We start from the raw sequence: 72089 nt of genomic DNA, 5'->3' as shown, positions 1-72089 counted from the left end.
AGGAGGCAGAGAAGACACAGAGCTTGTTTTAATATTCCATTATAGAAGCACAAAAAATTCAAAAGAATCTTTGCTACTCTGTCAGTGACTTGGCTTTGTGTCTGGAATATCTCTCTTTATCTGGCTTTGGCAACCTTTTGTAAGAGAAATTGGCATAAAATTAGGTTGGCATTCACCATGCACAGGCGCAGCCAAATTTAAATTACCTGCTGGTTCACTAGGGCTGTCACTCCGTCTTGCAGATGCCTGGCCTCTCCTCCACGTTTTATGTAAATACTAAAGCAAATATTAAAATGTTAATCAGCATGTTATTTGCACATGGCAAGACCAGTAGGTAACCATGACTTTTAAACCTTGGCCCTCTGACCCCTCTTCCCTTGTCTAAGAAGAGAGAGAAAAAAACTGTATTCCAGCTCCGGAACAAGATGCTCAGCTATGCAATGAGCAAACAGCACAGAGCGGGCAAGAGTTATCACCAAAACAAAAATCAGCTAATTTCCTAAGCAAAATTCAAATCCTCCTTACAAAAAAATCACATTATCTCACAAGCTGTGTTTACACTTCAGTGGAATATAGAGACAACGGGACAGTGTGCAAAACGCATGACAGCCACCACCTCCTCTGACATAAAACCAACAAAGTTTCATATAGGCCTAAGCCCATTTACATCATGATAGCATACACACAGCCAAGCAGCTATTTAGGGATGGAACCATGGACAGTGAATGGAATCCACTACCACAAGCAAGCAGTATTGTTAATAAATAAGCTATTAGACTGACATAATGGCTTATTAAATATATATATTATGGTTTATTCAGGAAAATGGCCATTATGCATAATTATCAATTTTTCATTAAAAGTTAATCTAGAAAATGGGAGGATAATAGTTTTCCTCAATAGTAGTAATGTATGAATGTACATTACGTAACATAATTTTACTCACTTGCATCATAAACCAACAAGCTAGTCAATCTTTTTCCTCTAGTTTGTGATTCATGTCCCCCATAGTAGGCAGTAACTTATCATAAAGTTAGAGATAACCAGAGCTAATGAAGCCTACTCATTTAGAGGGAAGATATGATTTTTATTTATTTTTTACTGTCATTTGAAATCAGTCTCTCATTGAATTACTATTGCTCGGCCCTCTGTAAATTTATAGTTGGACCATTAATCAATAACTTGTTTTAACAGTATGCAGATGATATGTCCATAGCCACTTGTCTATTGAATGCACTGGCTAACTGTGTCATCCACAATTTACTTTAAAATACTACTGCTTCCTTTCAAGTGTCTACATGGTCTTGCCACTCTGTCTCTCAGCAGTATGATCAGGGACCCTCAACGGCTTTCAGATCAACTTATAAAAACTTGGTAATGGTGCCCATCACCCAACTAAAGAGTTCTGAGGCTGCCTTTTGTTGGCATGGCCCCAAATTCTGGAATTCTATCCCAGATGACCTAAGAGCTCCTGACAGCTTAAACACTTTCAAGAAGAAAGTTAAAACCTTTCTGTTTGATAAGGCCTTTAATTAAGCTGCTCTGCCTGCACTGTACCATTTTTACAATATTGTTTTAACCTACATATTTTCAAAATTAATGTTTTTATTTTTAACTATGCACTTTGGTTTTCAATGCAGCTGCAGTTTTACTTAAAATAATTAAGATCCATTAAAAATAATTAATAATTGAATTAATTAAAAAAAATGTTTTTAAAAAAGTTTTTTAAAAAAAGGTTTTTTTTAACTTTATTCATAGCTTCATAATTTAAATTGTGTTTTACTTTAAATTATGAATTCCTTTAATGTATTTTAATTTTTCATTGTATTCTTTAAATTTCTTTTTAATTTTGGCAAATATCATCATCAGGTGATAAATCTCAGCATGCCAGCTTTATTATTACTCCATATATTTTTTTGTAAAGCACTTTGTAATCTCTATTTTTTTAAAAAGTGCTATACAAATAAAGTTTACTATTATTATTATTATTATTATTATAACAATGTTTCAGCAACTGCAGAAGCAGGAAAAAGTCTGGTAAACAGACAACGGGGCTGCTTTCATTTAACCCTTCTAATTTGAACATAGATTGAAAAGATGGGTTATTAAATGTTTATTTGTTTAAATTTGTGTTTCTTTGGATGATAATTGTCAAGTGATAGAATAGATAAACTGAAATTAGAACTGAGGACTTTTAAAATATTATTTTTTGAATACCTTAGTCCTTCTCTGAGCGCATAAAAGGCCATGATGGTTCCCCACTGGGCAAGACACTGAATTATCTTTATGTAGGCATAAGCCCAATGCTGTCTGACCTAAGGAGCCTGAAATGATTAAACATACTGTTTAGATTTCAGAAAATTGTCAGCAAAATAAAAGAGAGCAAAAATGCTGTATGCATTATTAGTGATATAGCATGTAAATGTTGTGCTTATTAAACTTAACCAGAAGAGCACTCTTTTCATCATGCGTTTCTGAGTTGCTCAATGGCAGAAGAGGAAAAGCTTGTTTAACATTTTTAGTCAGTCATTATCAAATTAATTTATTTGATTAAAGCAGTTATACAGACACAGGAAGTGTGTGAATGACAGATGATAGTCTACTGTCTTTTTGGCCCATGAGACACCTCCTACGCGAAATATATTAAATAGTCTCTATACATGTTAAGATTATCCATAATTAGCCTAGCTAAGCGGTTGTAAATATTCATGAGCCAGTGCCAATTTGAAATGAGTGTGTTATCTGATCGTACTGTTGTTACTGGTTCTTTCAGTTCCTTTAGTAATTGGCACCATGTCCCTCAAATTGCATGTCTAAAGTAACTGGAAATCTCTGAAACAAAGCCCCACAGGTACCTGTGCACATCTACTCAACATCTCCACTACACCAATGGGCAAGTATATTATACTGAACCAATGAATAGATGGAACCAATGGTGAACCAATGGAATAAAAGATGTACAATGGGCTATACAAAGTTGATTTAAGCAATCTTTTTGTCATGTTTGTTTTATTCTGTGTTCTTTATGGATGCCTCCATTATGGACTGACTTAGCTCGCACTAGCATAACTTAATCTGCTTGCCTATTAAACCTCTCCAGCCACAGTTCTGTACTTGCCTTTCATTATCCAAAAGGCTTCTGTTTGCTCAGTCTATCTCCCATTAGGCCTCCGGAACAACACATAGTCTTTGAGGGTGTTCCAGACAGCCAGGTGCTACTCTGACATGTTGGCATAGATTTGATTCAAGTGTTAATATTCAGAAAGGACGTGAAGTGGCTCTTGGTGTCCGGCATGACTCTGACGCTATTTGTTTCCGGAAAGAGTGAAGGAGAAGTTGGTGAACAATACTCAAGAAATGGAACGTTTCATTACAACCCAGAACTCAACACCTGCCTCTCACTCGTTGTCTCACTCTCTAGGGTGTACATCTTTCATAGGTAGCCAGGCTGGAGCCATAATGGCTCCTCTGTGGTCTGCATTTACCTGTTATATAGCTGGATGTGGAGAAACCAGTCAGTGCAGAGAGAGTTTTCAGGCTCGGGCAATTTGGCATCTGTAAAGGCCATCGTTGCAGCATAGACAAAACTTTTCCAAACCCAACTACTTGTTCTTTCCATATTTTGCTCTCTGAAATATTCCCAATCCATAAATTAGTTTTTTTCTGAGATGTAATTGTATAACACTAAGTGCATAAAAATGTCATTGAAATTGAACTGTGAATTTAAGGCCCAAGCAATTTTTTTTTTCTGGAAAAAAAGGATGGATTTGTTTAGTATGGGAGAAAAGTACCGGCTGGTTTTATTAAATTATTCCAGCACCCTCCCCTGTTGCTGTTTCTGAACAGAACTACCTGTGTTATACCCCATAGAGTTATGCTTGTATTTTGCCTGAATATGATTTGATTTAGTTCAACTCTGTAGGAGGTAAAAGAATATTGGTGACTTTATGAGATTTCATTCTGATACTCCACATAAGGTGTACCAGAGCAGGTCATCTTGTCAGAATCCACTGGAATTAAATGTCCCTTTATATTGTGGGAGTTGTTGCAGAAGGTAGAAACTACATTTACAGCATTTTGCAGACACTTTTATCCAACGCAACTTACAATTATGACTGGATATAACTTTTGAGGGTTAAGGGCCTTGCTCAGGATCCAAACAGTGGCAACTTGGCAGTGGTGGGGCTTGAACTGGTAACCTTCCGATGACTAGTACCTCAACTACTGAGATACCACTGCCCATAAGCTAGTGGTGAAATAGGACAAGGAAGTGCAGCTGTGGTCAGAACTTGAAAGACTTTTGAGTTTTTTAGACAAAAACTTGTAACTGTGCTAATTTTGTGAATTAGTGTTAATGAGAAATTTTGTGTATGAGAATACTAATCTATAAATGCAATTCAAACAGTGCGCAAATACTTTATGGAATATTATTGCAAATTTGGAAGGAATTTGGAAGGAAATACACCATAATTAAGTAATTATTAGTTAGTGTGATCATATTGGAATGTGTCAATCACTCCAGTCCTATATTCATTATGTTATGAGTACATGTAACTCACACTCACTCATACTATATATAACCCATATATGCACATTCTTTCTTGTTTCTGGCCAGCCATTGGGAACATAGAGTTAAAACAATAGTTAAAAGGATAGTTAAAAGTTTCTGCTTATTTCCAAACTGTAACAAAATTATCCCATGGCCAAACTCAACCAGTAACCTCCTAGAGTAATAATGCTCAAAGCATCTGCACATGCCTTCTCCTAAAATATTCTTAAACTATCTTAATATGGGAAAGGTTGTGGGGCAACTTTTTTTTTTTTAACATCCTGACAGGTTGCCACTTCCTAATCTGTCTGATGTTCCAATCCAGTGAGGACTGTCACTGTCAGTGCTTATAAGTGTAAATTGGTTTAGTTAGAAATGACCTGGGTTATTAGATTGCAAGATTATAAGAAGTACTCAGAGTAAAAATGAGTGTCACTCAGCAATATTGCACAAGTGCCTGGCATACACTGAGCTGGGAATTTGGAATCAGGATACAGAGCCTTTGTTTGAGTGTGTGTTTGTGTTTGTGTTTAAATGGCCATGCATGTGTCTGTATAGACAAACATGACCAGAGCTGAGGAACAGAAGCATAATACATTCCCCTCTATTAAAGATGAGCAGCCTCTGCTGTCTTTGAAACTCGAGCCAGGTCTGTTTTCCTCCAGGAAGGCTGCTGGTATGGATATGGTATGATCCACAGCTTCACAGTGACAAAATGCAGAAGTAAAGTGGGCCTTTACAGAGCTGTACAACCTTTTCTCCTCAGCCTGCTCAAGCACTGCTTTGTCTGGGAGCTACCACAGCATTTAGACTGTGTAGCTTCCACAAAGCAGAATGTGGTGTGCAAACCTCTGGCCTACTTACAATTTAGTTTTTGTATAAACTGAGAAAAATAAAAGATAACTCAACATAATAAAAGGTAGGCTTTCTAAAATGTCTATTTTGATTGCACAGGGCATTAAATTATTTTTATGGCCAAAGAAAGAAAACAATTGTTTTGAGCACAAGATACTGTTCACAGAGTTCACTACATTCTGAAGGGAATAATACTGAAACTCTAGAGTGCACAGAGACTGTCAAAATGAAATTACTGAGAGCTGAAAGAGATGCTGGAATGGCAAGCAAAAAGTGTCAGAAAGGTGCAGCAGAGTGTCAGTTAAACCTGGGTGATAGCCTCATTAAAATCTCACGCACTGTTCTCAACATCAGCTGTTCACACACACACACACACACACACACACACACACACACACACACACACACACACACACACGCAGGTCCAGCACTGTCAGTTAAACCTGGGTGATAGCCTCATTAAAATCTCACGCACTGTTCTCAACATCAGCTGTTCACACACACACACACACACACACACACACACACACACACACACGCAGGTCCAGCACTGTCAGTTAAACCTGGGTTATCGCCTCATTAAAATCTCACGCACTGTTCTCAACATCAGCTGTTCACACACACACACACACACACACACACACACACACACACACACACACACACACACACACACGCAGGTCCAGCACTGTCAGTTAAACCTGGGTTATCGCCTCATTAAAATCTCACGCACTGTTCTCAACATCAGCTGTTCACACACACACACACACACACACACACACACGCAGGTCCAGCACTGTCAGTTAAACCTGGGTTATCGCCTCATTAAAATCTCACGCACTGTTGTCAACATCAGCTGTTCACACACACACACACACACACACACACACACACACACACACACACACACACACACACACACACACACGCAGGTCCAGCACTGTCAGTTAAACCTGGGTTATCGCCTCATTAAAATCTCACGCACTGTTCTCAACATCAGCTGTTCACACACACACACACACACACATGCACAAACACACACACACACACACAGGTCCAGCACTGTCAGTTAAACCTGGGTGATCGCCTCATTAAAATCTCATGCACAGTTCTCAACATCATCTGTTCACATACACACCACATGCAAGCACACACACACACACACACACACACAGAGAGAGAGAGAGAGAGAGAGAGAGAGAGAGAGAGAGAGAGAGAGAGAGAGAGAGAGAGAGAGAGCACCCTGAAGTATTTTTTGCACATTGCCCTGACTTGTCAGATGGTCCCTTGAGCAGTAGCGCTTTCCCCTGACACTTCAAGGTTTTAAGGTTCCTTTAATCATTGATTCTAGTCAGTGGTCACATTACGCCATATGGGGTCATTCTTTGACATTTTTACTCAGCTCTGGGATCATAGTGCAGACCAAATGTACAGTTTTCATCTTTTATTATTCTGTTTTATGGTAGTGTTAAAACTGTATAAATAAAAGGGAACTAAATTGGTTAAAATTTCTATAGGCCTCAGTTTTCTAGGCCATGTCTTGGACTACTCTTGCACTGCATTTTTAGATGAACTATATGAAGAGCATAATAATTAGATGATGTGTGGTGTGACGCATTAAGAGAAGGGAAATCACTCATATGTGCAGCTTGAGGGCACTTTATTGCAAGGACTGGGAAAACATTTGAAGTCTAAAATATAAATAAACTCTGATGTCTTTCAGATGCCCTGTGAATCAACATCTGCAGTAGCACTGCATTGTATCCTTTCCTTCCTCTCTTTGCTGCAGCCTTTGTTTTATCCATTCATTCCTCTCTCTCCCCTCCCATTTCCCTGTCCTGTGTGTTCTGCAGGAAGACAGAATAGGTTTTCTCTCTTTTCTTCAGCCACTTTCCCCTTTGCAGATCCAAGCCTGAGTCTAGCTGGAGCAGCCATACATGTCTGTCAGCATATTAAGGCAAACTCTTAAATAATCTATTGATTCTCTCAAAACCCATGTTAAAATGATCTTATCTGTTTTTAGATTCACACATTTTGCAAACTTGCACCAGAATGTTCCCAGTCTCTCAGTGTAGGCGATCAACCGATGATTATGCTTTGTTTCGGAGGTTTTAGCGTAGTGATTCATTTCTCCTCTAATGGGAGTGACCTGGCTTTGTTGTTTTTAAACCTCATCTTACACTTTTTAAATAATAATTACACAACAATAATTACACAAGTTTCCTTCTGATCAGAATTCAGAGCAAGTAAACATAAAGTGCACTTCATAACTGTGGAAATTAATAAGACTTGTTTTGGCTGTGTACTGTGTACTTCAAACACCACATCAAAATACACTGTTGTAATTTCAGGGTCTGCACATCCATAGTGAGAGAACTATGCAAGACTTTTTTGAATAGGCACAGTCTTCCTTTATTTTAGGTGATCAAAAGTAATTGGTTGCTCAGTTGATTTTTTGGCTCTTTGTGTATTTTAACATAATTGTTCTAAAATTTATTAACAGCATTGTGTGTTTGGAAAAAAATAGTAAATAGTTCCTTTAGTTATATATAAGTGTCTCTGGCCACTCCTTGTTAGAAGACCTGTACCTTATGTGGTAGGAGGACCATATTAGCAACACCAAGGTCATGGGTATGATTCTCTAAGGAGCAGCAAACATGCTGTCACTGTGGTACATATATAAGTTGCTCTAGAAAAGAGCATCTGCCGAATTCTGTAAACATTTTGGGGAATTCATTGCTGACCAAAGACTTACTCAAGAAACCCAAAAATTGTAAGTGACATATTTTAAAGCTCTGGTACTGTTCTCACTCATCAGGACAAAGCACAAATCCTCCTTTATCAGTGGGGAATACTCCAGTATTGGCAGGGTGGAAAAGGTTAGTACCCACAGCACACCTTTATGCACTGCAATTCATTCAGCTGATTTGCTGACCTGAGGCTGCTTTGCCAAGAATGGGGTGCTAGGTATTTATGCTTTTGGATTTTCCCAAAGTCTACTTGCTTAACAAGAGCACTCTTTCTTCCTCACCATGCTAAAGGGTCTAGTTGGCGGAGCTCGAATTACCTGGCTCCCGGACAGCCTTGCTTCTTTTGGGTTTTGGCTACAGGAGGCATTTTCAATTAGCCATTGCTGAGTCACAGATTTTCTGGATTTCTGCAAAGTATGTTTAGATTAAAGTCCAAATTTATTATAGACCAACCAGGTGCCTTCTTCTGCAGTGTGATCTACAAACATCTGTCACATGTGTCACGCTTCTTGCATATCACTGCTACTCTGTTTGAGACTTGCTTAATTTACACTGATTTCCATTCTGTGCTGAGCAGTAGAGGAGGAATTCACTCATTTTATATTTAACATAACACAAAAGGTTAGATGAATGTCATACACTCAGAAAACCACTTTGGGTTCTGCAGTGTTCTTGTTGGTTTTTCATCAGTGAATCTGCATGGCATGAATATTACATCCCACACTGCAGTTATTTGTATTTCATCTGCGACATGGAACACGCCGAGTGAGCATGCCGGAAAAAATTGACACTGATGAAACATAACTGCATGTAAATTGGTGCTGATTGCCATAGATTAGTCTAATAAGATATTGAAATTCCGATGCTAATTTGCATCACATTGAAATTAAATATAAGCTATGATTTTTTATTTTTTTTTACATTAGATTTTTCATTGTGGTGACTGCACATCTCAGATTTAACATTTAAGATGTTGATTTAAAGTATTTTTAACAGTTACTTTTAATTATGCTTTTATCAACAGAAAGTGATTCTAATGGGAGGCTCTGAAATGCAAGTGCAATTGTTTCAGCAAAGTAAATGCAGGTGAAACAGTTCCAGAGCCTTCCTGCATGGAGAATTTTAGCACCGCACTGGAGGAGAGACAAGCAAACATATTTTAAGAACCATGTCCCCCAGAGCTGAAGTGGGGTTGCAGGCATGCCAGTCTAAGCCTAGCAGAAGAGAGCCGGGTGGAGGAGAAAAGGCCTGCGGTTTCTGTGCAAACAGCACTCGTGTTGTCGCAAGGCATTCGGCAGACGAGTGAGAGAAAAAAAGCAGCCCAAAACAGGAGCCAGTTGTGTCTTCAGCTGCCAGCAGAACCATTTCACAACATTCACCTCTACCTAACCCTCTTAATGTGGCCAAACACACTCTAATGAGATTAAAGTTTTAATGAAATCATAGCTTGTTGCTGGACAAGGAATGAGTCATTCAGCAAAAGATAAAGAACAAAGAAAGCATTTTTACATTAAGATGTTCCCATATTTCTTCGCAGGCATTGAGATTTTGCAAATTTGTGCTTTTATGCAGCCTGTGTTTATAAATACATAATGATGTCCTTGATTTCTCAGTAAGTATACACTCACCAGCCACTTTATTGGGTACATCTTACTAGTATGGGTTTGGACTTTTGCCTTCAGAACTGCCTTAATTCTTCATGGTAACATGGTACTGGAAATATACTGGTCCATACTGACATGACAGCATTATGCAGTTGCTGCAAATTTGTTGGCTGCACATACATAATGTGAATCTCCCATTCCACCAAGGTACTCTTTTGGATTGAGATCTGGAGACTGTGGAGGTCATTTGAGTACAGTGAACTCATTGTCATGTTCAAGAAACCAGATATGGCGCGTTATCGTGCCATCAGAAGATGGGTACACTGTGGTCATAAAGGGATGGGCATGGTCAGCAACAATACTCAGGTAGGCTGTGGAAAATAAACAAAGTCCATTTAAACAAACGCCATTAAGAGGCCCAAAGTGTGCCAAGAAAATATGCCCCCACACCATTATTACCTGAGCCATATGTAACAGCCTGAACCATAGATACATGGCAGGATGGATCCATGCTTTCATCCAAATGACACATCAGAAATTGAGATTCGTCAGACCAGGCAATGTTTTGACAATCTTCCATTATACAATTTTAGTGAGCCCATGCAAACTGTAGCTTCAGTTGCCTGTTCTTAGCTGGCACCCGGTGTGGTCTTTAGTTGCTGTAGTCCATCTACTTCAAAGTTTGACATGTTGTGCATTCAGCAATGCTTTTGGCATACCTTGGTTGTAACGAGTGATCATTTGAGTTACTGTGGCCTGTCTATCAACTCAAACCAGTCTGGCCAACGAACCAGTCTGGGCATTCTCCAGACTAAGTCACTTAAATAACATTCTCTCCCTCTTCTGATGCCCAGTTTGAACAGCAGATCATCTTGACAATGTCTACAGCTTGATAATGTCTACATGCATCGAGTTGCTGTCTTGGGATTGGCTGATTAGATATTTATGTTAATGAGCAGTTAAACCTAATAAAGTGGCTGGTGAGTGTATGTTTTATTTAAAAAAAGTGATCCTACAAGGTTAAGAGTAAAATGATTTGTTTAACCTAGCACACTCATAAAAGTAATATGTCTAAGGGAGACATCATTAGGACACGCTGCTCCAGACATGCATGAGGGCAGCTGGAGGCAAGACAGCCTCATCAGGCCAGGGGAGTGCAACTGCAGGGGGTGGCTTGCAGCTCATTAGACATCCACGCAAGTTTTCACCCCATACTGCGTTCCAACACCTAGGCGAGTAAGTCACTCTGTTCCCATGGAAACATCCCAGGTATTCTGCACACGTTAGGTGCTGCCTCTGGTCAGAACAGAAGACTTGTATATAAGAAAGAGAAGAGGGTAGATACAGGGGCAGAATTCCTTAGATACAGCATTCAAATCCAATGTACTGTAGTGGAGTTTAGGTATAGTGTTATTGTGAACTATTCTTAATATCTTGTGGGTTTGTGTTTCTGCAGTGGGTTACCAAAGCATTCCCACACAGGTCTTCTTTAAGGGCCCATAGCGAGTGCCTCCAGCCTTGGTCTGCTTGTTAAAAGACTCAGATGGCGAGAGTAGAATGTTGGCTGAGAGGAGGAGCAGCTGGTGTAAAGAGAAAGCATGTTCCGAATGATGAGAAATGAGCCAAAAAGAACACACACACACACACGCTCTTGCACACTTACAAAATTTGCCACACATTTTTAATTCCCCTCTATGCCAACTACAGTAGAGGTTTGTTTATGTTTATGTTATATGTCCATGACTACTGTCCACACAGTGCCTTAGTGTCTCAAACAAGTCCCTTACAGGCAGGCAGGTGAGAAGTAATAGTGCAGGACTGATTTTTTACTATTTATATTTGACTTGGTAACCAGCAGGTAAACACAGTGCCATTGGCATTGTACCTAAGATGTTGTTAAAGATGTTGTTACTATAGACCTTGAGTTAAGAACATCTTTCTATTAAAAAAATACCCTCACTTGAAGCCTACAGAACTTATTATACTGCGATAATTGATCTGAGGCAATCCTGTTACTTATTTTATTTATTCTTGTCCAAGAACACAAAGCCCTGAATTTCAATGGTCTCAAGACATAAATAAATAAACATTAGATAAAACAGTTACATTCAAACACACTCAGACTCATGGTTAAATATCTAAAATGTCCCAGTCTAACTCTCCATCCAGCTTTATGAGACTTTATTTAAGCTTTATGAGACTGATCTTATTCTCCCAATGATAACAGGTCCTACTTACTTTCATTATGTTTCAGCAGTGTTATTGCATGCAGTGTCCTTTATTGTGCATTATGGAGTCCCGTGAAGCTAAGAAATCCAGAAAAGCTCAAATGAGTATTGATTTTCAGTTTATGGCTTCACTGCTCACAAACTTAATTAATGACTCGGTGAATACATAGTGGAGCCGTAGGACATGGTTGAGAGTTAAACACTCATGATTTATTGGTCATGCTGAAATGTGGAGATACTTTATAGTTCCGTTTATATTGGAAATAAAAAGATGTCTTTTTCGGCAGAAGAACTTTTTTATTCTGGTTTTGCCCCTGAACTGGGCCTTTGATAAAAAGGAGCAAGTGTTTTTGGCAAGATTTCCTTATGTGATACTTGCATATGATGCACTTCACAGTGAAGCAGAGCCCTAGCATCATAGCATCTTCGTGGCCTGTGCTGCTATAATCAGTGCCATGTCAGCTTCTGCAATCTATTACTTCAGCTGGTCTATGCTTAACGATCCTGCCTCTGTTTCAGTCAGTCAGTGCTGCTTCTGTTAGCTCTACTTCAGTCAGTGCTTATGCATTTAACAAACTATGGTTGTTGCAAGATTATTCATCATGGTCCTATTCAGATACCCATGCTGTCGTACAGCTGAAATGAAGCGAAATGCAAACTAAAATTGGGACTCTCTCATGCCTTTATCAAAAGGTGAACATTTTTCTGAAATGTTGGTTTTGATTAAATGTGTGGCATGGTCTCTTTGGAAGATAGTCACTGCAGAGTTGGAAAACAATCTAGGGAGTCAACGATTCTCTCACTGTCACTATATTCCTTCAGTGCATTCTGTAAATATTCGGGCATTGACACAGATTTTGTTGTTCTGATCTGAAATAAAATAACAAAATAACTGAGAAGTCAGCTTTAATTTCAGATTGTTTTGCAACTGTCCTATTTAAGCGACATTTTGTGAAATTTAAACCTAAAACGTCCTATACTGCAGTTTGGACTTTTATCTAATCATGTCGTAGAACCACTGTCCCAGAGAGAATTCTACTGTGAGACTGGGTAGAGGAAATTGTTGTCAAGTAATATCACCGACCTTCTGATTCCGTGTTCTTTTGTGTGTGTGTGTGTGTGTGTGTGTGTGTGTGTGTGTGTGTGTGTAAAACAAGACAAAATTTAAACCTCTTTATTATCAGGTTTACTAATGCACTACTGCGAAGTTCTCACTTTCGTATCATCGTTGCCTACATATTAGCCATATGACTTACAGGAGGCAGTTAGTCGCAGGGACATTGCTGATTTTCTTCTGTTAGACTATGTGGGTTTACTGCTACTAAGAGGAAAGAGTATATGTGACATTACTTTTACATTTAGCCTTTTGGATCAGGCGCCGCTTGAGAAATGAGTAAGAGGGAGGATGTGAAACGAAGTAAAATTATCTTTGCTTGAATCAAACCTGCATTCACAAATTTTGACTCTAATAATCGTTCACCGTCTGTACAGAACATTCCATGCAGGTTATTTCTAAGTTAATAAGATAATAACGTAACGACAGTCACATTTAAAACGGTGTAGGGTATATGATCGTGCTCAAAATATTGATATTAATACTTTTCTATTCGTTTTTTCTCGCCAAATTAAATGTGTGAATGTGTTTGTAAAGGAAACGCGGATTTATAGAGTAGGGTGTGAACGTCCTGGCAGAGAAAAAACAGCAATGTGCGTAACTATCTGTATTGTCATCTGCACATCCCCCCTGCCGCCACCCCCTCCTGTAAGCTCGCTGTTTCGAGTTGTTAAATCACGTTAAATACAATTGACGGGCCTTCGAAGGCTTTTCTCTTCGCGCTGTTTTGTTTCCATAAATAACCCTACCTAGACATTGATTTCTTTTGGCTATACCAACTCAAGTCCTCAAGGTACTTTTTCACGAAAGCGAAACTTGCAGTTAAAAGAAAACATCGAGATCTTCAAAACGAAGGTGGACTCGTAAGGAAATCGTAGCTATAAAATAGCAATAGATAAATCTTTTGAAGTCGAATAATTTCCTAAGTATAACTGAAGCGGTTTAGAAAGAGCCAATCGTTCGCGAACGACCCATCACAGGAGACCCTCGGACGGAAACAAGGCAGCGTTGTCATAACGTTCGCGCAAAGACGCAAATGTTACTGAACGTTTCACTTCTCGCGCTGTACCGGCATTCTAATAACTGATTGCGTGGAGTGGATTTTCTCGGTCGACAATCTTCCAGCTAGTACCAGTTCTCCAACAGGATCGAAAATCAATTCAGGGGAAGACTTGTAAATGGAAGTTCGTACTGACTCCCTTTGGACAATTAAGACTTCATCAGTTCATGGTAAGCTGCATCTGCCATATATTTCTACGATCTACTGTTTCACGATGACTTACGGTTTCCATTGTATTTCCATTTAACAGCTACTAGTCTGCATCCGATTATCTGTCTATTCCCGAGGTTTAACCCTGGGTTTGCCTCTATAACGACCGCTTTGAGGTGAAAGGTTCTGCTGCCGGTTTGAATGGCAATACTATGCATTCAGATATTCCCGTCCACTCTTGTACTCGCCACTTTCCAATGCATTGTATCCTAAAAGGCGTAAGTGGTCATCCAGCGTAAAGCCGCTTTTTTGCCGTTAACCTATTGCGAAACTGCTTACCGAGTCATAGACTACTGTACTGTTTCGTTTATCAAAAAGACTACACAAGGGAGTTTTAAACGTTTAATAAAGCAGAATTTTGATCAAGACATATAATCTCTTGTTATTTTGATCTACAAGTCTGAAGTTGTTTCAGTTTATCTGTGAGGGCATATACAGTACGGGCAACTCTGCTGTGCTTATTAGGCACGCGCTGACAAAAGTTAAATTTAAGCGCGAACACAGGCTCCAGTTTTTATTATATTACGTTTTTTCTTATATACATTCTATCACGTATTTTCATGCCATGAGTACATGCTGTGATGGTGCCTCTGTAAAGTTACTGTGCAGCCTGTTTACTTAGTAAGTATATGTACGTTTTATAAAGGTAAGGTTTGTAATATTTTGGATGTGCAGCTATACACTTTTGGATTAGGCAAAAGTATCACCTATTCAATATTTAAGTCACCTAACTTACAGTCTAGAGATTAATACTCGAAATGGGGAAAATCAAACAAAGAAAAAAATGAGCTGAGTGTTGACAGCTTTAAAACTGTAAATGAAGAATTTCGTTAAAACGGCCCCTGCTGCCTGTACATATGGAAAACAAATATTGTGTCTGCGCATTTGCTGCAACCCCCCCCCATACCCTATTAGATAGCGCATGCTCTTGAAGTGTTTTGCAATGACTTGCCAATTAAAGCAGTTCCTCATTAGGTTTTGATGCTGACAAACTCTGTCCCATCCAACTTTGTGTTTTATACCAGCTCTACACTTCCACCTAGTCCAGCACAAACGAATGAACTTCCAATTTCTTACCAAGCTCTACATGAAATGAACTAGATATGTTAGGTCCTAAATTGGATACCATACATTGCCCATGCTTGTGTTTTCTGTGAGCCAACACACCTTATTTTACCCATTAAATGTTTAAAAATGACCTATAAGTTGTGTTAAAGAGAAAAGACTAAACCTTGTAGTACAATGGTCCACCAGGGCTTGATTGTGACACCAGAAATTACACAATATACATTATATATCTCTATAGGCAAACATTTACAGTGGAATTACCCATAGTGAAGAGCTCATTGATTTTAAACGTGGTACATATAAATACAGAACATTATGTACATTACAGCAGTTAAATTAGCAATAGTGCAAATCCAGTGAATATGTGCAATAAAGTTCTGAAAGGGTATGTGGTGCATGTGGTGCTTGTCTGGGGGTTGTGAGAAGTGTTTTTGTTTAGGAGCACCGTGGTTGTGAAAAGTATGTTTAGCAGGACTGTGGTTGTGAGAAATGTGTTCAGGAGGACTGTAATTGTTGGAAGTGTGTTTAGGAGAACTGTGGTTGTGAGAAGTGTGTTTAGCAGGGCTGTGGTTGTAAGAAGTGAGTGGGCCGCAGAGTGCTGCGTCATGTAGCATTTGCAATGCCAAGTGTTGGCTGGATTGGTGTAAAGCATGCCGCCACTGCACTCTGAAGCAATTGAAACTGGAATGATGAATCATGCTGGTGGATGCCATGAGAATGCTACCTACTGGAATGCATAGTACCAACAGTAAAATTTTGTGGGATAATGGTCTATTTTTTAAGGTTTGAACTACACTTTAGTTCCAGTGAAGGGTAATGTTAGTCCTTCAGCATATGAAGGCATTTTTGACAATTTTATGCTTTCAACTTTGGGGCAATAGTTTGGGGAAGGTCTTTTCCTCTTCCAGCATTACTGTGCCCCTGCCCACAAAACGAAGTCCATAAAGACATGGTTTAAGAAGTCTAATGTGGTGGATCTCCAAAGGCTTGCACAAAGCCATGGCTTCAGTCTTACTGAACACCTTTGGCATGAATTGAAATGTCAGTTGTGAGTCAGGAGTTCCACAAATGCTCTTATGACTGAATGGGCCCAATTCCTCAGGCATAGTTCACACTAACATAGGTAGATTGGAAATTACATCTGTCTTCATGGGTTTTGCCCATGAATCCACATTAAAATGTTTTCACCACCACCATCTTTTCAAATACGCACTAAAAAGTCTGTGATTCTGAAAATAGAGCTTGGGAATTTCAGTGTGGATAAGGGAAAATGTATCTTCTAGAAAACACTGACAAAGTTGCTATCTGACCTCCACAGTTCCAAAATGGTGGAACCTGTTGTCATGCTTGCTGCAATAGGTATTTTAATTTCGTGTTTAGCTGATTGACTTTATCTGTCCAGGAAAAGAAGTTATCTTTCCTCACCATTTTGTCTAAATGTTTCCTGCTGTGTTGCACGTGACTTTGTAAACAAAGTAAAGTAGCTAAAAAGAAATATAAGTCATAGGTCTGTGTGACAAGAAAGAGGCAGGTTGCAAGTGCGAGTCAAGATCATGTTTAAACAAAAAACATTTAATAAAAACAAAAGCAAAAATGAGAACAAGAGACATAAATACGAACAAGGAACAAACGTCACGAATATATGCCTGAACGGCAACACAGATACTACATTAAATGATTTCTAACAAGGACAACTAGGGAGCCAAACAAAAGGATATTTATAAAAGGAGTCAAATGGGTAAGAAACAAGAAACAGGTGTAGTGAGGAAGGTGGTTAACGTGGTGACGAAATGTGGGAAACATGGAAGCAACACAAGTACATGGAGACACGTAAAACAGAACAAAGCACAAACAAAATACCATGTGGACAGTCCATCACATGGATGGATAAGTTGTGGAGGGGAGCATGACAGTGAGGCACACGCGCATGCTCACCAATCACCATTTCCATTGTTTTTAAGTTTGATTGTAGATGGGGAACGTCTGGAAAATGGACTGAAAATGCTAGTGTAGCCAACACACAAAAACAGTGTTTTTCAATTTACTCCTATTAGTGTGGACTAGGCCTCAGAGACACTCCCAACATCTTATGCAAAGCCTTCCCAGAAGAGTGGAGACGTATAGCTGCAAACAGGATGCAACTCCTTATTAATTCCCATCGCTTTGCAATGGGATATGCAACAAGCTCATAAGTGTGACTCTGTAACCATGAGGGGAAACACAGAAAGAGGACACATATGCAGACACAATTGAAGACAGTGTTCCACCTATCAACACTTTAACTCATGCACATACGCACATACTCACACACAACACCTTGAAGAGTTTTGCATACATGTACTCTTTTGTATATTCTATTTTTGTATATAAAAGGTCAATATGGACATGTATTTCCATATGGCTTGGGTGTTGGTGTGTAATAGAGGTGCCACATTTAATTTCTAGGTGCCATTTTATCTTATTCCTGTTTAGAAAGTCCTTATTCCTCACTTTTTATTTATTTTGGCCAAAATAGGGCATGAAGGGTTATATAATTAGAACATAACTTTTTTTGAGACAGTATTAGCTACATTCCTGTTACTCCTGGTGTATCTGCTTTCCTCATTCGAGTGGTTTGTAGTGGCTTGCTTAAAATGGCTTTATAGAGAAATGAGTCAGAGACAATGTGGGAGGTCAGCCTCAGTCCCGACTTCTCAGCGGGTCCATTTGTAACCCGAAGAGACACACTCGACCAACTCTGGAATTAGATAAGGAGAGCTCAAAAGCTGTTTCAAAATGATCATGAACAAGAGGAAAACTGACCTTAATGCAATATATAAACAAACAGACATGCTTTTTCTCTCACACTGGATAAATTGCACTCTCTGGATAAGAGCTTAATAGCTGGAACAGGAAACTTCACATGCAGTCAACGAGTGATGGCTTGACTGAGATCGAAAAGAAGGTTCAATTTATGGAACAAAAAGTGGACAAACTGGAAAGAGACTGTGGTATACAGTTGAAACTAGAAATGCAGGAATTGGGATAAACAACGGTTGATTGACTTATGAGGAGAGACGTTCAGCTAAAAAGTAGGATAGTCACACAAATCCACAACCTCTGATGAGTTGGAAACCAGAAACATGTCTAATGCCTCCACCACCTCTGCCACCAGAAATCACAGTCGGGTGAGACAAATCACCCTACTGAAGGATGTACAATTACAAGTACATTTGTATGAGCTGGCACAGCTAATGACTGGTGATTATGCAGAGAAAAGGTACATTCATGGGTGGACTTAATTGGGTGGACTTCATATGTTCCTGTCTGGAGGCAGAAGTTGGAAAGTGGATCCAAGAAAGGAGAAAAGGAACACAAAAACCCATTTAAACTTTCACCTTTTGGTACATGTCTGAAATGGAGATGTTCTATATCAGAGAAGCAAATTGTACAGGCAGTTGTACATGAACTGCAGTTCTCACCTTGCTAGTTAGGTTAGAGTTGGAACAAAGAAAGAGACTTGTCAGAAGGTAATTGGAGTTAGGTTAACATGTGTCTTCCACAACACTAGGGTTAGGGAGCATCCCAAGGCCAGTCACATGATCCCTCCAAAAAGCCTGAATAAGTTCACGGTCCAGCATGTGACGGGAGGGGACTGAGGATTGTTGCTCGGGCCCGCATCCCTCCCAGTCCACACAAATACTGGACACCACCATGAACCTGCCGGACGTCCAAGAGACGCTTGACCGTGTACGCCAGTGCACCGTCCACTATGCACGGACCCGGCAGGTTGGAGCGGCCCACCGAACACAATACGGGCTTAAGGCGAGACACGTTGAAAGTGGGGTGGATCTGCAATAACGGGGGAAGGGCAAGGCGATAAGAAACAGGGTTTATGCGGCAAAGGACCTTGAATGGCCTGATGTAGCGAGGAGCAAGTTTGCGGGGCTTCCCACACAAAGGCAGGTCGTTGGCCGATAGCCAAACACGCTGTCCAGACCGATAAGTCGGCACTGGTTGCCATCTATTGTCGGCATGTTTTTAAGCAGCAGCAGCAGCAACAGATAAAAGAGCCCAGTGTGCCCTTCGCCAGGCTAAGCGGCAGTGCCTGACTGTCTGCTCAGCAGACCAAACACCCACGTTGGCTTCTTGGTTGGGAACCATAGGTGGAGCACACCCAAACTGGCACTAAAATGATTACATGCTTAAGGAGGAGTGCCACGGGGTGTTGTGGGCAAACTCTGCCCATAATAGGTGCTCAGACCAAGACAATGGACAAGAAGAGGCCAGACAGCGGCGAGTGCGCTCGAAGTACTGGTTAACCCTTTCAGTCTGGCCATCTGATTGGGGATGGAAGCCAGAGGACAAGCTGGCTTCTGTGCCTAACAACTGACAGAAGGCCTCCCAAAACCGACTAGTGAATTGAGGCCCACGGTCTGACACGATGTTGCAAGGCAGCCCAAGAAGACGGACCACCTGTGTAAGCAATAATTTAGCTGTCTCCTTCGCAGATGGCAGTTTTGGCAGTGCAAAGGATTGGCCAGCCTTGAAGAACCTGTCCACAACCACCAAAATCACTGTGTTGCCCCTTGATGGGGGCAGCCCTGTAATAAAGTTGAGTGACAGGTGAGACCAAGGGCGTGAAGGCACAGCCAGGGGGTGCAACAGACCAGCGGGCCTTGTCCTGGGGTCCTTGAACTGAGCACAGGTGCGACAGGAGTTCACAAATGCTCGGACGTCGGGTTCCATGCAGGGCCACCATAACCGCTGATGGAAAAACTCAAGCGTCCGTGTGACTCCTGGGTGCGCCGAAAAGGGGGATGCAGGTCCCCATTTGAGGACCTGAGCTCTAACTGCCTTAGGTACATACAACCGCCCCAGAGGGCCTCCACCTGGGTGTGGTTCAGCAAGAAGGGCCTGACGTACTGCCTTCTCAACCCCCCACTGGATTGGCGCTATGATGTGGGCCCTGGGAATAAAGGTCAAGGGCGGAGCAGAAGAAGACAAGGATTCCCACTGGCAGGAGAGGGCATCTGGTTTAATGTTCTCAGTGCCCAGCCGGTATGATAATGTATAATCAAACTGGGCAAAGAACAGTCCCCATCTGGCCTGGCACAGATTAAGTCGCTTGGCCTGCTGTATGTAAGCCAAGTTCTTGTGGTCCGTCCAGACCAGGAAGAGGTGTTTTGCCCCCTACAGCCAGTGCCTCTGCTCCTTGAGCGCAAGCTTGACCACCAGGAATTCATTGTCACCACGTTGTAGTTGCTTTCTGCCGGGGACCAAAGCCGAGAGAAGTAGGTGCAGGGATGCAGTTTTTTGTCCTCGCTGCATCGCTGGGACAGAACTTCACCAACACCCACCTCAGATGTGTCCACCTCAATGATAAATGGAAGCTCTGTATCAGGGAGCCAAAGAATAGGAGCCGTGTTTACATGGCGCTTTAGTTCTTCGAATGCCTGCTGGGCTTCGGTGGACCAGCAGAACCGACCAGACATCTTCCTGGTCAACGTGGTCAGTGGGTGGGGCTGCAACCATGCTAAAGTTCTTCACGAACCTATGGTAAAAGTTTGGACCAGACGCAGCGAGGTGGGTCTAGGCCAGTTCTCCACAGCCTGTACTTTGGCAGGGTCCAGGCATAATGCATTGTGGGAGACAACAAATCCCAAAAAGATGGTTTGCACATGGAATGTGGACTTCTCCAGCTTGATGAAGAGGTGGTTCTCGAGCAGGAGCTGGAGATCAAAATGGGCTTATATAGAGCTAGCCTAGCTGTTGGGCATCAAGCCTGATTAGTGGTGTGCCTGACTCAAGGCCTCCCTCTGGTGGTTGGAAATGGGCCCATATGCCCGTTCTGGTGATATTTTGAAGGTTTCTGTAATACAAGTCTATTAGCAAAATGACAGGAAATCTGAACAATGATATTGATGATTTTCACTATGGGGACAGGCCTATATCAGCCTGTTCCTTTAAGAGTTCTGAAGAAGGGTCTATGCATTATTAGTAAAATGTCACTATGTAACATATTATGGTACATTAGCTAGCCAACTTTAAATGGTGATGACAAGTGAGGGGGAGTGGATTTTTCCACCAATTTTGGTCATATCCATTTCCCACCCATCAGGTAAGTCTCCCCTGTCACACAGCTGCGAACCAGGGAGGGCAAGGGCTGTCACATGCCACATCTTTCCCCAAGATGCAGCTCATTCAACATAAGGGGTTGGATTAACATGCTCAGAGGATTGGACACCCATGATTGGACAGTGCTGCTATAAAATATGCTGAAAATATATTGGGCCATTACTGCTAGAAGATTAGCATTACCACCAAGATTATTGATCTCAGCATTCAAAAGAGCAGGATTCCTGAGCACTAATTAAGGAAACCAGAAAGAACAACAACTCACTATCAATAGTTTCGCTGGACCTCACCAAGGCTTATCCCATTGTTTCTCATAAATCTCATCAAAAAGGCACTAAAGTACTATCAAGTGCTATATGATGTGAACCTGGTAATGCACCACATGGAGATGCTGAAGATGCCTTTTACTGTTAAAATTTTTCCAAAAGGTGGCAGAAACTGGAAAAAGGCATCATGGCTGGATGCACAATGCCTATGTCCCTTTTTACAACTACTATGAATCTGTTACTGAAAGCAAGGGAGATGGCATGCAGGGGCCCAAAGGATGATGCAAGGCATCCAGCATGTAGGGACTTCATGGATGATATGGTTGTAATGACATTATCCATTGCAGGGACCCAATGGGATCTGATCGCTTTGGAGTGCATGACTAATTTGGCAAGGATGAAATCTAACATTAGAAAATCAAGGGGTTTATACATCCAAAAGGGGAAACTAATAAAGAACATATTTGTTATCTAGAATGACCAGATTCTCATTATCCAAGATAAATCAATCAGATGCCTGGGGGAGCTTACTGAAAGTCTGTTGTATCATACAAGATGTTAAAGGCAATCAACAACAGCCAACTCCTGGGGAGATTCAAAGTGTGGAGCTTTCAGTATGGAATTATACCCAGGCTCCACTGGGTATACAAGCAAAGCAGTCCTTCTCTACTAGCCCCACACCTTCAGCAGTACGAGCACAACGCTCCAACTGACCTAAGTACACCAACACTTGGCTCTCATTATCTGTTCCTCAGCTGTTAGTTATTTATCAGTCCATCATCTTATCCTGCAACACTGCACTTCGCCACATGCTCTTGCGCCATTGTTTTATCATTCTGCAATCTGGTTAATTCCTATTTCTGCGTTTCATTGTGGGGTACATGTATTTAGTGTTTTAGTACTCTTTTATGGCTAGTTAGCCACGCGGTGTCTTTTTTGTATACTTTCGTTTTGCATTCATGTTCTAGTTAACTGTGTTCTCTCTTTTGTTTCTGTAGGTTTTACTGCTTGTCCATTCTCCGTGTTATCCATTAAACTTGGTAAAGCATTCATCCTTATTTGCTTGTCTTAGGTTAGTTTAGCAAGCTAGTCATCACTAACCGTGTGCTCTCTAGACATTTTAATTCAGGTTCAAGTCATAAACTTGAGGCTGGGAAGATAGTGTAGCATAAACTTGAGGCTGGGAAGATAGTGTGATGAGAATGCACAATAACACCAACGCTAACAGTGGAAGTGATCTCACAGTCATGATCAAACAAGGACACAAATTCTGGGAAAAACTCAGCAAAATAATTGGCCAATGTTAGTGAATGCCTTCAGGTCAAGGACCTGTCAGCAACTCTGAAAAGTGACACCAGTGTTTATTCTAGTCTTAGCTCCAGCTTTGTCACTCTCCCTTGCTGGCTTACTTTAGTTCTACATTTCTTTGCTTTGATCACGGGTGAAGCCGCAGAAGACAACTGGCTCTCCATATTCAGCAAAATTGCTTTCAGTCACTAACTTTAAGCACTGTGAGCCCCCATTAATCTTACTCAGGTAACCAGCCTATCAAGCCGGGCATTCTTTTCAAGCTTGTGCATGTGCCAACAACATGTAAAGATGCGTGGGAAAAGCTACCAAATCTGACATGACAGCTCTGACTTTTGAATAAATATTTCATGCTTTACAGGGTAACTTGCAGCAGCAAAAGGACAGATATTTTTCCCTTATCACTCAGTAAGGCAACCTGTTTTCAATTTTAAACAACCAAATATGACATAGTGCAGCTTTAAGAAAACCAAACTCTTGTTCAGACAGGATTTTTAGCTTGTTTACATGATTAAGTGTTTTGTTATAGTCTTCTCAAGACATTTTGAAAACTCTGGTAGAACTGCTTAGGTGATAGTTGCTGAATAGTCTAGGGTCTCCTGTTATGGCAGCTTTACTGCCATTTAGAATGACACCTGACTCCAAAGATTTTGACAGGATACTATATCTTTTCTAATGAAGTGACTGTATGCATATATACACCTTTTTATTGGTATCCATTATCAAACTGGGGAACTGTCCCAAAACATTTCATACTACTTATTATTAATTTTTAGGGACTTGCAAAGATTGTATGTGATATGTGTTCATTTACTAGTGTTCTACCAATGAGGGTAAAATGCTTAACAATAACAAATTACACCACTTATAATCCTTTATGCCAAACAAACAATAAAAAAAAGAAAAACCACGCCTACCAGTTGGTAAAGGGAATCAAAGGTTTCTAAAGTTATCTACAGTTATTAAGATACATAGCATGCATTATTCATTTCTATCAGAGATAATTTAAGCATTTTCTTCATTCATTCCCATCCCATCAAGTTTTTCTGGTTTTAATTATAATGGTTCTAATATGTATTGACTTAATTTGCCCATTTTGTTTGAAAGCAATACTTCTTGCCCAACCTTGTGATTGAAGGTGAAAAGACATAAGGTTTTTCTTTGTAAAGCTAAATTATGTAAGAAACATCTCATGGATGCACTGGGACGCATCATCAATGATGTAACCTGGAGTTGTCGGATGTTTTGGGTCTCTCAACATCAGAAACCCTCGCCCAGGGGACCCAGCCAGGGTTGATTAAGCCCCAACTTGCATCCCAGCAGCTACCCATGGATCAGCCCTTTTGTGCCAAAGCCATCTTGTGGCTTTCTCTGCGGTTCAGTTGCAGATTGTATGGCCCTCTTCTTAGCCATTCCTAAGATGCCCACTCAACTGAGAGCTCTGCAGAGGGAGCAACCTGCAAAGTCTCCATAGCCCACTTCTGTGGGCTCATAACCTGTCCTCCAGCTTCTGCCTCTGCACATCTCCAACAGTACATGATACTTGGCACGTTTCCTCTCGTTGGCTTCCTCCTTGCGCTCTTCCCAGGACACTGTAAGTTCCACCATGATCAGTTGTTTCAAAGCTGCAGAGGTGATGATCATGTCTGGGCGGAGTGATGTTTCAGCTATGTGCTGAGGGAACTTCAGCTCCCTTCCCAGATCAACCTGGAGTTGCCAGTCAGAGGCTATATGGAGGAGGCCTGTTGTTGTTCTGGGTCATGCCTGAGGTTTATCTCCCGCTTTGATAAAGGTGATTATCTTCTTTTGGGCGTGATTGTGTTTGCTGGTGCTGATGGCTAGGGCTATGCTCTCAGCAACTTGGCAGAGCATCGTAAACCACCTGCACTAGGAACCAGTCATGATGGAAGTCTGCCTGCATGATGTTTGACCAGGAAATCCTGCGCTGCAGTGTGCTCTCCCACCTAGTCCATGCTCTCTGTTGCCGGAATCCCACTGCCCTGCTGACTCGCTCTTCCTCCACACCTGCTCGGATCTCTTCCTGGAGTAGATGGTGTCTCTCCTTGCCCTGGGCTTTGCTGACCTGGGTCTTTGGGAAATAACCCAAGCCCGCTCTGCCCATCGCCAAACTACCAACCAGTGCATTTTGTCTGACGCGAGACTCTGCCACCTCCACTTCCTTTTCAGCCTGCCATTTCCTTCCTGTCCTCACCTCAATGCCGGCTGATGAAACTTTAAATGTTTATTTTTACCTCCAAATATGCAGACTATTCCTGAATTGACATCAACTTGAACTGAAGGTTTCCAAATATCTGAATTGCTTTCATAACTGGTTGATGACATGTCATGGTTAACATCTCCAGGGCAGGGGAGGAGTTAGAAGTAGTACGTGGTTAGGTGCATGTAAGCACACATAAGCGATTATGTCCCATCTAGTGTTCTCAATTTTGTATTGATTGGTCATTTGGACAACAGGTAAGCTTTACAAATAATCATTTTCATTTTATGATTTATCAGTAGAATTAACAATTAACTTTTTTTTTATATACACCTCGGAAAAAATGCAGAGATCCAATCTTGGTCACATCGGTGGCAGGTTTGGCCATGATGCTAACCTATGTTTAACATGTAAAGACCTGACATGAAATATTCTAATGTGGGCACTGAAAAGATCTTATGTGACAATGGATATCACAATACCAGAGATCTGGTAGTCAGTACCAATACTGTTGAAATTCTGTGGTTCTTGATACTAATTTCAATACCATGACAAACTGCAAACCAATAAAATGAATGTATTTCAACATGAACCCCTTAAAAAAACAACCCAGAACATTTTAGTTAAAAAAGTGGGACAGAACCTTCAAGTAAAAAAAGACTACTGTTATTTAAAACAAAACAATAATAAGACCAAGGTATTTTTTTATGGTTTTGTAGCATTTCTACTGCAGTCCCCAGCTGTCTGAAATCTGAAAAAAATGCAAATAAATATAAATAGTGTAGGTGTAGGTTAATAAAAACCCAGTGGCATGTAGCCTTCAAGTATTAAAAAGGAACAATACCATGCTTAAATAAAAAACAATTAAAAACTCATTCAAACCTGTTATTGCACAGCATTTCAACTGTGGTATCTGGTCATGACACTAAAAATAAACAGGTAAACAGTTTGATTAGAATAAGAAGACCACTGACCCAGTTCCTAGTATCCAGCATTGACATATAACTTAAAAAAAAACTTTCTTTGCCAACTTAAGTTTCTGTAAATAGCACTAACTTATCAGTGTTGTCTAGGGTTAATCTCAACCATTTTGAGGTAACAATAAACACCTGATTTGGTAAAGATTTGGCAATCTGGTGAAGGCAGATATGTTTTTACTAAGCCTTCACAGTGTTGCAGATGTGTCGCCAGTCCTGATAGCTTTGTTGACTGCAAGGTGCAGATTGTGGTCAAAATACCAATATTATTGATATAATATGTATTCATCTTTGAATCCATGTGTAGGTATCCTTTGAAAGCTTTTTTATTACTGGGAGCACTGTCTGTTGTGATGCCTGTTATTATTGAAATGTCAAATTCCATTCATATTCAGTCTTCTCATTAAAAGCCTCAGTAAGTTGTGTGTTCTCAAACACCCCAAATGTCATGAGTGCATCTCCCTTGACTTAGTTATGTACTGCATAATAATAAACATGAAGGTGTCTGCATCTCTGCTTGTTCACAGATCAGTTGTGCAGGCATAGAATGGTTTCTCTCTGAAATGCCAGGTTATGTGTTCTCTAGTTTCATTGTAGGTTTTGGAGATCTCTATGTACATAAAATAATTTCTACTATCTGGGGTTGAATTATTCAAGCATTTGAATTCATTTTTTCCCACAGTGTAAATGGAAACCTGATCCATGCATATAAATTCAGCAACTGTCCTATCCAGTTTCCTTGCTTCATGTGAGTTGTCATATTTTCTGTGCCTCTGAAAAGCTTCAGATATGGTTGGCTGTGTGTGTGTGTTGTCTACTTTGTGCTCGTCTCTCCTCCTCAGCATCCTCAGGCTGATACTGTGAAAAGACAATTAGGAGATTTCAGTTGTTATGTATAGCTCAAAGAAAACCAAAGAGACTGCAGCACACCCAGTAAGCTAACATGAATGAACACACCACTATATATTGATAAGCTGAGTGGTAATGTCAGTAGCCTACTAATGTTAGGCTATGATAATAACAATCTCATGTTATTAGCTATAACTATGTTAGTCTAAACAAGCTAATGTTGCCTTTGTGAATGTTGAGTGTGGAGAATTGCTATAACAGATGCAGCTGTCACAATTCACAAATAACAGTAACATTTCAAGATATGACGGTTTTTGATGACATGTTAATATAAATTTACTACTGTTACTTGTTCACCATAAACTCTGTGTATAGATCTCAATGCCTGTCCTTGATAAGTTTGAGGTGTTTCTTCTTTTTTTTCAAAATGTTCTGGGACACTGTTTGCATACTGGCCTTTGCTTGTTAGTAATTGGTCCCTAGTCAAGCACAAAATATGTCCATAAACAAAATTTGGGGTGTGTTTTTTTCCACAATTTGCAGCACACTTATTGCTCCACCTACCCTTGCTGACACATATTTCTACATGTTTGTTAAATTGTTACCTTCCTCCTTCATCCCATTGCATTTGATGTTAGACTACACTAGTAGGGTTATTATGCTGTCCTTACCAGATCCAGAGAAATCGCAATCTCCAGAACTTATGATGGCTACGGTACTTTTGGTTCCTTTGGTGCCATGGGAAAGGAGTACCATCTTGTTTTCAGAATTTTGGACTTGGTATAGAAGTATCAAAAGTATTTTACAATCTTTTGTATTGTGAAAATAGTAGGCCCACTTTTAACATAGTCAGGATTTTGGTAAAGATTATTATAACAGATTATTGTTGAGAATTATATGGTTGTTTATATTTTGTTTATTGCTAAGTTAGCAGAGAACTAGTTAGAGGACTGACTTTCCTTGTGAAGGTAGTATGCTTGTGTATGTAGGGAATGTGTGTGTGGGAGATACAGGACTGTATACCACTACAGAGAGGTGTGTGTGTGTTTGTGTACATACTTTTTTTTTGCTACAAATCTTTGAAAACAAATAAGATCAAACAGTTTAATTATTAATCATTAATCATTACTTCATTTTTTTAGGAACGCAAAGTATTGCTTCCCTAAAGAGGCATCATGTCACAAGATCTGGTTACAGTTGACCTAAAGAATTGCTCAAATTTGACAGAAAGTGTAGCTCTCAAAATCTCACATCACCAGAGGTAAATAACAACACGCTATATTTACTCTGTTGCATTTGCTTACGTAACATTCTGAACAAACTGTACTTTTAAGTGTTATTTTAAAAGATGGTTCTTTATACTCTTACTTGAGTACATTTGCACTGCAGCTTTCCAAACTGCACCACTGGTTAGGTTTCCCTTTCTCTACATTTTGTTTAGAGGAGTGCTGCTATGCTAACAGATATTCCTTATAAGAGATCTTCCATGCAAAATCCACTGTGTATTTGTACTGGTTTCAAATCAGACCTACATGGATAAATAGCACATCAAAATGAATCAAAGTGAATCGTTTGCATTCTTATATTCATCTACTTTTCCTTCAGTTACATCAAATTTAATTCAACACACATTTTATGCATTTTTGAACTCCTGGTGTCCTCATAAATTGGACTGTTAAGTGATCCCTAAAGATTACCCCTGAGTGTCACTGCATTGCTTGAGTAAGTAAGCCAACTGGATAACAGACCAGCAGCAAACAGTGAATGGAAAAGATTTTCCGCATGGGATGAAAGATAAAATTGATGAAAAATAGCTGTATTTTCCTTAAAGTTATTAATGAAATCAGTTAATCATGAATCCAATTATGTCATCAGTATTCTGATGGATAAACAATGGCGAGCTAGCTAAATGTATAGTAAAATATGATCCAGTTATGTCATCAGTAGTAATATGTTGTAATCCAATGATGTTGTTGATATTCTGATAGATAAACAATGGCTAGCGAGCTATACTTAAACTTAGTATATGTGTCTGATAGATAAACAGTGGCTAGCTAGCTATATATAAACTTAATACATACAACAAAAAGTAACAAATGCAGCAGCTGAACAAAGTCATGACATTCAGTATGCTTCATGCTGAGGGAATCTTTCAAGAGACATTTTCTGCTGTTATAATGTTTAAGCTTTGTTAATGACTGTATAAATTGACAATTCTTTCAACCTCCTACAGGTGCTGTTGCTTAGATAAGCAATGTGTCCAGCCGGTCTCACTAACCATTCACCCAATTTCAATGTAAATATCATGAAAAGTAAAATGTCTAATTACCTTGAGCAACTCCAAGTTATTCCCCCAATTTATGCTAATCACAAAGTGATTTGTTACACATACATGTGCAATAATTAGCTGATATCAAAAATCGCATGTAGCCAGCTACAACACATTGGGTCATTAAACACCAATGACAATTTCTTACTGCACTTACATCTCCCAGCCAATAAGGCTGAAGGTGTCCCTGCCAAGATTAAAAGCAGTCATGTTGGAACAAATAACGTAAAGGACAAAGGAATCAATTTATGTGATTCCATTAGCGATATGTTATGGATGCAGACATGTTGGCATAACGTGGGACTGCATTTATTTAACCTATATGAGTAGATCCAAATGTCATTCTTTTATCTTTATTCACAGTAAGATGCTGAAATTCTGAATCTGTTGTCAGATAGCAAGAAATTGAGCAAAACATTTTTATTCATATAGTGAATAAATGTGATCATGTAGCTTTGGTGTTAACTTGAGTATGCTTTTCAGTTTTAGATCATTGTAATATTTTGGTTTCACCATAGTGTGGTCCCTGAATTCAGATTTTATGTTGGATCTATATTTTGTGATATGCAGACAGAAATATTGACCTCAGATTTTAAAAAGAGCTTTCTTATTTCAGAAGTATAGTATTAGATTATTTGAGTATTAGGCTTAGTGCTTGCCATTGTGTTGCAGTGCACAGAGGTCAAATTCCATCTCTTGCTCTGATAATCTGGATTTTTAGACTGCATTCCATTAATGGGAAACTGCGATGACTATAACTTGGTCTTTCTTTTAACTCATCCCATGATTTGTTTTAAGTGTTTGGTATGAAGATGGTGGAGACCAGCAGGTTTTGGCAACCCTCCCCATTCTAGTGAGGGTCACTGTCCTACTCTGATGTAGTCTGCACACTACTGACACTGTCCTGCTTCTTTAATAGACCATTCAGTGCTTCATCATCACTTTCTCTCTGTTTACTATATTGTGTTGTATTATGGAGCAGAACCTGTGTGTGTGTGTTTTAATAAAGGGTGTCAGAATTTAAGCAGCAAGGCATGCTGAAGTCAGACATGTCACACAGCACTGTCCCAGACCACTCTGTCTCCTTTTCTTCTTTCCACTCCTCTCTCTCTGTCTGTTCTAAATAAGCTCTTAGAGACTCAGGAAATGGCTTATATGTAGAGTCAGACATGGCAATTCTAGGTGATCTACATGGGCACATTCTCAAGATGAGTATATCACAATGGCAAGGTTAAATAGATTTTGTATTTTATTATTGTAAGCATCATTTACAGTCATTGAGGTCCTGCTCAGTTATACCAGGAGGATTTTTGACTGCTGAGTAGTAGGAGTGGGTTTTATTAATTCCATTAAACAAAAGACTACATATTGGCATTTTAATCTCAGATTGATTAATTACATCCATTTTACATGTTTTAGTTATTAGTGAGAAGTTGAGATCCAAAAAAATCAAATTTGAATCTCTGTAGCAGTAGTGGGAAAGGTACAAAAATGAAAGTGTTGGATTCAGTACACTCCCAATTTCAAAAGGGCATTACTCAGACATCTAAAAAACTTGAAACTAAAAGGAAGTTCAGTGGGGTCCACAGGAGATCAGGACCAGGTCCATGCACTCATAACTAAGGATGTGGGATTAGCACATTTATTGGGGCTGAGGACACAAGGTGGCTGTGATGAGATCAAGCCTTTAGATTTTTGTCTGAAGGAAGTGCACCATTAAAGTTTGATACCTTTGATTAAAGACTACCCCAAAAAAAAATAAAATAAAAAAAATAAATAATAATTCACTCATCTTTGCTCATCTGAAGTTTAGGAGCTCAGGGATTGGTCAGCTTTCAGGAGAAGGTCAGTGGAGTCATTTTCAGGGCTCTGCACTAGTGAGATTGAACAGGCTTGCTTCAGGTGCCTCCTGAGGTGAATGAGGAACTGGAACAGAAAACATGCTTGGGTTACATGAGGCATTGTAAAGCATGGCAAATGGGAAGGTTACAGGCACTGATGGTACTGCCTGTAGGCCCTTGCAAGTCTTTTAGTTAGGGTGGACTTACTAGTAGTATCTAGGTCTTGTGTAACATTGAGCGGTAAGGAGGCGGCACCGGAACAGCAGACAGAAACTGGGGCAACAGGAGAAGAACCAGACACAGAAACCGGGGAAACAGGAGTGACAGGCAAAGAAGCAGGAACGGACATGGAAACAGAACCAGACTGAGGACGAAAGAAGTGCCGGGAGGGAGGACGAGGATTACAAGCACAAAACAGACCAGGCTAGGGACAGGAACAGAAAAAGGGAGACACAGGAACTGGAATGGTCACTGAAACAGGCACAGAACACAACAGGAACCAAAACAAAACCAGGCAACAGAGAAGGCAAAAACAAATGGGGCAGTAGGAGCCACAGGAGAGCTTTGAGGAGTGACCAGGGGTACAGGCCTGGCAGGAGGCACGGGGACTTGTGGAGTGGTTTCTTCCAGAACAGGAACTGGTGGGTCCAAGGGTGCGGCTGCGATGATCAGCAGCGGCAGGTCTGGGGGTTCCAGAGGCAGGGCTGCGGCCATCAGCGGTGGCGGCAGGTCTGGAGCTGCGGCAGAGGAAGTCAATGGCAGCGGGTCTCAGGGGTCCAGAGGCGAGGCTGCAGGAACAGACCTGGTAACAGGTCGGACAGCATCAACTAGACCGGGAACAGGGACGGAACTGGTGGCATCCACTATGCCGGGAACAGGAACCAGATCAGGACGCGTGGCGTCTCACACTGGGAACAGGACCAAGCTGGGTGGCTTGCGGGATAGCCACAGATACTGGTGGGGTGACCCTGGAGGAAAACACGGATACAAAACCCTCTCAGTGGCTCCCAGAGCACGCACAGGCTATGGGGAGCTCACATTTGCGCTTGAGAACCCATTTCTAGGCACTCGGTTGGTAATCTGCGCATTCACTTTGCCTACTCACATCTTGCGCTGCAGGCCACTCCTCCCTGCAGCATTGGTCAAGATGGGTAGACTCTTGGCACTTACCTTGGATCTCATCAAAATAAACATGATCCTGCTTTTTCCAGGAACAACAAGATGACCGTGTACCCACAGCACCAGGGGATTTGCCATCTCGGGTTTGGCGGCAAGACGCAACAAACTCAGACTATGTAGAAACAGCTGGAGTTTCGCCCCAGCGAAACCACCTCCCAGAGTCTCGCAGACACACGTGCTGAGAGGAGCAAGATTTATTAGGGACAAACCCAAAATCAGAGTCATTTATACAGTCCAGGGTCACAGAGCCAACACAGTGAGTACGAGGAAACATTACAAAACAAAAACACATGAAGGCAAACCAGGCTATAACTAAGGCAAGGGAACACTCAGGACTAGGGAACACAAAGGCACAGAATACAAAGAACCAACCATCAAACCTGCAAACAATGAACCACAACAACAAAGGCACACAGCAGGGTTTAAATACATGAACTAGAAAGGAGGGACAGGTGTACGCAATCAAACAATGTGAGGACAAAACGAAACTATGGAACGGAACAAAACACAAAGACATGGAAAACACGGAACATGGAAAGGACTGATCGTGACATCTTGCCTGAGGATAACTACTAATGAGCTGCCGGAGAGCAGTTCTTACCATATTGCCCAAAAAAGGAGACCTCACTGATTTGAAGAACCAGAGGTCAGTAAGTCTACACATAGATCAGGGCTACCGTGGCAAACTGAACATAAATGAACTTTCCCCATGTGCTGAAGGAATGGCAACAAACTGCTCACTAGGTCAAAGAGACAATCACACATTAGACCTTTACTGAAATCACTCCACTGGCTTCCTTTTTTGGTAGATTCCAATTTAAGATTCTTACTATTACATATGGTACATTACATGGTCAAGCCTTTGTCTATTGTCAGACTCTTTGCTCATGTACCATCTCGCTTTCTTAAATCAGGTGTGCTAGGTCTCTTATATGTTCCACGTACTCGTCTAAAGACTGATGGAGATCGAGCATTTGTAGTGGTAGCACCTAAACTGTGGAATGCTTTTCCTACTTCTATGAGGTTTCCAGTCTCTGTTGATTCTTTTAAAGAGCAGCCAAAGATGCATATTTTTAAACAAGTCTTTGAGCAACTCTATTGCACCGGGGTTGTATGTTTATTAATATTTGCTGCTTTACTGCTGTATTGTGGTTTATTGTTATATCTTATCGTTTGTCCTACTTGTGGTTTTACTGTCTTTCTGTAATCGGAGTTTGTAAAGCACTTTGTGACTTACACTTCCCTGTACTGGCTACTGCAGGAGATGGTTGTCCGTGGGTCATGATGGACTGTCTCAGCAGATGGGCTGCCTAAATTATCTCAGCAGATGTGTGCCTGCATGATTAAATTATAGATTAATAAATTATTTTAAAAACTCAGATCTCTCTTTCTCCTGTCGTTGCCTTTCTGTTCTCTCTTCATTTGTGTGTGCTCAGCAGTGCTCACACACACCCACCGCACTTCAGATCATTACCCCCACAGTGCAGTTTGTAAATGGGTGGATGGAAGTTTTTGCTGTTTTAGCTCCTTCCTGCAGCACTATGAATTTGAAATGAAACATTGATTACACTGGGCAGCAAAACCTTTTGCTTACCAAAAGAAAATGTTATATATAATATAAATGTTATATATAATGTTATATATTATGCTGAATTTGATTGTTTCCTTGGTACTGCTTTTCCATACTATACATAATGACATATGAGTGTACTGGAACATTGACGATGTGATCAGAAAAGATGGCATGCTACACAAAGTTCTTGGTTAAAGTCTTAAAGATAGATTAGAGAAAGGATGACCTGTAACAAGGTGAGGGAATAAGGAGATCATACCACCTGACATGTGGCTGCTACCAGAACTGCCTCAACTCTCTGTCGTGGCAAGATTGCCAAGTGTAGGTGGAAGTCCAGTCATGTAGCGTGATGGCTGGAATGTTCTTGACTCATCGATCGATCCAAGCTGAACCCCACTGTGCATTCCTAACAGTTTCGGTAGACAAGACCGCTCAGGAACTTCTCTCCTTTTTTCTCTCTCCCAAGGCTTTGTCCTTTTTCAGTACAGAGCCACTCCCTAACAGCATGACTCCTGGTGTGCCAGCTTATCAGGCTGTGGCCCTGAGACCAATGCCAAATGGCTAGGCCAGAGGACCGAACAACCCGCGCAGCCAGCGTGAGCAAGATAGGGGAGAAGGACAGGGACCAAAACAACAACAGTTACAGGGATGGACACACTAACTGGCACAGGCACAAAACGACTGGTACAAACAATGTGACAGGGACAGACACAGTGACTGGGATGGGTACAATATTACTCAACATATTAACCAGTCCACGTAAGCTGGCAAGATCCTCGGGCTGTTCCTCAGTTGTCGGCTGGGCCACAGTTCAACCCCCCTGTGGGGAATCAGCCCACGCCAATTTGGGGGGCGGCAACCTTTGCTGTTCTGCCTCAGGAGGCGCACCAGCCACCTTGCCCATCTCTGGGGTGGGCACTGGTGGCGCCTCCTTCCTGCCTTTACTAGGCTTCGGTACAGGCGCACAAGTTCCGGGGCTGTGTGCCCTAGCGAAGGGAGTTTCCTCCTCGAACGAGGTCACCTCTAGATATTTCACGTGGGCTGACTTGCTTGCGCCTAGGCAATACTTCCTGGGCGGAGCCTTGAGCGGTATTGTAGGTGCTGGGGGTTCATCGTTCCCGGAGACGACAAACTGAATGTCACTGTCAGCGAGAGAATCCCCATAGAGGACCTCCTCCACCTCCATTGGTGGATCCTCCACATAATCGGACCCCAAGTCTGACTGCAGACTGCTGTTGCTGTACTCCCCTCTCTCTCTACTTACTCAGCGTAGCCCTCATAATAGTCCATGTAGGACCCAGCAGAGTCCACTTCCTTGTCGATCCTCATAGTCTGGCTGCACTCTGTGGGACCTTGCAGAGTCCGACCATGGCCCATACCCAGCCCCCCCCAAAATCGTCCAGTGGGCCTCCTCCCCTGTTTGTGGACTTATGGAGTGAGGCCAGGATAAGGGAGGATCTTTCTGCGGGGTAGTAGGACCCTATGGAGTCCGACTTCAAGTACTGGACGTCATTGTACCAGTCCCGGTAGTGCAACGTGGATCTGTATGACTCCACTGAGTCCGCACCTGGACCACACCCAGGATCCCCCGCAACTCCCCCAGTCGCACGTTCGCCTGCTGTGGGAGTCAGGAGTGTGCCCAGGAATGTGGAGGGCTTCCCTGCGAGGGCGTTTATGTCCTTTCTCTCCCAGGCATCCTTCCTCGGTCGGTGTTTCTGTGACGAGGAGGTTAAGCAGGATGCGGGGACGAGTCGCATAAACAAGTACACACGTTTTATTTGGGCATATAACACTCACGACGTAGCACTCAGGATATAGGGTGCGGTCACATTGAAGAACACTCATACACATTCAGGGGGAGGGGCTGTACCATACAGTTTCCTGTTCTCTGATTACCTTTCCCTCTATGTGGCACCCAGGGAACTTTGCTCAGCTTCAGGCTGTTACACAGCAAAGTTGGTTGTGTTGGTGGTGCTGTTTGTTAAACCCCAGCTGTCATGGTCATTCCACCCAACTGGTTAGCCTCATACAACAGGCATAAGCAACATGTTATTCACATGTCCTTAAGATGACACTTTTATCCAACACAATTTACAACTACTGCTTGAGCAATTTAGAGTTAAGAGTCTTGCTCAGGGACCCAACAGTGTCAACTTGGCAGCAGTGGGGCTTGAACCAGCAACCTTCCAATTACAAATCAAGTACCTTAACCACTGAGCTACCACTGCCTCAAACTTCTACTTCATAACATCTGAACATCTGTGTGACTCATTTCATCTTGTTTCATCTCATCTCATTTTCTTCACACAGTTCATTACAGGGTTGCGATGGCAGTAGGGTGAGTAGAGAAGCCGTGGTGTCTCAGTGCTCAGCCACTTCCTCCAGCTCCTCCTGGGGGAGCCCCAGGCAAGCAGGGAGATGTCGTCCCTCTAGCAAGTCCTGGATCTACCCTGAGGCTTCCTCCCAGTTGACTGTGCCTGGTATACCTCTAGTGGGAGGCAACCAGGGAGAATCCATATCAGATGCCTGAACCACCTCAACTAGCTCCTTGGATAGCCGAGCTTCTCACCCTGTCATGGATCGAGCCTCGCTATCTAGTGGAGAAAGCTCATTTTGCCTGATTGTATCTGTGATCTGGTTCTTCTGGTTCATGACCATAGGTGAGGTTGGGTATGTAGATTGAATGCTAAATTGAGAGCTTCACTTTATAGCTGAGTTCCCTCTTCACCACTGCACTCTGGTACAATGACTGCATTACTGCTGTCGCTGCACCTAAACAATGGTTGAGCTCGCAATACCTCTTCTCATCACTTGTGAACAAGACCCTGAGATACTTAAACTCATCCTCTTGGGGGAGTCACCCCATACCTGGAGGCAGCATACCATCCTGGAAGGAAGAGGTTCACGAGTAGTTTTATGCCCATGTTTGTCAAGCCTGTCGGTGATGAACAAAAAAGCTACAAGAAATAGGACTATGATTTAAAATACATTTGCAGTACAATTATTTATCTTGCTAAAAAAAGTATTTATTTAATCATTTTATCATATTTTCATGAAATATCAGTTGTGCAGAATTTATTATCGTGGTATTGTGTGACAAAATATAAGCACAAAGATCTTCTGATTTTGTCATGGTATCTGCAGATAGCTGTTATACAAATATTTGTGAGCTATGCTTCTTAGATGTCTATTCATGATGGGATTCATAGAGATTAACCATTTTATTTAAAGTCGTTGGACATAAACTTTTTGAGCAGGAGTGTTTATCCCTTGTTGCATTAAGGAAAAGCACTCAGCTCACAGGAACAGACAGGTTTGCTGACTAAAGTAAAAGACTGTGCAATTCACAGATGCTGTCTGCAAACCCCCAGATTCCAGGGTCATTGACTGCACTAATGACTCGGAGAGAAATCAACAGCTGTTTATTATTCTCTCCATCCAAGTGTAGGCAGGAGTGTGTGCATGTGCGTGTGTGGATGTTCGTGTGTGTGTGGGTGGGCTATTCACCCTATTCACTCTCCATCCGGCCACTCAGTTATAGCGGACAGTGCTGTTTGTGGCCTCGTTTAGATAAGGCTTGTATTCGGCAGTTGGAATAAGAGACAAACACACAATGCAACCAAATATTACATAGGAGCACATTTTGAATTTATTACTCTGTGAATGACAACTGAAACATGTGAATCCCCCCCGCCACAATTTATATATATATATATATAATTCATAAATAGTGCATTTGAGTGTTTCTTTATATATCTACTTACATTATTTATACATTCACCTGCATTACCTACATTTATTAGAAATGAAATCTAATTTACATCTCGTTTAAATATCACCTTTATTACATGTGTTTCGCCTAAAACTCCTAGGAAAAGCAGTATTAAACAATAATGAATGAGAATATTAATGAGATAAAGTGACCAGAACTGAGAATTTAGTACGAGAAACATATTAGCCTATGTTAATAAATGAATTTATAATGTATTGCTTATTTTACAGTGTTTTCCCCAGATACACAATAGAGAAAATATTTATAAAAACTTTAGAAATACAGAAATATACTAATAAAAGACTTGTGCTCTTATAGAAAGAACAAAGTTCTATATTTAGTAATTTCTGTAGTATGTATATAATATACTTTAATAATTATGCTATGTTATATTAATTACATTTGGAATGTTCCAAAAACATTACAAATTGAAATGACCTAGATAATTTCCCCCCTACTTGTTTAGTTTGGGCATCATGAAATGTAATTCAGGGCACAGTTGTAGGACATATTGCCTATTGGATTGAGACGAGGCACTTAAATATGCTATATTTCATAATCCTGTTTCTCTAGCTACTGTAAAGTAATTAATTAAACAATTGTCCACTTGACATACAAGACCCAACCTTTCCTTCGGGCAGGGCTTGGCTGTCTTTTATCTTAAGCCTTGTTTGAAGTACTTTTCTTTCTTGAAAGAGAAAAACTTTAGATGAATACCAGATACAATTAAGTAAATGTACCAGATTGATAAAAACCTGCTTTTGTGCACATTTTGTGTGAACTTTGGTGCATGACTACCTTGGGCTGGAGATTTCTACATGACGGATGACTCCTCAAACAGCAGTGGCACTGACACGTGTACAAATCACAGCAACACTGCAGTGCCTGTGTATCTTATACCAGTGCATCACTGACTACCACACCACAGTGGTCCTGTAATCAGAAGCAGACTAGGGATGAATGATATAGAGGGTGGCAAACTAATTAGGCATTACAACAGATGGCTTACAGAAGGCCCGGTTCCAAATCAGAAACACTGAGGCGACATTAAAAATCAGTTGGGGTTGTACCCATCAGTGCAAAGCACAATATACACTTCATGCCTATACAAACCAACCACTACTGGAGAGCAGGGGAGGTCTTTATTATTTATTTATTTATTAGTACTTTATTATTTATTTATTATAGATTAGGAAAGATCAAAGAGAAGATCCTATCCTCCAGTGCAGATTTCATTGTGCTGTGGAATTACAATTTATTCATCATTAAATTTCATATGCATTTTCACTGGAGTGGTAAAAACTATCTAAAGTTTAAGGTTCGTATTGTTCAGTTTAGCAACTAGGACTAAGTTTCAACATGGGCCCTTTAAAAGTCCTTTCCCTCAGCTTCAAGTCCGTTGGGAATTTCTGTTCATCTATTAATTTCCTGTTATAATTATAGTTACCAGATTTCCAGCATGCATTGCAAAATACTGAATAATTTTTCATGAATACTCAAGCTAGCCTACTTTTCAAACACCAGGAGCTACAAAGGGAAAGCTCAATCACATGTATAAATGACTTGGATATTTATCAAGACCAGGGCTCTTCTTCCTAACTTTCTGTGGAGTTCAGCTTCAGTCCAAACCTTACTCACCAGATTCAGCTAAATAATGCACTCATAGCTCTTTCTTTCGGTGTTAGATGTATGTTGGAGCTAAACTTGACAGTAAAGTAGCTCTCTAGGGGGAAGGCTGGAGATCCTGAAACTAGACACACCTGTGCAGGCTCTTTATCACCAAGATTGCTGGCTCTCCTGCAGTGGGAATAGTGGTTGGAGGGTGGGTGGAGGCCTGCCACTACTGTCTCATCTGCGCTTAGTTTATAGGTGAGGCTGGTGCTGTTTGTTCTGGGCTTAATTAATTGCTACACAACTTCATGATGAAGATGAGCAATTAATGGTACTGGTACTGGTAAACAGCCATGCTGTTGTTTGAATTAGTGATTTATTTGAAGTGGTTGTGCCTTTGCACCCCTTAAATACCAGGCAGTCCAACCTGGGCTGCAGTCAAATTCGCCTATAGGGTAATAATGGTCATAACAATGTGGACAGTGAGAGTGGCTGCAGGGTTTTTCCAGTAAAGATGAGTGTATATTGTTTTATATTTGTCATATTTGAAAATTGAACATTGATTTTGTGCTCAGATTTCTTTTTTTTAAAAATGTGGTCACACATTTTTAGAGTTTTCTAATCAGTTTGATACTGTAAGGCAAAATGTTACAGTCACCGTGGAAAATGTTACAGTCACTGGAGCACAACTGGTTTGAACTAGAACTGAATTTGGTCATAGCTCAGCTCTTTCTGTTCATCATATATTTGACCAGACTACTTCTCTTTTTCAGATGAGGCAATGGCACTGTGTTAAGGAAAAGTCAAATGTCAAACCCTCAGACAGGTCAAACATTTCAGAGCTGAACGTCAAGACTGCTCAGACTTCTGGAAATTCAGACTTCTTCCTTGTCTCCAGGAGTCCCTTGTATCACCCTTGCAAACATCAAACACACACACACACACACACACACACACACACACACACACACACACACACACACACACACACACACAGAGAGAGAGAGAGAGAGAGAGAGAGACAGAGAGAGAGAGAGAGAGAGAGCGCGAGAGGAAGAGAGCTTTACTGCTTTTTGGACAGTGTGACAGTCTGAAGCTAGTGTCTGTAATGGGTCATCTACTCTTCTTCTTCATGTGTTTTTCCCTCAACTGAATGAGGATATAATTTGTTTTTCAACACAGGAAATACCAGAACCATTTCCAGAGAAAAGATAAAGAAATTTTATCCTGTTTGTCCTGACTTTGCCTGAGTTGAATCTGAAGTAAATTAAATTGTATTTTTATGTTTGTCAACCTGTTTTCCGGCTTCACAGGAGTCAGACTGATGCCATTAGCCTTCCCTGACATACACTTTAAAAATGACATGCAGGAAATTGTGCAGCTATAATGCTTTCCTGAGAGCTGGGTAGAGGCTAAATCTTGGCAAGTGGGATCTCATCTCTTTCTGAAAGTAATGGGGTTATTTTGACCATTTATCAAGAGACAGTGTTAGCCCTTTTAAAGATACTGCGCCACTGTTAGCTCCTCGCTGGGTGTTATCTCTCGCTTACTCTGGTAAGGAGGTTTATTGACAGGAATCTGGAAATGGTATTGGAGGGCTGTGTCCTGGATAGAAAAGAAGAGATGGCTGGTAAAGTGACAGAACCCTATGGCATTTCTTAATTAAAAATTCAATGAGCAGTACATAATAAAGGCAGTTCCAGCTCCTGACTTTTGTAAGAATACCATGGATTTATTTTTATATGATACATCTTACCTGAAAAGGGTTTTCAACCCTTTTCTCTGACTTTAAACAGGGATTATATAGAAAAACACTGGATGTACTAAGGCATGATTTAGAGTTATGATTTAGAGTTATAGACCAAAGAGAATAGGCTGGAGTTATTTGTTTCTTACGTACAGCTGATCTGTTTTTACCCTTTGGATTGAAATAGGGTATTTATTTGCTGAAGTGCGGGGAAAAAAATGCCAGGCAGCTATGTCGCTGTTTCCCCTCTAAGCTTTGTTGATGTTTGCACTGAAAGGGATTGTGGGATACAAATCTAAACTAAACTTTTACAGATGTGTCAGAAATGTCACAGCCTTCATGAGTGATGAACGAAATGGAAACAAATAGTAGTTTCGGAAGCTCTGGATCCATTTAGGTTCGCCATAACAGGCAGCATAAAAAGAGCTCCCGTCTGAACAGTTGCACCACTGTCACAGAGCAATATGAACAGTCATCTAGAGAGGTTCCTCTGGACATTCTGTGCAGTCCTTTAACTATATTTATTTTCTTCTGCTTTTATGCAACATTTTTATTTTTTCAAAAATGCTGTTCTGGCTTGCTGCCATAAATCTTTCTGTGGAGCAGTAAACAGATTAGATGAATTAGTCATTGCATTCACTTTGTTTGGCTTGTGCATACCAGCTTAAGTGGGGAGGGTGTTATCTTTGGTTGAAGCAGAGGCTGATGTGTTTAGTGAGGTTTGTATTCACAGCATGGCAGATGGCTGGCTAAGATGACACCAAAGCAGAAATTCAGGGTATGAGGGCAGATGAGAGTGACTTCAGCCAGGAAATCAAAACCAAGCTCTTATGGATGGAAGCTAGCTACCAGATTCCACAACTCGCAAACCCAGAACACCCATGCGCATCATAATCATCCTCCCAACAAAAACATTTTGGATTCAGAAAGGTCTTTAAATAATTAATAAATAAATAAATACATACATTCTGCCTTCTAATACATTACCTGCCCTGCTGCCTTTCATAAATGCTTAGTCAGCACAACTGTGCTCTCACAGCAGAAAGAGCTGAGTCAGAGTTGGCAGGCAGAAGGCCCCTTGCTGCTCTTTTCAGTTCCAGGTACAGGAGCTAAACTGCTTCACTCAAAAGTATTAATCACCTGTACACCTATACTTGAGCTAGAACTTCTTGCTCAAGAGTATTAATTATATTAATTGCAGAGTTAACTCAGAGCTGAAATTCTTCAGCCAAGAATAGTAATGGATGGAGCTGGAGAAGAGGAGGGTCAGTCTCAGGCCAGCTTGTCAGACTGCAGCTGTAGAATGTATAGTGAGAACCTTTATATGTCCAGTACTGGACTGCAGAGAGTGAGAGGTCCATCAACAGGCCTTCACTTAACCTGACAAAGCCCCTGGAGGATATCACATTTAGACCCAAGGACAGAGCTATGTTCTATTTTTTTTCCACTTTAATTTACATATTAAACATTTGTTTATAAGATTGAGATTATAGAGGACAAGTTTCACATCCAGTAAGCCTCACTCATACTGCTAACAGTCCTCGCCTCTCAAAGAGGTCATTGCATCCTCTGTGTAGTGGGTGTTTGTTGTGGTTTGGTGTGGGCTAGTCCACAGGGCCTCACAGCATGCCAGGTTTCCATTCCACTGTTCAATAATTCAGCAGTTAACTGCTTGTTTTCCTTTTACAGTTTGAAATCCCATCATGTGAACTTACTGTTCCTTCACTTATTCCTCTTGCTTGAACATGAGGGAAAATGAAGTCTGCTTGGAAAATCACACCATCATATAGAAGACATGATTTCAACCCTGGCAAACTGGCCCTCTGTCTGGTTGGGGTTTAACTGTGGTTATAAAAGCCATCAGGAAAAGGAAATCCATTCATACCTCTTTTCAGTTCATTTCAAGGTCAAAGGTCATTGTATTCTGTGGACTTGCTGTCAGAGTCATTGCGTGGCCACAGAAGAAAATCCAGGGGATCTAAAATTGTAATTCTAAAGCACACTCATGCTCTGTTGTTTATCGATGTGTGTTGTATTCCACACTCATTTTGAGGTCAACTTTATTTCTTTTCCAGCATTTTTCTTAGACCTGTTATGAAATATATAATACTATACAATATAATGAGGTTATGACCTCTTAGGTCTGAGCTTCTAGTTTATGGCCCCCTTAAACTAGTAGCTGGAAAAAACACTGATTTGAGTAATTTACTGATCATGCATAATTCATTATTCCCCCCCTAAAAAACCCATCATTGCAGTGTAATAATGTGAATTGAATGCCATATGATGCACTCTGATGGCATTACAGCTTAAATGAAAGGATGATGTTGAATGCTGCAGAGCAGAGGAGGTGTGATGTGAATTGTGATTGCTTCTGAATAGGCATTTAGCTGAAACTATCCACACTCATTATCTCTGCAAACTGGAGGGATGGTGGCATGTCTTTGATGCGGGTGCTCGGGTTTGGCCCTGCATCTCTCTCTGGAAGTGGATGTATCTCCTGCCATGCTCCCAGTTTCCGGACCGGTTACAGGCACCTGAATTGTTAATTTTATTCTAAGATCACTACCTTCATAAAACAGAATTAGCAGATATGGTGAGCTCAGAAGAACTAATGAGCAGCAAATGAGAGTGAGTGAGAGACTGACAGAAATTGCACAAGAGAAAAAGAAGAGCGAAAGCATGAAAAGCAGGGTTGGGGAGATAGATAAACAGAGAGAAAGCAAGAGTATGGAAGTGTTCAGCAGGACCCTAGCGCTGCTAGTCACAGTATCTCTCACTCTCTCTTTTTGACACACACAGTCTCCTCTCTCTCTGTGTCTCTCAACCACACACTTTGCCTCTCCTATTTTTCTCTTGCTTGCCTCCCTGAACACAATCTCACTCTCTCTCTCTCTCCACCATGCTACTTTATATACATACTTTTCATCTCTTTTTGTCCCTTACTCTTTTTCACATACACAAATTCAACACACACTATTATTCTCTCTGCCTCTCAGGCAAACATATACACACTTTCATTCCCCCTCCCCCATCTCTCTCCCATTCTCCCGCCCTCTCTGTCTCTAACGCTTACACAGTCTATCCGTTTACTGCCCTGTTCTCTTTCATTCGTCTCTCTCACTTTCTGTCTCTAGTTCTCTTCTTCTGTTTTTATCAGATGTCTGATTTCCTCTCTTTCTGTACACCGAACATCCTGCCACCTCACAGATTTCTCATGTGGCTCAAAGTGTTGTTTTCATGCTAGAGGTCGTCAGACAAACTGCAATATGTATTGTCTCAGCTTGCCTACTGGCCTCATAGAGACTCCAGCAAGGCCCTGAATTTGTTTCAGCACACTGAGCCACAGTATCTCTCTGACCTGCCAGATTCTGTATGTTGTTTCATTTTGGTGAAATTGCCCTTGAGAGGAAATGAACTACAGATGCCTTCTTGCTCTCGTCTCTGTGGTTGAGGGGATAGAAAAGCACGATCGTGAATTAGTTAGCAAGATCCTCTCAGTTCTAGAGAAACTGAGAGGAGTCGCTTCCCATATGCAATGTCACAGTTCTCAGACTGAAGACTGTAGATATGTGAGAAAACATAATCATTCCCCTTACACTAGTTAAAGTGTTCAGTAAAGAATAATGAATGCTTCTGAGATCAAACTTCACTGGTGACCTGAAAAAGCACCTTTTAATAATAAATCAAAATAAGATATATATTACAATGTATAAATCAATAAAATTTAAGATCATCCACTGCCCCGAAGAAATATGCAATTTGCTTGTAGTGTTACTTTCCTTGCAAACATCTAAACAGATTTTTGGATATTGAGCCCGAATGCAAAGATTCAACCTTCAGCCCTTGTGTTCTGCACATTTTAAATTCTCTGCTTTTCACAGTTTGACACCTGTATGTATTTTACTGTGTGATCTGATGCTATAGACTGGTGTGGCAAACCATCTGGCAGAGTCATGGTTTGGTGGTGAAAGTGGAGTGAATGCGAACTGTACTTTGTCTGGATGGATTTTCCTGCTAGAGGATACACTGACCTCAATATTGGCCATCAGATGGCTCCAGGGTGCTGGAAGGCTTCTGCGACAGGCTGTGAGGGAGAGTTCTGATTTGATGTTCAGTCTAAATTTGACTCAAAATTAGATAAGATAGACATAAATATCATCAGGATTTTTTTTTTTTTTGTCACACAGTGGCTTGATTAACCCAGGCAGTATGGTGGGCTAACATTATATTTTGCTACATGGAAAGTAGTTATGTTATGCTAACTATCTAGAGAACAGGTCGAACATTACCTTGCTATTGCTGTATGCAATTTTATGGAAGGAAGGAACTCAAAAAGAGGTGGGAGTCACTCAGAACTCAGTATATTCACTATACAAAGCTTGCACCTTTAGGTAGCATTACCTTTGGGGGATATTTCTTTTGTGCAGGTGCAGAGAATGTACATGTGTGTTGTAGTCTGCTGTGTTCAAATGTAAACACAGGTGACAATGGGTGCAAGTGAGCTGACATAAAGCGATCATCAGTTACTCACCATTGGCGTTACTTCTTCAGTGTCAGTTTGTTGTGTCCCTAGTCTTACTGCTGGCAAACACTGAAATAATTTGTGTCTTTTACACAGATATATTTTAATATTTGTATGGGATTGTTTTCATTAGAAAAATGAAATTTTCATTAGAAAATTGAATCAGTTTGGCGTGTTTTACAATTGTAACGTACGGAGGCTAAGCAGTATGAGGGGACGAGTTACGTTGAACATCAGTGAAGACTACCTATCAATTAAACTAGCATAACATCAAACACAGACAACAGAACCATAGGGGTTTATATACGCACGTAAATGACAAGCAATGACAAACAGGTGTGACACATGGGGGTGTGGCCACACGGACGAACACACACACACACACACACACACACACACACACACACACACACACACACACACACACACACACAGAGGGAGACACTTGGGAGGAGGGGCTGTACCGTGACAATAGTGTAACTTTCCTATTTAAATTTGGTTGGTTCCATCTAAATGCTACAAGTAAAATCTTTGCAGTAAATTCAGAATTGTATCCCCATATGTGGTTTCAAATAAAAATCACACAACTTTCTATTTGCCTTGGCTGGTCTCTGCTGCATGGTCCTGATTTTATGGTTACAGCATTATCTAGATAAAGCACCACTGTGATGCTGGACAAATGATTTCTTGAGTCACTGTGGTGGTCTGCATGACTCATGCTTTGTCAGTTAAAAGTTGTGCTCCAAGACATATGACATTTAAAAAAAATTCTGCTTTCTGTGTATCAGTGTCATAGATTAGGCTGTGACAGGTCTCTGTGTGATGAATTTAGCCTGTATTCCCGATTGCCAGAACTGGTCAGCGTGTGATAGATTAATTTTTCTCCTATTCATGTAGACACACACTGAGCAGCATTCTGTCACCAAAGCAAATGCCATGCCAAAGACATGGGCACTCATACAGGACGTCGACTCTAAAGGCGAGACTTAAACATGCTTTTAGGGATCATTTAGAATTTATTTAACATGGGAGCAATCACAAGTAATCACAAAATTACATTTATTGCAATGCAATTCTGTGTTCATTTCTATAGGCTTATTCACTTCCACTGGGTTTCTAATACTGTCCCCATGTTATTGATTAGTTCAGTTTAGTTCTTGTTTACTTCTTTATAGTTTTCTGTGAGTAAGTTTCCCTTTACTGATATTGAATCCTGGTTGACATCCTAACTGGCATCAGGGGTTTAAAGCCTCCTGTTCTATTAACACGGTTGATTGATTAATTAACAACAAACTGTTCTAATCTTGTGAGTCTATCCAGACATGACAGTGTTAAAGAATTGTTAGCAGAAGCAGATAAATCTTTGCTGTGCTCTCTGACACTGATGCAAGGTGTGATAAGAATCAGAGGACTAAACTCAGCAGCATAAATGCTCTGGACACGTAAAAGACCGGAGCCATGGGCCATGGGTCTCAGGGGCGACTGGGAGACAACCAGGATTAATGAAGCGCAGTGATATGTGCTTCCTTCTGACACAGTGAGTCTATTGTGTACCATTATCCATATGAAAGATGTGCTTGGCGCATTTGATAAAGGAACAAAGAATTGAGACACACACACACACAAAACCCCGACATGGCTGGATCTTTTGCCATTCTTTGGGATTAAAGCACCAGGGGAGTGTGGAAGTATAACAGAGCAGACTCCGTGTCCTCAAGTTTGCAAAAACTATAAATAGAACATTGCCAGAATGGAGTTCAGTAAGAATAGCCTGGATAGAACACTTTAGCTGTGTTAAATTATGGCAATGACACCTGCCCTTGTGCAATTCTCTTTGACACAAGCAGATCACCATGACTCGGAGAAAAAATATATATCTCACTTTGATATGTAAGTTTCACTTTGGTAAGACTTCATGTCCATCTGTAATAATTGCATCTGTTCTTTGTACATTTGCTCATATTACCATGTTTATTTGCGTTTTTAGTCATAACGAGTTTAGTGTAGAATGAGTATGAGAATCAATGGGTTGTTACACAGAAAAGATGAAATGTACTGCTGTCATGCTTTTCAGAAATATGGCTCAAAGGAAGTTCTGGCAATTTTTAGTTTCCTCATATTAAGATTTCCAAATGCTCTAGCATCATATAGTGTCACATGTGTTTTTCTTTCTGTGTCAGTAACTCTTGACATGAATCAATGTGATTCATTCCCAATCCTAGATGGCAGACTGTTCTAGTTAAGTTGGTAATTCTTTTCTTTTGCATTTATGTGTCACATTTTTACTATATTACCAAAATCTGTTCTACTGTTTTATTTTCTGGGCACTGATGATCACTCAGATACAAAAAGGTGGACTGGTGAAACTGTTCTATTACATCTTGAGGCTCTGCAGACTCTGTTGTCTGTCACATGCTCTGGGATTAAGACCAAATAAAACTGGCAGCACAGCAAACACACACACACACACACACACACACACACACACACACACACACAAAACCAGTAAACACCTACACTTAAACATCTTTGAAAAATAAAAATAAATCAAATATATGTGACCTGTGTGATTCCTTTGCTGAAAAAGTTCTCTTTGGACAGCACCTTAAAGATTCAGTGCAGTTTTGCTTATTTTAATGTTAATTCAACAAAAAGGGAAAAAAAAGAATGGCAGATAGTGGAAGTTGATTATGGTTTGGACTTGCAGGAGAGTGGACACAATTTGCCATTTGATTGTGGAAATGAAATTGGTTGAAATAACAATGGTTGAAGGTTGCCTTCCCCCAGATTGAGGTGTAAGTGGCTTTTAGTTTTGCGCTGCGAGGCAGGTGATTATGTGCCCTTTTCCAATGGAGAGATAGTGACGTAGCACTGTGGAAGCTGCAGAAAGCAGGCGAGGATTTATTCTTGCACACAGCCATAATCATCAGTGACAAGGTATGAAGAGATGCTATCACCACTACTAACCCAATCCCATCACCTGCTAGAAAGGGGAAGATGCATTATTATGTGTTATTATGTGTTATAATCTGGTATAATTTCCGTATGCCCTCGTTCACATGCATATGTGTGCGAACACAGTTGAACATGTTATCTGATAGTCAAGATGCTCATAGACAGGGTTGGAAACTGGATGCAAAAGGTGAGCTTTATATTGCAGTCATGTACAATGTTATTGAAAACCCTTGGATGCCAATTTGATTCATCTCTCTCCCAGACTGATGAACTATACGTAACAAATAAGATGGAGGCCAGGCTGCATTGATTTAAATTAGCCAGTACAGATTAAAATGATAATTTATGTAGCATTATTATTATACTAAATGGAAACAATTCAGTCTGGGATTTCTTTTTTTATGGTTTTGCTAGCAGCTCCAAGCACCTTCCATAGTTTCTCTGTGGTTGCCATCTCCTAAACCCCATGACTGCAGGTGCCACTGAATCTCTGCTGGAGAGAAACGGAGACAAGGCTGCAGTCCAGACATGCACCGCTCCATGCTTTTGCACTTGTTATCTCCATCTGTGCCTTGCTGAGAGTCTGTGTGAGAAATGTCATTTTCTGATAGTCGGTTCGCTGTATTAGCACAGAGTACCTGCTGCCCCTGCAGCTCCCAGTACTCACAAGAACAGGTACTGGTACTGTTGCTTTGGGGGTTTTTTTTGTTTGTTTATTTGGGTTGAAATTAATGTGCAGTTTCAGTGTTTTATTTGTGAAAACCCACAATGTATGAGGATGAGGTGTGTGTTTGTGTTTTACACATAAACCACAAAAAGAAGCATCTTGAACTCTACATTACAATAATCTTGGATTAGGATTAGAATTAGGACTAGCAAAGCAACAGAAGAGGCAGCAGGTGAGTATATGATAAAGATAAGAACAATTTGAAATTGTGATACCTTAATCACTCATAAATCCTATATGAACACCGGAGAACCCTTGATGTGGTTAAATGATGGTCCACATCATTTTGACTAAAATCATTTTTGTTGGGCCATGTGAATACTGAATACAAATATACACCTGCACTAATCTGGAAGATCTTAATTTTTTGTGTCAAAATTTGTTATAGAGATCAGTTACATAATCTACAAAATCAGCATTGTGAAGGCCAATATTGCAATAATGAAACAATACATTGTGCAGCTCATTTGCACACATCAGAAAAGACTTAGATGTGTCTTGTTTGGCACAAGTTGGAGGTCTGGTTTTGTTTATCATCAACAGTTGGATTCACAAACACAGGTGTGACCCATCAGCCAATGCTGTGGATGGGCTCAGGGACTGGCTCCAACATTTGGTTTCACACATAATATCATGAATGTGAGTGTGAAATGATGAATAAAAGAAAGCCCAGATTGGCTACCAATCAAACTGCTTCACTCACCTTGTTTATAAAAATTAGACAAGCCAGTGGTGACCTAGACCTCAACTGATGTCCAGCATGAGGAGAGACAAAATACTGCTCAGGAAGGGTGAGGTAAAACCAAAGATGACATCACTGCTGTGGAAGAACTGAACAGTAGAATGTCTGTTTTGTTATTGAAAATGGATCTGTAAGAACTGAAGTAGGTGTGTTGGTGAATTAGATACTGAGCCTCTCTCTAGCTTGTTATTTACTCTGGATGTGGATGTGGGATGTCTGGTTTCAGACTCAGTCATGAGGTCATGCTAATGAAGGCAGATGATTGACTATCTCAGCAAGGGCAAGCAGCCATTCTGTGTTTATTTAAACCATGGAGTAATAGCATGTCTGTAGAGGGCTATACTTTAAACTGTGTATAGTGTTTGTGTGCTGTATGTTTGCGTAGGTTTGTTTGTATAGGCGCGTATGTGTGTCTTAAGTTTTTAATAGTTTTGATGGCGGGTGATTCCTTACTGAACCTTGGCCCCATGCTGATGCTAAATGCAGAGGCCCACCATTTTCCCAACCTCAGCACTTTTGTCCGGATATGTGCGACAACAGCTCATCTGGTTGCGCAACACTCACCTCTAACCTAATGACTCATCTCTTCTCACAATTTATAATGTGATTCTCGAGAGACAGAAATAGAGTGCATTATGCATGCTTCGTTTCCCGTTTAAAAGCCAGAGTAAATTTCTCATGCATTAAGTTTGATATATGCTTTTGAAAGTTTTGGAACTTGGAGTACAGGCAGCATTATATACATCAGAGAAATTGAATCAGTAATTCAACATTTTTGTTTAATAGCAGTTGAGGTAAGTAGCTTTTTATCTGTGAATTATAAATTACTCAATTTTAGAATTTTTTTTTTTTACATGTGGTTATTTAAGCTTTTTAAAGAGAAATATACATCGTGCCATGTTTTCTCAAAACAACAGCAACATAATTTGTTTAAACAGAATTAGCTTTTTAAGACAACAAAACCAATGGGACAGGTTAGAGCTACAGTCCCAAGTTTGTGTTTATTACATCTTGGGGCATTGAGAGCAATAAATGTTAGAAGGGTTGGAATTCTGTTGGCCCATGTCTGATGCACATACTGGCCAATCATGTGTCTCTATGGTTTAGTGGTCTCCTCTGAGTGTGCTGAGGCTTGTAGTGATGCTTTATAAGTGAATTTTTGTAAAGCTACTTTGGCAGTTTTACACTGCATAGGATGCGGTGTGGCTGGGCTGGCTTACATGTCAGAAACTGGCCAAGACTGAAAAGGAATAGAAATGTTTACAAAAGTAAATTTGCAAATATCCTTCTCTGTCACTTGAAACAAAAGTGAAGTTAGTTCAGAATATCTTTCTTTCTAAATAATTTGTGTACATACCTTATTTGAGGCATGGCGGAAATACACAAATCCTTTACCTGAGTAAAAGTAATTTAATAAAATATTACCCTATTACACATGAAAGACCAGCATTCAAAAAAATGCTCTTCAATAAAGGCATTATTTTAAAAATAATATATATCAACAAAAAATGGTATAATCTTTTAAGGTTTATGTAACGTTTACTCAAGTTTGAGGATGAATTTGCTTTTGTTTTTTATGCCATATGTTCATATGATGTATTTTGAGCAATGTGCAGTGTCAAGTCAAATTTATTTATATTGCAATAGACAGCACAACAAAAGCAAAATAAGTAATAGATGTCAATTCTGGGTTCCTAGACATCCTAGTCTTGGTTCAATGAGTGTATGTGTGTTTGAAACCTATCTGACACAGGAGCAACTCAGGAACAGCTTACTGATACCTAGTGGATTCCACTCTTGTCAATGGCTTCTCAATGTTCTGGTAGGGGAGGGAACGGAGTCGTCATAGAAATGGGTGGTTGTGTGGGTTGTGGAGGTAGTCAACAGGGTCGGACTAGGACAGCTAGAACAGTGCCGAACTCTTCGTCCTGCAGTTCACAAATCCATGTGCATGCAATTACTGAATCTGCTAATCAAAAGAGTGCTCATGAGTGCCCTCAATGCACTCTTATTGTGGCTGTCAGTGAATACCGGACTAGCACCCAAAATCTCAGAAGTCCATGAGATACAGGTGAGTGGATGATGTTGTCAAGCAGTCTGAGCAAAAGGGCAGAGAAGATTATATCCAAATGTGAGTTACATTTGTCACAATTGCCCCCTCCCTGGCATCACGGTTACCATGGACACACCTTCTATTTTGTTTTCTTCCTGATCTTTTTTACATGTGCTTCCTTGTTTTGGTTTAGATTTTCTCCTCTTCCTTGTTTAGTTCACTGCCTCTTATTGTATTCACCTGTGTCTTGTTAGGCCTAGATAGTTAGAGTATTTATGCCCTGTGTTTTTTTTTATGCATGTTGTTTGTTATTTTGCATGTTCGATGTTCTTTGAACATTCAGTATCTTTGGTATACGTTTTGTGATCTTCATTGTTTCTTGTTTGTTATTTATTCGCCCTGGTTTCGATTTTGTTTATGCTTAAGTTTTCTAGTGTACCTTCCCAAGTGTTTCGTGTTGCCCCATGTTTGGTTTGCATTCTTTGCTTTTGTTTGTACATGCTTTTAGTTATTAAAGGTTCCTCCTGGCACTTACATGCTGCCTCTCGCCTTCATCAATATGTTACAGCATTTCTTTACTAATTTAGTATGCGGACACCCCTCCTAATTATTAGGATCAGTTGTTTCAGCCACACCCATGGTTAACATGTATATAAAATCTTTCCCATAGCCATGCAATCTTCACAAACAATCATTGGCAGTAAAATCAGCTGTACTGAAGAGTTCAGTGTCTTTAAATGTAATGCTTTCATTGAATCTTACAAGTCTGTTCAAGAAATTTCTGTTCTGCAAAATCTGCCCTGGTCAACTGATAGTGCTGTTATTGTGGATTGGACCAACAACACCTAGGAGCAACAACATATCTACGCCATGTACAATGCCAAGCATCCTACATTAGTAGGAGCATCCTACATTTTTTCAGGGTTTGGACTAAGTACTTTAGTTCCAGTTAACATTACAATATAAAAAAATATTTTAAACAATGGTATGCTGCCAACTTTGTGGCAACAATTTGGGGTTGGTCCTTTCCTTTTCCAGCACAACAGATTGGGTAAGGCTTGGTTAAGGTTTTTTGGACTCTATATGTACTAGCTAAGAATACTTTTCTGAGTAGACAGTTTGTGTAAGATGGATAAGACAATCTGATAAATTCCATTTCCATAAATGTATAATTTTCTGTTCTAGTATGACTGTACCCAAGTGCACAAACTGAAATCCATAAAGTCATGAATTCATGACAAACCCCAACATCCTGCACAGAGCCCTGACCTAAACCCCACTAAACACCTTTGCGATGACCAACTGTGAGCCAGGCCTTCTTATACAACATCAATGTCTGACCTCCCAAAAACTTTATAGATTGAAAGGGCACAGATTCCTAAATTCATACACTAAAATCGTCCTAGAAGAGTGGAAGCTGTTATAGCTTGGAGGGGGAATGTATATTATCATCCGAGGTTTTGGAATGGGACAGCCAACAAACTTCTACAGGTGATAGTTATGTGCTCAACTATACTTGTAAAGTATGTCTTATTTCATTAGCTGTGTTTTATTTTATTTTCTTACAGGCAGAAACACTTGCTCCTGATATCATGTAGGAAAGTTGGTACAAAGAACACTCTCCTTACACTCCATGGATGAAGGAGCTGACCCGCAGCCACCCCTCCACTGTCTGACCCTGTCCCTCCCCCAAACCCCTTCTCTCTGGCTGTGAGGGTGGGCCCAGTCTGCGTGGATCTGGAAGTGCAGTGGCCCACATGCACTGCAAGTACAGCCTGCTTAGCCCAGCAGCAGAGGAGTATCATAAGAGACTGCTGCCTTTGCAGGTATATGAAACAAAATAACAAAGTATACCTTCTTTGAATTTTGTGGTTTAGTGCATATAACGGTGAGCGGTAAGGAGGCGGACGCAGGTGGGGAGAAGAACAAGATTTATTAGGGGCAAATCCAGAGTCGTAGTTGTCAGAGTAGTCCAGGGTCATTGAGCCAATATGTAGAGTACAGGGGATACATGATAAACACATGAAGGCAAACAGGGGAAGCAGGCTGCAACAGATGCTATGATGAACTCAGAGGTTAACAAACATGAAGGTTAGGAGAAAAACAAAGGCAAGGAGTACAAACTTAGACACAGGCAGATACAGACATTCTGACAACCATTCAATGAATAGCTAACACACAGGCAATCAGACAGGGTTTAAATACATGAACTTAACATGGCTAGAAATGAGGAACAGGTGAAAGTAATGATGGGCGTGGAAAACCAAACGAGGGGTGGAGAAAACGAAACTAAGGAATGGAACAAAAATAATACATATGACAGGGAGACCATGGAAGCTGGGAGGGACTAACTGTGACAGTGCACCAGAACAAATCACCTGGTCCTTACTAGGTCTTAAAATTAGGTAAATGCAACATGGGAAAGCCAAAATGGGAAAAACTACAGTCCACTACACAAAAACGTATACCCCATGAATCAATAGCTCATAGAACCTGTAGCAGTACCTTTAATAAACTGTCAATTACAGATGATAAGTTTAATTGGGGCACCACCCCAATTAAAATGTATTAATTTTAATTTATTAATGATTAAGTCTCAACTCATGAAAGTCACCAATTCGATACATGATTATTTCTCATCTACCAAACATTAGAATATCACTCTTAACTCGCAGACATAATAACTAAGGGTCACTTATGGAATAGGCATATACAGGAAAAACATACACAACAATAACTAAGATTCTTCTAATGACCAGGAGGATTGAGTTGACTAGCATCACTATAATAATCATAATGCAACCAAGCGAACATTAACACAAATGATTTGTGGTGGATAAAGGTAGCTAAATTGGCTAAAGATGAAAAGAGAAAAATGAAGAGTACCATTTAAGCAACATATAGGGATGATAAACAGGGTAATCTACTTATCAACCAACAAAGGAGACTTATTAATCATGCAAAATATGTGATGAAAGCATACCTAAAGTGTAATGGAAAAATCATGAGAAAAAGAAAAACCTTTCAGAGGGGGGACTAATTATAGGATTATATTATATAATTGAGGAGGCTGTATCACAGGTGAGTGGAAAGAGTTAACTGAGCTAATTTGATGTGTAAACAAAAACATTACTATTGATACCAACTGGTAACGTAAAAAAGGAAATGCCAGTTCTTATGACACTTTGGTGTTCGACCATGTGGAACTGTCTCGGAGGGGCACTGTCCTGTTTTTCAGTCATTCTGTTGTAGATTTGCTGGTGTGCTTGTAATCATTGTCCTGTTGCATGACCCTATTTTGGTCAAGCTTTAGCTCTCAGATAGATGGCCCCACATCCGACACTAGAATACTTTGATATACAAAGGAGATCATTGTCAACTCAATGACTGCAAGGTGCCCTTGGTGGCTGCAAAACAAGCCCAATTCACCCCTCCATCAGTATGATTGAGAGTTGGCAAGAGGTGTTCTTATATGCTGTATTTGGTTTTCACCAAACATGGCACTGTGAATTATGGCCAGACATCTCCTCTTTGGTCTTATCTGTCCAATGGACACACGCCTTGTGGTTTGTTCCGATGCAACTTAGCAAAAGTTAAGCTATGCTACGATATCATGCCATCTGTAACAGCCCGAGTGCCACAGGCCAAGGAGCAGGACGTACAGACTCCCTCGACGGAGACGGACATTTATCGAAAAATACGGAAGACAAAGGCACTCACATATAACAAACGGTAAACACGAAGACACATACGATTAGCATGATCAATAACTGACAACACCGCATACACCAGCAGGGGTTTAAATACATATAGACAAACAACACTAAACCATGTGCAGGTGTGTGCTAATAAGGAGGGCCTGGCTACAAACGAGACAATAACAATGACTTCCCACTGCACGTGACGGGCCGAACCACGTAACTAGTGGGGAGAGGAGCAGTCGTGACACGTTCGTAGAGTCTGAGACGACCTCCTGGGTGTTTTGCAATTTCTCTGAGCATTGTATAGTCTGACCTTGAGGTGAATTTGCTTGAATGTCCACTCGGGGAAGATTGACGACTGTCTTGAATGTTTTCCACTTGTGAATAATCTTTCTCACTGTGGAATGATGGAGTTCAAATTGTTGGGAAATGGCCTAATAACCCTTTCCAGATTGGCAGGCAGCAACATTCGCTTCTTTTAGCCCATTGCTGATGTCTTTTCTCCTTGGCATTGTGTTAACACATCTGAATGCTCCAGCAAACTACCAAAACTTTTTAGAGATGGACACACTTTCTGATGATCAGGTAATCATTTGATTACCAGGACATGGCTGCTATTTACCCTCTTCATTCCTATGGAAACAGCAGGGGTGTACTTATACTTTTTAGTAAGCGTAATTTTTCACACACTGCTTCTGCATTTTTTTGAATGCAGGTTTTTTTTAAAATAAATAATAACACAGTATAAATTGTCATGTGTTGTTGATCATCTGAGGTTATATTTACCTAATTTTAAGACTTGCTCAGGATCAGATTCTTCATGTCCTGATACATAAAACCATAGAACTCAAAGAGGGTATACTTTGTTTTGCAAATGACTGTATATGCATGCAGACACACACAAACACACAGAAATCCAAGCATATTTTACTACATGCTACATAAGACTCTGCAGTAACTAAAGGTGTGTGTAAACATGCTATTGCTGTGACACTCATATCCTGTCCCCTCTCTTTCAGATGGTCTATGCTCCCATGGGTGTGTCTGCTGTTTTGGAGGTGCAGAGGGATGCTCAGCAGCCCTGGGCCTTCCTCTCCTGCCCCCGACGTCCCAAACTGTACAGCTTTCTCTTTGGCTTCACTGTCGTCTTCCTCATAATGGCCTCCTACTTCCTAAGCAGTGAGAGGAAGGGGCTGCTCCTCACACCGTCTCCATACCGTGACGATCCGTTCGTGATCCCTGCCACCCTCCCATTCAATCTCTCTTCTATTAGAGATTACGCCCACATCAGACAGGTGGTGCACCAAATCGTGTCCAAGGTGGAATTTAGTCACAGAAAATTACCAGAACTGGATAACCTGGTGCATAACGAACCACATGTGAGTACACAATTTTACAAGGGCTGTTTTATTTCTTGATATGGTTTTGTGCATCTAGTTCTATCTGTTGTGGCATGTAGTGAATGATTGAGTGCTGGTTGTTAAAGCAGCAAGCCATGGCTGGGGATCTATTTGCACCAGACTTTTCAGGGTCGTGTCATTGAGATACAGGCTAATTATAAAACCCCTTTCTAATGGCTTTCTGAACATGATTTGAAGCCGGGACTAAATCTGTCATTTTCTCCTTTGTTCCCGTCTCACCTCATCTTGACACCTTACCTAATTTCTTTTCTCCTCTCCTCATGTTGAAGCCCATTTCAGTTAGCCTGTTAAAAAAACAGACTTGCAGTGACTGTTCTCATCCCTCCTGATTGGCTGATGAAGGAGGAAATGGCTTCCAATGTAATCAATATGTCAGTGGAGCATAAGACTCGGATTAATTGGGTCTGGTTTAATCAGAGTGGGGTGGTGATGCATGTCCTCTGGCACACTCACACAACACAATCACACGGGATTTTATGTCAGACAAAGGGGAGAGGAAATGCTGTAGTGAAAGTTGGCACTTTACACCTTCCTACCTAAGAATCTCACACAACACACACATGCAGAGTGGGAAATAAATTGCCTACAGGCATTTCTTTGATTTCAAATTTTGGAAAATTGTTTTACAAATATGATCATATTACTTTTAGACTTTCCATCTTATTTTAATGATGTCACAATGGAGTTCTCACCATATTGTCTTTAGATTTTTAGTATTTTACAGTATTTTGAATGATTAGATAATTTAAGATATTTTATGCATAAATATAATATTTGTAAAATATGACGAATATGTATAACAAAACATGGCTTATCATTATTAGCTCATCATGATAACATTACTACCACTCTCTTGCTGTTCTCTCCCCATCACAGTTGTTCTCTGTGATCCCGCGACACTTCCTACCAGGTCTTAAGAACCCCTGCTGGTATGAGCAGCTGCAGGGGAATGTTAGTGCCAATCCGTACCAGAAGAACCTATACGCCCGCTATTCACGACAGTCACACGCTGTCTTTGATTTCCTGAGGCGGTCATTCCGGAAACACCTGCAGTTGCACAAGGGGAAGTTCTACCGGATCCGCTGCCTGCCATACTTCTATATCATCGGGCAGCCAAAATGTGGCACTACTGACCTGTACGACCGGCTTCGGCTGCACCCAGATGTGCGGGTCACAACACTTAAGGAGCCACACTGGTGGACCCGTAAGAGATTTGGTGAGGGAGGATAACTTGTCTTAACTTTGTATTATATCATAGAGCACTCTTTCAGAATATTACAGAATAGATTATTTTGCATCATATACAGACAGAATGAAAAGGCAGATGGATTAACTGAAGGTGAAAGAGAAGAAAAATAATACAAGCAAAAACCCGATACACAACTCGTTTTCTCTTATCGTATGCCTCCTTTTTGCTTTAAATTTTCTTATTTTTTGTCTGCTTTGTCTACCTATTCATTTTGTCTATATATAATATAAAATATTTAAACATTTATTAGCAGACTTCAGTCATGCAATTTACTGTGTGGGATGTATACTTTACAGAATGATAGATGGACTGCTTGTGAAAGGCTAGGCTTTTGCTTTTGGATCATTAAAAGTTGTCATGTAGAGTTGGGTGTGCTTATTGGGGCTGTTCATGGGATTAAATGGGTGTGCTCAGTGGGGCTGCTCATGGGATTAAATGGGTGTGCTCAGTGGGGCTGCTCATGGGATTAAATGGGTGTGCTCAGTGGGGCTGCTCATGGGATTAAATGGGTGTGCTCAGTGGGGCTGCTCATGGGATTAAATGGGTGTGCTCAGTGGGGCTGCTCATGGGATTAAATGGGTGTGCTCAGTGGGGCTGCTCATGGGATTAAATGGGTGTGCTCAGTGGGGCTGCTCATGGAATTAAATGGGTGTGCTCAGTGGGGCTGCTCATGGGATTAAATGGGTGTGCTCGTTGGGGCTGCTCATGGGATTAAGCCATGCCACTGTTTTTTAGGCTTTTCACATCTGATTCGCATCTGATGTCACAGTCGGTGAGTTCACCTCTGCTCCGCAGGATCCCTTAGCCCGATCATTCAGATTGGTTCTGATCAGAATCCATCTGCTATGTCCTGAGCATCACCTCTCTCTGTCTTCCTTTCCCTTTCTCTCTCTGATCATTTCTCCTTTCCTCAAGGCTTTCTTAAATTCCTAGTAAAGAGTTTGATCTTTCTGAAGTTAAGCAAAGAGAGCAAGAGTGTGAGAGTGCATGCGGTCACAGCGAAATGTGGGACCACTGATTTATGGTAACATGCCATGCACTGTAAAACTGATATTTATTGGCTCACAAACTCTTTCAAAGTGCTCTTTAACAGTATAATTTAACTTAATTGGAAACTGTTACATCTTAGGAAAACGTCCTGATTGCGTCTAATTTTAATTTCTTGGATTCAAAGCATGTATCTTTGGAAGCCCACAATTGTCACAAGTTCCTCTATTGTATTTCCAAGAATAAATATAGGATTCAAAAACTTGGACTAAACTAGTCAATGTATTCTGTTTTTCTTTAAAGACACGAATGAACCAAACAATTACATAAAGAGGAAATGAAGGCCAAAAAGAAAAATGCAACTTTAATTTGTTCAATTTTTAAAACTTTCAACTTTAATGAGTTCATATTCCATTGCATAAATGTATTTAAAACCATGGAAAAAGCTGAGAAACAAAACTTCTGAACATTATTTATAAAACAAATAAACAAAACTTATAATTGATGGCGTAATACAGTGATTTATTTGGATGGATGTTCAGATGTGGAGTGATGTAATGGATGGAATGATGCTGGACTTTGTGAGGGATTTTGCTAGCAGCGTTCATATCTGACAAAGTGACATGAAGGCGCCAACAGGTCCTTTGGTGTCTGGCTGCCTCCCAAAAACGTTTACTCTTTTCTGTCTCTCTCTGTCTCCAAACAAAATCCATTGTTTTATATCTCCCTCCGTCTGTCTTCCAAATAACATCCAGTCTTTTCTCTCTCTCTCTGGCTGTCTCCCAACAACATAAAATATTTTCTGTCTCTTTTTGTTTTTCCTTGTCTGTCTCCCACCCCAAACATCCAGGTTTTTCTATATTTCTCTGTTTCTCTCTCCCAAAACGTCCAGTTTCTCAATTTCTCTCCCTAAACACCCAGTCTTTTCAATCTCTCTGTCTCTGTCTTGCAGCATCCAATATTTTGTCTCTGTCCATTTCCAATAACATCCAGTCTTTTCTCTTTCTGTCTCTGTCTATTTCTGTCTCTCTATCTCCTAACATCCAGTCTTCTATCTCTCTTCCTACTCTTTCTTTCCAATTTCTCATTCTCCAATGTTCTCATCACTCCATCATATTGAACTTTAAATTTTTTCGATTTCTTGTTATTTCTACCTTTTCATCCCTCACTGTCTGATGTTGCATTTATATCACTCTCTTGTCTACCTCTCTTGTCCTTCTCTATATTACATACACACCCCTCCCTCTTTTCTGTCTGCCTTTCTCTCTGTCTCTCTCTCTTGCACTCTCTGCATCTCTTTTATGTGTTGTTAAAAGTGATTACAGATCCCCAGTCATAATGGACAGATCGAGTCCCTGGCTTTAGCCCTGCACCCTGCTGACAGCGCTTCCTGCTCCAGCACGCCTCTTCTGGCAGAAGATACTACTCACTGCTTTCCTTTTCCCATCCACTATCCCACAAAATCAGTTCTAAATAGCTTCATTCATATTTATTCATTGTAGCAAAGGAGAGAATGATTGAGTGAGTGAGACAGTAAGTGACAAAGAGTGGAAAAGAAAGGGGGGGTGTGTGTTTGTGTCTGGGTGTGTGAGGAAATTACGCACCTGTGTCCAAATTCACAGCAATTTGCCATCTGGCCATGCAGCGCTTGAGTCATCAGCACTAGGTTGCCAGCCCCCTGCAGTGCTCATGCACACCGCAGCTTACTAACCTAGCAGTGTGGAGGAGCAGCTACTGCACACAAGAGACTATCCCGCACCACCTGCAGCACCCACCCACCTGTGCCACTGCCAAGCTGCCACCACCGCTGGAGTTGTCTGTTTATGTTCTACTACACTGAGTGTATGCAGCTAGCCAAAGTCTGGAAAGAGACCACTGTGCCTTTTTGAGATAGTGTAGGCAGAGAAGCATACACACTGTGAGTGCACACACGTGCAAACACACACATATGTAAAGACATACACACACAAATGCTTTATCTGAGCACCCATAACACACACAGTGAGCAGACATAACACACACACATTGTGTACACACAGTCTTATTATGTGGAATGTAGAATGTAGTACACATTCCATTCCCTCAGTCCCTTTTGGTGGATTTTCTTTTTTCTATTTTTGAAGTCTTTGACTTCTTGTCTTTTATGTTTGTTTTTTTCTATTCTATGTGTGTGTGAACAGTTGCTGCTTATTTGCGTATTTGTGAAGGTGTGTGTATGGAAGTAGTTATGCTGGAATATGTGGGTGGATGTAGGCACTAATCAATCTAGGAGAGAGTGTCCCAGATAGACCAGTGTCTTCCTCAGTGTGACACAGGGTACATTTCTTGTAATGGATAAGGTTAGGTATTTGGTACTATATTTTCTGAACTGGTGTTAATGACAATGGTTGTTTGCCAGTCAGTTTATAAAGCATAAATGTCTACTGCGTAGTCTCAGTAAGTCTTTGATCAGATGTCTGATATCAAATGTGAGAGATTAGCTAAGTCTGTAAACCACACACACACACACACACACACACACACACACACACACACATTTAGGTATAAGACAAACATTGTGGGAGAGCCTTGTTCCTCCTGGTTTCTTCTTTTCTAAAATCAACACTTTGTCCAGAAGTGTATGCATCGAAAGTTGAGTCAGACAGAGAGGCAAGATATTAGATATGAAAGAGTCAGAAAGAAAAATTAGTTGGAAAAAGAAGGAACAGAATGAGAATTTAAGGGAAAAATTTCAGATGGAAGGAATTTAAATGAATAAATCCTATAATCCCAAAATACTGGCAAACCTCTTACCTATCTGAAAACATTTTTTTTCTGATTTCCTGACTTTTCTGTATTTTTAGTTTTTTGTTCTTTCGCTTGTTTAGTTTACTGAATGTCCAATGGAATAGTTTTAATGGAAAGTTCTCATCCTCTCAGGAGAAACTCTCCCACAAGAGCAAAGGAAATACTTATAAATGTGATTTGAGAAAAAAAACTAAGGACTGAACATTTTCTAAATGACAAAATAACCTCTTCTGTTATTTTACATACATGCAATGATAATGTGTGCAGGGTTCTAAGATCTTCACCTCTCACACACTGCTCTCTCTGCTCTCTCCACCCCAGGTATAATTCGCCCCAGTGAGGGTCTTCATGCCCGCTATCCAGTGGAAGACTACCTGGACCTTTTTGACCTACCTGCCCATCAGATTCAGGACCAGCTGTTGGCAAACATCACTGGAGGCTCTGCTCAGTCTACTATCATTATTGGTAACACATCTCTGCTCTGTTAGACCATCTCCCATCACTACATCTAGCAGACAGCCGACTCAGTCTGGTCAACAGCTCATGTAAAAGGCACTTTAATTGTGAAAAAGCACCTCTGCTGAACACCTGGCCTTTATTTCCTTATATTTTAGGCCAGGTTAGATATAACTACTACAGAAGAGTATTTTTTATCTCAAAGAAAGTGTGTTGATGTGCAGTAAAATCTTACAATCTTCTGACTCTTCTACACAAGATTTTTCTAATCATGATGTGTTCACTAGAATGATTTTGAATTGCGCTGTCTGAATTGTACTTTAATGCAAATTGCAAAGCTTTATCTTCTAATCAGATATTAAATTAGAATTTGGTTGTCAGCCAGTGTGTTTTGAGTGAACTGTTTCTCAACAGCATCCTGTGAATTTGATTGTATCTTGTATGATTACTGATATAATCTGACCTCTATGCTCCATGGGTGTCATCATGAGTACAGGGTAATGCCTTTCTTCTTTTCTTAGCATGGTTTCTCTTGCAACATTCTGCACCATTTTCCCTAACATACCTGAAACAGCAGTGACTATTAAATAGAATAGAAAACTATTAGGATAGGCACACCACTAACAGAAATTCACATACTGTTTGTTACACTTCTGAGTTTGAGTTGTTTGCGTTATGTATTTCAGTTATAAATCAATTTCTGTTTTCAACTACTAAAACCATTAATAGAGTTTCAGAACCGGTGTAGTGATGACTGACTTTCCTTTTTAATGTTTGCTATGCTTTGTCAAAGTAGAATGATATTCAAATATGAACAGACTGTAAAACTAGTAACACTCCTTGCTTTTTATCTCTATTGATAGTATTTTGTGCATACTAGACACTTTTTTAGAAACCTTTCTATAGATTCTAATTCTGTAGATACCACTTGTATGAGTAAAGTTATGAGTAGTTCATCTGTTCCCATGAATAATTCATGTTAGCCATGCTGTGTCTGACATCACAGCAATGCCACTATATCAGTGCTAATGCTTGGCTGAGAAAGGCAGGCGTGTGGTGGTCCTATAGTCTGATGGTCAAAAACTGAACTCTGATCAATGGGGTAGCTGCTATTAAACTGGGTATACAGTATTACTATAAGATACAGCATGTAACTATAGGATTGTAAAATAAAAATGGATCTACCCAATAAAGACATTAGTGTCTGTAGGTGCTAAAGGTTCTGCACAAAAGTGGGAGAAAATTGAAGCACAGAGTGGAGAGACAGGAAGGCCAGTTATGCTAGGGGAGCCCAGGGGACTAGAAGGATTACAGCAGCTCTAAGGTAAACATGAAGCCAGAAAAGGAGATGACTCTGAGAACTATGGAAAGAGGCTAAGAAATGTGCACAACCACAGTCCCAGCCTTCACAACAGGAGCGAGCCAGGGATAGACATAGAGCATGTGGCCAGGTCAATGGGGCAGGAGCAGTTGAGCCTGGTGTGAGCGGAGTGGCAGAGTGTGGGCGGAGCTAAGTTTAGACAAGAGCAGGGTGGAGACTCCTGTGGGCAGTATGTTTTGTATTAGTGTCATTGTCTCATGACCGTGTTACAGTGAGAATTACTTGTTACAAACAGAATGTTACAATTCAGCTGAAAACAACTTGCTGTATAAGGTAATGTTACATAAAGGATGTGAATTATATATGGTACTTGTGAATAGCAATGGAACAATATAGTAATTTAATAATTATTCCACATTTACACTTTTAGAGACTATAGTAGAATTAACATAGAGATGTAACTAATAATGGAGAAAGACTCAAAAGTTACTGAATAGTTAAAGAGCTTCTGCTAAAAATTGTATTTTCAGTCAGGGAACATAATATCCCATATATATATATATATATATATATATATATATATATATATATATATATATATATATATATATCTCATGGCAGGGTTTCTATGTTACACTGACAGAGAGTATCTGTTTGGGTTGAGTTAAAAATCCCAATTTCCTGTTCCTGTTTACCCTCCTGCACCTCCTTGTGACTCTGCAGTGACTCTCCATATCATACCTGTGTATCCTCCTCCTGAAAGACAGCTGTCAGGAAGAGGAACGTTAGGGTGTATTAATATGCAGCATGTGTTCTTTTTTTTTTAATTTTATTTTTTAGGAAACACAAAACAGGAAGTGGTTATGGGTAGTAATGACTGAGGAAACAAGAAACATGCATCACTGGGGATGTGGGGCAGCCTGGGAGAGAACTAAAGGCACTCTTGTGAGAACAAGTGTGTGATGAGATTGCTTGTTCTCAGTGTTTTCACAGCAATATCCTTTCTGTAGCAGTTTAACTTAGCCGTATCAAATTCAGTAAGTTTGAGGAGGGGAATTTCCAAACTAAGATTGATTCTGGTCTTCCAAAACCAGAGTTGGTCACCCCTGGCCTGTAGTGGTCTGTGGATAACCTACTGTAGTTCCTCTCTCTTATTGATCATGATGTAGCACATGCACACACCAAACTTCCTGACTTTTGAACCTAGTCATCACAGAAACCACAGAGCTTGTGGCACTGAAGTGCTAGCACTTGTGTTGTGCAAATATTATCAGTAAGATTCTCAGGTTTAAAAGTTTTGGTTTTAAACATAAAAGTAAAAAAGTAGTGAGAGGTACTTCACTTTTTTCACTTTCATTCATTCATTCTAATACTAGCTAATGCTGAACTAATGGACAAAGCCAGTTGCTGGAATAAAATCCTGGGGAAGAGCTTTAATTTTTTTAATTTTCAGTCTTTTGGGAACCTGATCCTAGATCAGCTTTATTTTATCTCACAATATTATGATGGTCCTGGATGTGTCAGCATCTCCCTATGTGACTACTGATTAGGATTACATATATTACAAATGCCGAATTGTTTTCATTTGATGTAAATTAAGCAATTAACGTAGAAAGAATGTTTAGGAAAATAGAGGATGCCTTATTAATAATGAATTTGGATGTATAACATTTATTATATGATACTGTGCTGTGTAGAGCTGGAAACATCTCTAGTATGATTCACCTTCTGAAAAAAAGAATGTGTTATTTAGCTTCTGGCTCAGAGCCGTTCACAAACAACCTTGTTTTGACATGATAATATCTAACTGCTGAGTTGTGTGCAAGATAGAGATGAACCCAGTGATAAGTGGTTAACAGTCTGAAATTGTGCATGTGTCACAGTCATGCATTTTTGTGTGAAGATAGAAACTTTATCACAAGTCACTTCAAGTCACTAAAAAATATATTGAAACAAGATTTTCTAGCATTGAATCCCTAAAAGTATATATTATGTATTAAATCATTTGTACATGTTTACAGATCAAATATGTACATGTAGATATGTATGAGATCTGTGTTATTAGACTGAATCACTTTAGTTCTCCTTTTAATGACTTTCTATAATTGGCAGGTGAGGCTAGTGCATCCACTATGTGGGACAACAACGCATGGGCCTATTTCTATGACAACTCCACAGAGGCAGAGCCTCCCTTTCTGATCCAGGATTTCATTCACGCGCTCCAGCCAGAAGCACAGTTCATCGCCATTCTGAGAGACCCTGTTGAAAGGTCAGAGGTCAAATGTTAAATGAAGCTCCTAATTCAGTGTAGAAAAATTTGGCAGGACAAAACCATTGTAATGCAGGTAGTGGCAGGAGTGCGATGGTATGGTCCCAGGCAGACTCAGGACCTTCAGCTGTCATGCTGCTGTGCTTTGGAGGAAACACACTCAAGTGAGTGTGAGCTAAAATGACCCTTTGAGAAACTGAGCTGCTAATTAGCAGCAAAGCAGTTCTATAAATAATGTTTGTATAGATCAGGATTTTTACCTCCAATTCTGAGGTCCCTGTGCCCTGCACAGTTTCAGGTTTTCCCTGCATGAGTACATTTGGTCCAGCTCATGATAGGCTTGATGATGAAATGGTGTCCTGGAATAGGTGTACTAAAGCAGGCAAAACTTTAAACTGTGCAGGGCAGTGGGATTCCAGTGAAGGAATTCATATGCGCATTCTAAGTACACAATATTCTTATGTTCATTTATTATTATTCCTTAATTATTTCTTAAATGATCTGTGCCATGGTGCCATGTGTCTCTATTGAAGAACACGCTAAGGTTAAGAGATAATAACATTCCCTGAGCTGAAGCCTCTGAGATCTCATCCACTCATTCCCTATCCATCTCCCTTCTCTCCTTCTCTCCTTCTCCTCCTCTCTCTTCAAGTCTGACCTCTCTCCAGTGTAGTTAGACTCACCAGTGTTAGTCTAGTATCCTTATGTTAGAAAACTGACCTGAAGATAATCTTGTGTGATGACAAACTCGAGTGGAATACCCTGCTATAGCTAACTATTAAAACATCTGGTACCACCTTAGTTTACTTATAGTTTTTTAATGTACAAATTATTCTTGCAAGTCATAATAGTGTATAGCAGTTTGTAAAAAGGGCACAATCAAGCATGTCAGATTCTTCTTAGAGAGTTGGTACTTTATTTGGCGTTCTGCTGTTCAGTACTTGGAGTGGATGCATTAGTCGTGAACCCCTAACAGTGTGGTTTAATCCAAGACTGAGTCTGGATCACACACCAGCCAGTGGCCAGTGCATAAAGTGACAAAAGAGTCTATGTGCAAAGATGTTTCCAATAAAAAGTGTTATGTATGTAAAGTAGAATAAGAATATATGTAAAAAGAAAAATGTAGTCTTTTTAACTTTTTTTTTTTTTTTTTTTTTTTTTTTACAGATTGTACTCTGATTATCTCTACTTTGGGATGTCCAACAAGTCTTCAGAGGATTTCCATGAGAAGGTGTGGGAATCACTGCAGCTGTTTGATGCATGTCTGCAGGATTTCAGCATTCGGGCATGTGTCTATAACAGCACATTCAACAACGCTATGCCTGTGAGTAGCACATGACACACACAGCCACACACACTGACACACACACAGATCTGCAGTGACAGACAAGGGGAAACATCAAGGAGAAATGTTTTGACAGGTCAAAAGGATTCAGTAATTAGCGTCATAAATGCAACCTCAATGATGAGACAGAGAATGACAGAGAATGAATCTTGTGTGTGTGTTAGGAAAAGAGAAAGAAAAAAAGAATGGAATATGCCCAGGATCCAGCCGTTGAGCTCACAATAAACACCCTGGTGAATCGCTCAGCTCCTGAGCTGGAAGGACTATTGGGTCCTTGTGGCCTCCTTGAGAAGCTCTGCCCTGGGCTTTGGTCTTAATATGAATCACATTCTCTTAAGGAAATCTCTGTTCACTCTGCCTAAAAATGACTCATAAAATGCACAGTCCAAAAATAAATAATAGACTTGTTATAGTTATAAAAAAGAAACTCCTTTGAGCTGACAACCATATTTTTCTCCACATTTAACACAACAGCTCACATAATGATGGCTAATATAGTGTAGTTTGTTATTGATCTTGGGGAGCTAAAGCATCGATCAGTGAAATGCATTAGTGGAGAGCTTTCAAGTAATTGGAAAACTGGAAAAACTGACTAGTCTGGATGGGTGAAGTGTTACTTAAGGCTGACTTGTTTTTGCACGGTTGTGCATGTAACTGAACAGCCAGGGGACTTCAGAGTCCTGGTCAGAGAGGCGGAGTCTGCCAGCCGGGTTGCAGTGTCAAAGTGGCTGGAAATCAATGGGTAATTATTGTACAGAAATGGGTGTATTACTTGGAAATCTACAGACTGTAGATTGCAGGTATTAAAATGTTATTGTGCAATATAGAGGTGTTGGGAAGAACCTGATGGGTGTACATCCAATAATACTCATCTGTGGGTTATGGATTTAAGAAAGCAAATAGCCTAAAAACTTGCGTAAGGGTGTGCATCACACTTTGTGTGTGACATACCAATGCTAAGTGTATGATGGCTTGCTCATCCTCTCTCTCTCATAGGTACGGCTGCAGGTGGGGCTGTATATCATGTACATCCTGGATTGGTTGTCCGTGTTTGGTAGGGATCAGCTCCTTGTTCTCAGACTAGAAGACCATGCTGCAGACAGGAAAGTCTCCATGCACAAAGTCTTTCAGTTCCTTCATTTGGGTATGGAGCTCAATTACATGCACTGGCATACATGTGCACACACACACACACACACACACACACACACACACACACACACACACACACACACGTGATGTGTTGATGGAGAACAATTGGGTTCATGAGCCAGCTCCTTTATGTGAACAATGGGAGGCAGATCCTGAGATTTGTTTTCTTAGCTACAGGCACTTTGTGCAATGACTGAATGTTGTGTTAATGTGTGTTGGGCAACCAATCACAGGTGATGACAAACAGGGATCATACCATCAGGTTAATGGGGGGTTGACTATCTCCAGAAATGAGGAGCACACAAACAGCAGAAAACAAGATGAATGATAGTCGCAAAATGTCCATTATACATGTGTATTTGTGTTTTTACATTAATGTTTTTCTAGCAAACAAAGTTATGATATTATGTTGGAAATTATGGAATAATGGAAATTATAGTGTTTGCATATATTTATTCAATGTAATTATACTAATCACAGCAAATTGGTCAAACCACTGCTAATTGTGGCTGAAATACAAAATAGTAGTATTAAATGAATAGCAGAAGTAGTATTAAATTAATAGCTGTTTGGGAGTCAAAAGAGCTGGCTATTTTTGCTGAGGTAAGCCAAATTGTCTTACTAAAAAGAGCTGGAATTCCCATCACTTACTCACACACAAAGCCTTTTTGTTATTGATCGTACTAGAGGTACTGTATATTTCCCCCTTAATTTTTGTGTATTTACACACTTCAACCAATAGGGGACAGCACAGCCTTACCATAGTGTTCACCATAAGTGTGTGTGTGTGTGTGTGTGTGTTTCTCTCTCACAGGGCCTCTATCAGAGCAGAAAGAGGCTGAAATCACTAAGCGTCCAGCATCTAACACACGGAAGCTAGCAGATAAGAATCTGGGCCCAATGCTTCCACTCACGCGAGAGATCCTTACCAACTTTTATGCCCCTTTCAACAGGAAACTCGCAACTGTGCTCCACGATGACTCTTTTCTCTGGAACAAAAATTCTTCACACACTTAATAGACATGACATAACCTCATAAAAACCACTGCCTCCAATATCAAACAAAGTCTCTTCAGTGTAATCAAATCTGCCTCTCTGAGAAACAGTCAATTCCCTAGGGGAAACTTATAATGTAAATAAAATTATTATTTTTTTATGTTATGGGGCAGGTTTGACCGAGACAAAGGTTCAGTGTTTGCTATGAGATTTTTTGATGGGGTTGATTTTTATATCCACTTGACACCTGCATATTTAAGGAATATAAGTGAAAGAAACACTTTTTGACATCCTTTTTACTGGATGATATTTGAGACAAAAAAAGGGAAACACAAGGGTAGTGAGAAGATTGCTCACTTCTCACCACTTGTATTGCATGTACTAGTCTTCCAGACACAGGCAATGGGTAACAATCAACAGTGTTTTTGCAACTCAGTTCTCAGGGACCCATAAAAAATACACTTCCCAGTTGCCTGTAAGCAATGTTCTTGTTGTCTTGCTCCAAGTGTGATGGGAGCTGGATTAGTGCAAAAACATGAACTGACTCAGGCCCCTGAGATCTGGATTAGAAAACACTGCATCAGATCAGTAATGTAGTTTCTTTGCAGTCTAGCACTCAGACATGCCCTGAACTATTTTGTGCTTTCTCCATTCTAGGACAGTGGACCCAGCTCTTGAAGGACTTGATAATTAGGTGATGAGCTGAATCAGGTGTGAATGGGAAAGAACACCAAAATGAGCAGTGCATCTCTGAACTGAGAACCACAGAATTGTCTTTTGTCTGTGTTGAGGATAGTTATTCCTCTGTGTTCTTCATAGGCTAGAACTATGTTTTATCCACACAGAAGACCTTGACACATTACTGAGTGCATTTCATGTATGCTCAAAGCTGAAAATTCACTTAGATATCCAGTAAAAATATCATTCCTGTAAAAATCAGCCAAGTCATTTACTCAGCAATACTATCGTCAGCATTTAGAACATACATTTTATTATCTAAATATTTTTTACATTTTGTCCTGTTAAAAATGTTGATGGACTAATTTTACATGTAAAATGACATTGATGGGCTAATTTTACATGTAAAAACACTCAGTATTGTTTATAACTATCCAAAATTCCTGTTGAATCATGGCCTATAATACAATGAAATAAGAAAGTTTGTGGTGCTTTCTCTGGCATTTTCATTGTATGCACATGTGGTCTGCTCCAACTTATAGTAATGACAAACTCATCAGCTTGTAATAGAGTACATTTATACAGTAAATTCACTAATGTTTCACATATGCAAAAGGTGATGGAAAAAATATTTATTTATGCAATCAATTTTTAGAGAAAAAAAAATAACTGTGATACTTGGGTTTAACTGAGGATAAATCATAATCAAATACAAATGTTAATTTTGTATTAGCGCAAACAAAGCAATCAAAATCAATTCAAATGTTATGAAACAAATTCAAATTGTTAAAGTTGATTTGTGAAATTAAGAATTATATATCTCCATTAAATTGTATGTACTTTTTCTATCAGACGGAAGGTAAGATTCTTGTTTTGGGTGTGTGTTAGTCACAAGGTTCAGTGTTACGTAGAACTAAGAAGCGTATACAGCGTTGCCATAGAATGTAATTTGCTGTCCTTAAGGATGCTATAAATACCATGTGTAGACTATTATGCAACTTTCGGCTTTGGAAAGTGTAACGAATTGATTATTTCTTAATTTAGCCAGGTGTGATTTTAGTATTTTTCCACTAGGAGACAGGCTTGCACTATGATTATTTCAAAACTAATCCTCTGCAGTCAAAGACGACGACAGAGATTTAACAACTGAGGTCGCTTCATTCTGTAAGGCATATGCTTGAGTGTCTTGCTTTACTAGCTGGGGCTAAAGGCATTATGCAACTTTATACTGAATTAGAAGCTCCCTAACAACCCATGTCTCTAGGTTTCAAGTAGATCTTTTCTCAGTAAGATCTAAGTCGTAATAAATGGTTAATTGGGGGTAGATCACACTTATGGTACTAGTACCCTGCATCGTGGTGAGTTAAAAGAAAGATCTACCAACAACTGGTAGAGTTGTTAATGATTAAAACACAATAACCATGCTAACTTAATTAGCAACGTAACAGCGATGATCGATCCTATTGCTAATAGTTAAAACTGAAAATTTTGTATCGGTTA

At 40.3% G+C, this 72089-nt stretch overlaps 1 protein-coding gene across 4 annotated transcripts; it reads left to right on the top strand.

Moving 5' to 3' along the window:
* The first annotated feature begins 13740 nt into the window (after window positions 1–13740).
* Window positions 13741–71440, top strand: chst15b (carbohydrate (N-acetylgalactosamine 4-sulfate 6-O) sulfotransferase 15b). Of its 4 annotated transcripts, XM_081697900.1 has the most exons (10): window positions 13741–14330; window positions 53796–54053; window positions 55857–55959; window positions 56948–57307; window positions 58226–58565; window positions 62694–62837; window positions 66262–66418; window positions 67586–67742; window positions 68760–68907; window positions 69730–71440. In XM_081697900.1, exons 4-10 carry the CDS (start codon window positions 56948–56950, stop codon window positions 69930–69932), a joined length of 1509 nt encoding a protein of 502 aa, XP_081554026.1. In that variant the 5' UTR covers window positions 13741–14330; window positions 53796–54053; window positions 55857–55959; the 3' UTR covers window positions 69933–71440. The 4 variants fall into 4 exon arrangements, with proteins under 4 accessions (XP_081554026.1, XP_026872604.2, XP_026872606.2 ...); XM_027016803.3 differs by lacking the exon at window positions 55857–55959; XM_081697899.1 differs by lacking the exons at window positions 13741–14330; window positions 55857–55959 and adding an exon at window positions 50784–50968.
* Window positions 71441–72089: the final 649 nt, after the last annotated feature.

Source organism: Electrophorus electricus, chromosome 15, assembly GCF_041902795.1.
Source record: "Electrophorus electricus isolate QZ-2024a chromosome 15, ASM4190279v1, whole genome shotgun sequence".
Lineage (NCBI taxonomy): Eukaryota > Metazoa > Chordata > Actinopteri > Gymnotiformes > Gymnotidae > Electrophorus > Electrophorus electricus.
The sequence above is the reverse complement of the archived record's forward strand: the minus strand, read 5'-3'. Positions and strand labels throughout refer to the sequence as shown.

Coding starts and splice junctions, on each gene's coding strand:
- chst15b (XM_027016803.3), top strand. CDS start 53,985: ATGCACTGCAAGTACAGCCTGCTTAGCCCAGCAGCAGAGGAGTATCAT. Junction 57,308..58,225: donor TGGTGCATAACGAACCACAT/GTGAGTACACAA, acceptor TCCCCATCACAG/TTGTTCTCTGTGATCCCGCG. Junction 67,743..68,759: donor CATTCAACAACGCTATGCCT/GTGAGTAGCACA, acceptor TCTCTCTCATAG/GTACGGCTGCAGGTGGGGCT.